Here is a 67430-nt window from a genome sequence, read left to right as displayed (position 1 = left end):
CCAAGGACCCCAGCCTTTGGGATAAGAATTCAAAGTTTGACAAAAATTGCTGGGAAAATTGGAAATAAATATGGCAGAAACTAGGCATTGACCCACATTTAACATCATACACCAAGGTCAGGTCAAAATGGGTTCATGATCTAGGAATAAAGAATGAGATTATAAATAAATTAGAGGAACATAGGATAGTTTGCCTCTCAGACCTGTGGAAGAGGAATGAATTTATGTCCAAAGAAGAACTAGAGATCATTATTGATCACAAAGTAGAAAACTTGATTATATGAAATTGAAATGTTTTTGTACAAACAAAACTAATGCAAACAAGATTAGAAAGGAAACAATAAACTGGGAAAACATTTTTACAGTCAAAGATTCTGATAAAGGCCTTATTTCCAAAATATATAGAGAATTTACTCTAATTTATAAAAAATCAAGCCAATCTCCAATTGATAAATGGTCAAAGAATGAATAGACAATTCTCAGATGAAGAAGTTGAAACTATTTCTAGTCATATGAAAAGACCCTCCAAGTCATTATTAATAGAGAAATGAAAATTAAGACAACTCTGAGATACCATTACATACCTGTCAGATTGGCTAAGGTGATAGGAAAAAAATAATGATGAATGTTGGAGGGGCTGTGGGAAAACTGGGACACTGATGCATTGTTGGTGGAATTGTGAACTGATCCAACCATTCTGGAGAGCAATTTTGTATGCTCAAAAAGTTATCAAACTGTGCATACCCTTTGACCCAGCAGTGTTACTACTGGGCTTATATCCCAAAGAGATCTTAAAGAAGGGAAAGGGACCTGTATGTGCAAGAATGTTTGTGGCAGCTCTCTTTGTGGTGGCCAGAAACTGGAAACTACGTGGATGCCTATCAATTGGAAAATGGCTGAATAAATTGTGGTATATGGATATTATGGAATATTATTGTTCTGTAAGAAATGACCAACAGGATGATTTCAGAAAGGCCTGGAGAGACTTACATGAACTGATGCTGAGTGAAATGAGCAGGACCAGGAGATCATTATATACTTCAAAAACAATACTATATGATGATCAATGATGATGGATGTGGCCATTTTCAACAATGAGATGAACCCAAATCAGTTCCAATAGAGCAGTAATAAACTGAACCAGCTATACCCAGCAAAAGAATTCTAGGAGATGACTATGAACTACTTCATAGAATTTCCAATCCCTCTAATTTTGTCCACCTGCATTTTGGATTTCCTTCATAGGCTAATTGTACATTATTTCAAAGTCCAATTCTTCTTGTGAAGTAAAACAACTGTTTGGACATGTATACATATATTGTATTTAATTTATACTTTAACATATTTAACATGTATTGGTCAACCTGCCATCTTGGGGGGGGGGGAATTAGAACAAAAGGTCTGGCAATTGTCAATGTTGTAAAATTACCCATGTATATATCTAGTAAATAAAAACTATTAAAATAAATAATAAAAAATAATATAATAAAAATAGACATCAATGATCCTTTAAAAAAAAAAAAGTAAAATAAGATAAAGAGAATTCCAGTTCCAATTGATGGACAGAATCAGCTACACCCAGAGAAGGATCTTAGAGGCCATCTGTTTTAACCACCTTATGGTACTTTCAACCTGGTTTCAAGGGTGAAATTTTTACATAAGAATCTCCTATTTGATAGGAAAAAAATGATGAGCCAACACTAAGGGGAGAATTGACATAAGAATTTTGGAAAAGAGACAGATTCTTCACCCCTACGTTAATAGAGAGACATACAAGCAGCTGCAGGCTTTTTTTTTTTTTTTACAAAAAGAAACCAATCCCATTACAATACTCTTATCAAACATTTTTCTCATTTTTTATTTTAAAGCTTAAATCAAAAATGTAAAAAATGAAAGAAAAAAGAAAAAGACAGAAAAAAAAAGAAATGTGCACAGGAGAATATTCAAGAGGATTCAAAATATGTAACAATAAACTTCCATTTCAACAAATATAATATATAATAATAAAACACATTGTATTCAGAACTATCTTTTCTTTGCTTCCTTGATGGTTTTCTTTTGTTCTCTGCTGCATACTTTTTATTTTATTCTTTTCCATTTCTTCCCCTGCCCTTCATTTCCCCCAAGCAAGCTACAGCCAAACACAGATATATGTATGCTTACATATACATGCATACTCAGACATATGTGTATGTATCCACACATACATGACCACACATATGAACATATATTGACACATATTATATGTATATATATGCATGCATAAACACACATAGAGCATAACATCTATATGTTCCTTGCTAACTCTTTTACTTCTACCCATTAACTTGCCTTGCTATTACTTAACCTCCCCATATACCCCAAGAATTCCTCCCATATCATTTCACCCTACTTTTTCCCTACCTTTTTATCCTTTTCCCATTAATCAATACACCTTTCTATACTCCACCTTATCCAATTCATTCCTCCTCTTATTTCTTTATAGATTTTGGAGGGTGCTAAACCCTTCTTGGTATGTATATGTGTGTGTATTATTCCTTATTTATCCCATTCCCAATGTAAGATTTCAGAAATACCAGCCCTCCTCTCTATCTAATTCTTCTATGTCATTTCTTGCTCACATACCTAATTCTTATAGCATAAGTTGCATAATTATTCTTTTTACCTTTTCCTATATTGTTTTGCTTTTTATAATTACATCATACTCAGCTATATTCCAATTTTTCCTTTGGACCCCCAATACTAATGACAATCTTAGAGATATGATTTATATATGAAAGAGAAGAGAATGTGATATATGTTAAGAACATATGTATAAAACATAAAGATTTTGCCCTTATTGAGTCCCTTGAAATCAACTTTGATGTTGCCTCTTACATGTTAAATTTTCTATTGACTTCAGGTTTATTTTTAACCATATCCTGAAACTCTGAAAGTGTGCTACATGTCCATTTTTTTCACTCAATATTATACTTAATTTTGCTGGATATGATATTTTCAGTCACAACCTCAATTTTTTTATTGTCAGTATATAATATTCTAGGGCTTGTGGTCTTTTATTGTAGTGAATGACAAGTCTTGTGTAAGCCTCATTGTAGCTCCACGGAATTTGAATTGTTTTTGTAGCTGCTTATAAAATTTTCTCTTTGATCTGGGGGTTTCACAACTTAGCAATTGTTGTCATTTGGGAGCCACCTAACAGTGGCTGCTGAAGATCTAACCCAGACCTACAGAGTGGACCTCTTCATGTGAGAGAATGATATGAGGAGACTAAAAGGTAGTTGCTGTTCTCTTCTCTCTGATTTAAAGAGATCTAATCTCTCTCCTCTTCCCTCTGCCTCCAATTTATCTCATTCCCAGTCCACAACACTTGTGTCAACAAAGGCTGCCTTGCAACTCCTTCAGATGTTATGATTCACAGCTGTGGAAGCTCTCAGAGAATTGACCTGCCCCTCAACAAGCAATGATGTTCCTCTATGTTTCCCTTGTAGTATCTCTTCCAGGTAATAGTTGTTAGATTTCTTTTTTTTATTTCAACTTTCCCCTTATCACTTAAGGACAATTTCCTTTCATTATTTCTTTTTGGGGAACACAGCTTTCAGATAGTCCAATTATTTTTATATTTTCTCCTCTTGATGTGTTTTCCATATCTATTGTTTTTCTTAACATGTGTCACATTCTCTTCTCTTTCATTCTTTACATTTTGTTTTATTACTTCTTGGTCTTTTATAACTTCATTGACTTCTCCTTGACCAACTTTAATTTTTTTTTCCTGAGGCAATTGGGGTTAAGTGACTTTCCCAGGATCACACAGTTAGTAAGTGTTAAGTATCTGAGACCAGATTTGAACTCAAGTCTTCCTGACTTCAGGGCTGGTACTAAATCCACAGCACCACCTATCTCCCCCCCACCCCAACTCTAATGTTCAAAGTCATTTTCTTTAAGATTCTAAATCTCTTTTGCTGGTTGATTGATTTTCTTTTCATAATCTTTTTGTTTTTCTTGGGGGTTTTTTTTAGGTTTTTTTTTTTTTAGGTTTTTTTCACAATCTCCTTCATTTGATTTTTAAAGTTTTTTTGAGTTTTATAAAATCTTTGGGGGCAGCTAATATTTTAATGTTACTCTTTGAAGTAGATGAGGCTTTTTTGCTTCAGTATCCTCCTCTGAAGATAAGCTCCTCTTCCCTAGTCCCCATAATAACTTTCTATGCTTGGGTTCCTTCTCCTTTGTCTATTCTTTTTTAAAAATAAGACTTGTTAATCCTGGGGGGGGGGGGAGAGGGTGGAAAGAGTGCCTCCATCTTGAGGTCTTCTTTCAGTTCTCCCCTCAAGCCTGGAACGTCAAAACAGGAACTCCATCCACCTGTCCTGTAGCTGTAAGTGTTTCTACCCAAGTGCTTCTGCACTCACCAAGTATATGCTGATTCCTTCTCATCTAGAGCTGCATCTAGGCAACCAGCTGGACCTGGTAGTTTTTAATCAGCAGAGGTTCCTTCATTCTTCCAAGCCTAAATCCCAGGTTGGAGCTGAAGCTATTTCCAACACAGCTGGCCCCAGGGCTATCTGTTTGCTATTTCAAAGGAGTTATCATGTTGGTGCTTACATTTCTCACTGGCCAAACCTCAGTCCTGAAGTTTCTTCAGGACTTCCTTGATTATCCCAGGAGAATCTATTGTAGTTGAGAAGAGTGGACCCCAAAGGAGTGTTGCAAGATGTCTTAAAAGAATTTGTAGGCTTGAAGCCATCTCTTAGTCAAGGGGCAAAGTTTATTGAAAGTAACAGTAAGGCCATTACAAAGCAGACTGAATTATAAGGGAATTCAGTAAAGAAACAGAAGCTAAGGAGATACTTTTATCCAGCTTCTACCATAGACATGCTAATCCCATGGTTCAAGAGTAAGACTAGGGAATAGTCTCCAGGTTGAAAGGTGGTCTCCAAAATTTGATTATCACTAACCAGATCATCAGTCAGCAATGAACTGAGAAATAGTCTATTCAGAATCAGACAGAATGGGCATGGAACTTCCCTGAGGCAAACTCCAAAACCAAAGACCCAGGATTTCCTGACTTGTTGAAGAACAGAAGCCCACCTCCCTAAAATCAGGGGACCACAATATTATGGGCCAGAACTCTGAAACAAGGATTCTTACAAAGTGTTAAGTCAGTAGAACTGATGAGACAATGATTACCTAGTTTAGCATGGTGATTAATAGTTCTCTAAGTTCTTACAACAAATAATGGTTTCCTAATGATGTAATGATTGGTTTATACTCAGTAGAGAAGCATATAAGCCAGATGGGATTCATGGAGAGCCAAAGAAGATAAAGGACTGTAGGCAGGAGTTCAAGCTTTCGCAGCCAAGAAAAGAGAAATTCATTTCCATCTTCATCAGCCTTGTGGAGGCTGGCCTGTCCTCCTGCATTTACTCCACTGAAACCAAGTCCCCTCTGAAGGCCACAAGAAAGCTAACTGAGCACCAGGCGAAGGAAAAAATAAAAACTTGGACTTTAACACCTGGCTTATTCTTGTGGTGATTATTGAACTGAAAGGAAGGCTGTTCGAGAGACTCCAAGAAAATCCACCAAAGAACATTACACCACAAAATCATATTACATCAGACCCCTGTACTTTCTCAAGTCTTATTTGTTTTTCACTAGTATACATTTGTCCAGAGGTACAATTTCATATTGTTTGTGGGAGAAATCTGGAGAGCTTAAAATTTTCTGATCTACTCAGTCATCTTCCTAGAATTATCTCCTGCTTCAAATTCTTAAGATTGATTCCAAGGAGCCAAAGGAGATAAATACTTCTGCTGGGAGAAAAAGGAAAAACTGAGTCTACAAAAGGTCCCTGATTTCCAAATTGTCTCCCTAGAGACTTCAGGGAATTTCCCCTTAATTGAGATTGTGTCTTTCTTTTGATTGATGGAGATTTCAGCTCATTCCCATTTAAAGGACTTATTTAATTATTGATTTCTAGGTATGTGCTACTATGTAAAATTTAAATTTCTGTTTTCTAGGCACTTAGATAAATATTCACAATTTGTGATGGTCTCTTGTGTAACTAATATTTTGTAATAAGGAGTTAAGCCTGCAGGTATAAGCTTTAGATACCCTCCACTTTTAAGAGATAGTGACCAGGGGAGCTAGCAGCTTTGTCATTTTAAAAACTATACATACATAGATATAAATGTGTGTACACATACATATATACATATACATATATATATATACACATTGTATGTGTTTATATGTGTACACACACACACACACATATATATATATATATATATATATATGTGTGTGTGTGTGTGTGTGTGTGTGTGTGTGTGTGTGTGTGTGTGTGTGTGTGTGTGTTTTGTGTGTGTGTGTGTGTGTATGTATATGCTTCTATACCAGCAATGTCTGAGGAGGTTGGAGGAAATAGATATAATCTTGGTCTAGTAGCCCCCATTAGAGTAGAACTGAGTAGCCTGCCTTCTTATCCCTTCTCCTGCTCTCTTCCAGGCAGGAAACAAAATTTCTTTTCGAGCAAAGTAGGTAGGATCCCAAAGACATCTATCCCCATAAGCAATATTTAGACCACCAATTTGGATATAAACATTTTACCTAGGGCCATATATACTCCTCACATACTGTTGAGGAAATAAGGCCCAGACAGAGGAAGTGATTTCTCTTAGTCACATAAATAGTAAGTGTCAAATTTGAAGTCATATTCCCTATGCAAAATCTATGAGGATCCTACTATGTTGGCTGGGCTAGTTTTTTCTAAGGCTTTACCACATACAGATCAGGCAAGTTATTTCCTAAAAGGCATTAAAATTATCCTGAAGACTTAAAATCTTCTAAAAACTAAGCTCAAACCATTGCTATGATTTTCAAGATACAAAAACTTGACCACAAGGTATCAGAAAATCTTTTTTAGGCTTTCTGTCATACCAACATGATCTGATTGGTTCTAACTGAAGCAGTGCTACATCCCTGCAGAACATAGTTCCCATCCTATGTGAAGTAAACCTTTTTCTAATTGACCCATGTTCTATGAATGGGTCCTTTCTGTTCTTTAATCAGAACCACCAAACTAACCTGAGGTACACCATCTTCTTCTAGAAGCCTTTCCCACCCTACCTCACCCCATTCCACTCCCAGCTACAAGTGCCTTCCCTCTGAGATTATATCGTATTTTTTAGAGGCAGAGAAATAGAGACAAGACACAAAGAAAAAGACAGAAAGAGAGAGGGAGAGAGACAGAAACAAAGATAGACAAACATACAAACATTGTCTTTCCTAGTAAGCTCCTTGAGGGCAGGGACTGTTTGGGCTTTATTTGTATCCCTCTTTTTACTATTCCATGTTAACATATTAATAGAAGCAGGGATCCAACAAAGATAATAGTAATAATAATAATAACTAGCAATTATATTAGGTCTAGCAAAGAATTTTACAAATTTTTTTTTAGTTAATCCTCAAAACAACCCTTGAAGGCAGGTGTTATCCTTAGTGACTTTTCCAGGGTCACACAGCTAATAAATGTAATTAATACAGAATTTGAACTCAGATCTTCCTGATTCCAACTCCATGCTTCCTAATGGCCTCAGTCATTCTTGACCTTTAGTTTTCCTTCATATCCCATAACTAGTCAATAATCAATTTTATTAATTCTACCTCTATAACATCTCTTCTCTGTCTCTCTGCAAACACCCCAGTTTAGACCTTATTAATTGAGTTATTGCTGTAGCTTCTTAATTTGTCTGTTTGCTTCTGATCTCCCCATTTGAATCTATCTACTACCCCGCTGCCAAACTAATTTTCCTAAAGCACAGGTCTAACTAATTCACTCCCCTCCCTAAGTACCTTCAGTGACTTGCAATAATTGGCTTTAGTTTTGTTTTTTTGAGACTGGAAGTACAATGGCCAGTCACAGGCCTGAGTCCATAACTAATTAATAGGGAAGCTTTGACCAATTCTATTTCTGACCTGATCAGGACACTCTTTCTTAGGTAACCTAGTGCCTCTCCCCCTCAGGAGCTAACCATATTGATGCTAGACTTACTGTGATGACATCTTATTAGTTTATTAATTAATTAATTCCAGAATGGAGCTCAATCAATCCACAAATCTTGGCCTCCCCAGGAATATAGGAAATTTTGATATGTACCACTATACTCACTCTTCCTCAGTGCCTTTGAAATAAAATACAAACTTCATATGGAATGTTCTTCATGCTCACTCTACCTCATAGAAGCCTTTGTTTCCTTTAAAGATCAATTCATATCATATGGAAGACTTTCCTGATTCCCTTAGTGATTAATGTTCTCTCCTTCCTTTGGTTTTTTTATACTAACTTTTATGCATAGAAGTTATACCCTCCAGCAATATAGAAGCTTCTTGGGGACAGAATCTCTTTTTTTCATTTTCGTTTTTGTGACTATACCTAGTATCTTAAACATTGGATGTGTTCAATAAATGCTTGCTTACTGAAATGAAGTAAGATACAAGTCCACCAAAAAGTGATTTACAGTTAAGTTGAGAAGGGTGATGAAGACTACATTTCTCAAATATGTAGAGAATTGATTCAATTTTATAAAAAGGCAATAAGAACCATCCTCCAACCAATGGCCAAAGAATATAAACAGTCAGTTTTCAGATGAAGCAATCAAAATTATAGCAATAGAAAAAATATTATAAATCATTTATTAGATAAGCACACATTAAAACAATTCTGCGATATTAGCCCATATTTATCAGGTTGGATAATACTACAGGAGAGGAAAATGATAAATGCTGGAGGGGGTATGGGAAAATTGAGACACTAGTGTATTGTTGATGGAATAGTGAACTAGTTCAATCATTCTGAAGAGCAATTTGGAACTATGCCCAAAGGGCTATAAAATCCATGCATACACTTTGACCTAGCAATAGGTCTGTATCCTAAAGATACAGACTATATATACAAGCTCTGTATCCTAAAGAAATTAAAAAAGAAAAAAGAACCTAAATGAACAAAAATATTTATGTCTGCTCTTTTTGTGATGGCAGAGAATCAGAAATTGAGAGATTTGGGAATAGCTGAATAAGCTGTGATATATGATTTTGCTGGAATACTATTGTGCTATAAGAAAAGATGAAAAGGGGTTAATTAGATGGTGCAGTGGACAGAGCAAAAGCCCTAAAGTCAGGAGGACCTGAGTTCAAATCTGGTCTCAGAAACTTAACATTTCCTAGCTATGTGACCCTGGGCAAGTCACTTAACCTCAATTGACTCAAAAAAAAAAAAAAAAAAGAAAGAAAGAAAGAAAGAAAAAAGAAAAGAAAAGAAAAGAAAAGAAAAAATGAAAAGGATGCTCTTAAAAAAAAGAATTACATGAACTGATGCAAAGTGAAATGAGCATAACCAGGAGAACATTATATATAGAACACAACACAGTAACATATTCTACAATAATTAACTCTGAATGATTTAACTATTCTCAGCAATACAATGATACAAGGCAATCCTAAAGGGCTTATGGTGAAAAATACTATCTATCTCCAGAGAAACAATCAATAGAGTCTGAATGCAGATTGAAGTAAATATTTTTAACTTTATTTTTATTGGAGGATTTTTGGGGTGTGTTTCTTTTTTCATAATATTACTAATAGAAATATGCTTTTCATACCTGTACATATATAACCTATATCAAATTACTTGTCTTCTCAATGCCTCATGGAGGCATGGAGGTAAGGAAATATTTTTCAAAACAAATAACATTTAGTTTTACATATAATTGGTGGGAAATAAAATATTAAACTATTCGATTTTTAAAAATTAATTTAAACAGGGACAGAACACGGCCAATGATGTAGATTCAGAAATGGATCTTTTCATAGGAGATGGTAACTATTCTCAGCCTTGGAAGAAACCAAAGAAGTTATGATCCCATCATTTCACTACTCAGAACCTCTTAATAACATTACATTGCCTATAAGATAAAGCCCAAATTGCATTCAAAATCTTCTAGAATATGACTTTATCCTAACTCTAAATTCAGTGTTTTTTTTTCAATTCTAAAAATTAGGAAAAGATCAAACCTGAGTCAAACTTGGTTGCTGCACTCTAGGATCTCATTTGATGTAATTAAACAGAGATTAAACAAAACTAAAAGATGAGGCAGATAAAGAGAGAGGTTTTATTGATGGATGAGAGGTGAATATTGAGGAGGTGTATCAGATGAGGGAAAGTTCATGCTACATGTTGAATGGATTAGCATAGGAGAAATCTGAGGCAGGGAGACCAGATGGGAGGACATTGCAACAATTCAAGTGAATCATGGAAACCTGAAATGATTTGAAGATTTGGGAAATGGAAAGAATATAGAAATGGGGTGCTAAATAATATCCCTCTGTAGAAGGTCCTTATTATTCACATTTTCATCCATGCTGTTGCTGATCTCTGGTCATCATGTGGTCATCATGGGAGGACAATTCCCAGTCCCAGAGTTCCATGGTCAGCCTATAAAAGATAATTCCTTCTTCATAATGAAATGGGCACAAAAAAAGTAGCATAGAATATGCAGATGAGAGCATCATTGGAAAAACAATTGAATTGAATTGAATTTGGAGATTGAAACAGTTAAAATAGGCTGAAGTGATCATTTATTGCCAGAGTAAATGAGACTTAAGCTGAGCCTTGAAAGTGCAATGATAGATGAAGCAAGGAAAAAGAAGGAAGGAAGGCATTGCAGGTAGAATAAAAGCCATAAAAAACATCCAGAAATGAATTTGGAGATGAGAATCTGGAGAGGAGAACAGTGAGCAAGGAGGCAAAAGAGGCAAAATCAAGGACTTTTCAAAGATGACCTATGGTTCTTATCCTATAGGAGCTGCAGTAGATTTGTGAGCAGGGAGTAAAGTAAATAACCTAGGTCTTCGATACAGTTGGTATAGTGACTGGCCTCTGGGGTTTTTTGCCCATTCAATTTCCATTCAAATCCCTTTTCTATCCTTCAAGGTTCAGAGATAATGTCTCTTCCCTTTCAGTTTCATCACTCCAAGGAACTTCTTTGAAATCCTTGATCCGTGAGAGGTAGTACAGCAGCAAAGGTAGTAGAGCTGGTCTGTAATATCAAGAAGGCAGCAGCTACTAATAACCCTGACAAGGGCATTAACCTGCCTTAGATACCATTGTTTCCTGAAGCTAACAGGAAGACTAGGAAGAGCAGGATTAGTTTTCACTGTTAATATTTAATGGTTGGACCTAATCATGTGGCACCTGCAGAATGTGACAATTCTTAGTAAGGAATGAATGATGGATAGAATAGCCTTGTGGGACCTAGGTGCCCAGGAAATACAGCTAGAGGGATTGTATCCAAGGGCATCTTTCCTTGAGCTCCCCCTTGCTATGTGTATTTCCCTTCATCTGAACCTTACACAGCCTGCTGGACTGCAGAGCAGTGTGTGTGGTCTGGAGAACTGAGAGTCCCAAAAGGATTTGATAGTATCAATGTTATAACACAAGTTTAAAGAAGAATTTGTCCTTGACAGAATATTTGGAGCCTTTCCCTCTCTCAGATCCAAATCATGAAAGAACTCAAAAAGGACTATTCTGAGATCTTACAAGCCAGCAAACAATCAATACATTGTAATGGAAGGAGTGGATTTAAGTCTCTATTGCTTAAGTTTGGTAACTCCAAGCACATTTCTCCCCTCATGTGAACCAGTTTTCTCACTTGTACCTCCTGCTGGGGTAAAGGCTTTCTGAGGTTCCTTTGAGCTAAAACTTTGAGCTACCTAAGGTAGAGATGTTTAGCTCTTCTGCTTCCCTGAGCTGGGAGGTCTTCCAGAAAGGAGCATGGGCTTGCTTCTCCTGTTTGGTCCCACAGCTGACCCAATTCCAGGACCAGGTTCATGGTACCAATAACATGCTCTCACAGCAGAATTTCAGCCTGAATTCTACCTGTTCTTAGTCACTGATTATCTTCCCAAGAATCAGGCCTAGAGTCCTAGCCCCAGGATGGGCACAAGAGGAAGGGTGGTAGAGGCCCTCAATTGAGACTGAAACAATGATTGGAATCTCAAGATTGCTAAGAAAAGTCCTGCCACTTTAGCATGCATACATAATTTATTTCTTTCTTTCCCTGTATACAGGTACATATGTAAACACACACTCTGTGTGTACACAGAGCCTTTCTTTTCCCTTCTCTGAACACTCAAAAATACATGCATGGAGAGCCTATTTCTTCCCTTCCCCACAGACATACTCACAGAGCACCACACAGTACAGCATCTGGGGCTCTAATCCTAGGTTTGTGTTAAGGTCTCTGCCTGGGCTCTAGTAGAGTGAGTGTGGCACAGTAGTATGTGCCTGAGTCCTCCTTTTGAAGCCGGCTCAAGGTCAAAGAGACAGTTTTAGCCACATTGTCCCTCTCGATGTAAGCCCTGCCTTGAATTCTGGGATTGTACTCTTTGTCACTGCCAGTTTTGGGGCTGATACTGGCCACAAGCTCCTTGTTTCTCTTAGTTGAGCTCCAGAACCAAGCCATGGCATAATCCCTGATGTTAAAGCCAAAGGCCTGGCAGGTCAGGGTCACAGACTGGCCTTCATGTGTCACTTTTCCTCCTTTCTCCACTAGCCGCACCTGGGCTTCAGAACCTGCAGAGAGCATACCAAGGACAGTAAGCCCTACTACACAAAGCCTCCAGGGGAAGGGGAGCTTAGGGAGCACAGCAGAGAGAACTAGCTTCTAATTAGAAATCGCAGTCCCAACCCAGGTTACCTAGGAGATGAAGCCAAGCAACTGGAAGAAGAAGAAGCTAAACTTTATGGCACTTACCACCAAGGAAGAGAGGACAGGGAGGAAATAGGGATAGAGGTATCTAGACGCTAATTAGAGCCACAAGTCTCTAGAGAGGGTGAGGAAGAAGAAAGAAGCAGTGAGAGCAGGACAGATACCTGGGAGAATGGAGAGGAGAACACCCAGGAGGGTGGCAAGAGTGGGGAGGGTCCTGGCAGACATGCTGCTAAGTCTGGCAGGATTCTCTAGGAAGGATGGGATCTGCAACTGTGGTCCAGAGCTGATAACATCTGTGTAGAAAGGAATTCTGCCCAGAAGGAAGTGTTTTTAAGTAGGCAGCTGAAAGCAGTGTGGTCTGCCCATCCCCCCACCCTGATCTAGGAGGGGGTGGAGCATGAAGCAAACATGTAAACTTAGGCAAGAGAAGAGAGTTAACCCTGAATAACTCTGCCTGCAGGGCTAATTTCTAGCCCTACTAGTGTTCAAAAATTACCGTTGGTTTTGTTACAGGATCTGCAACAAGTTTCCTGATGTATGGGAATGCTTGGAGCATAGATCAGTATCACTATAGCTAAACAGTCCAACTTATCATAAATTAGAAGGTAAGTCTGGCTTTTGTATTCTTAGTTATTCTGGCTATACCCCAATCCAGTCATCTCTCTCCGTCTGCATGACCCTGAGAAAACTGGATTCTTGGGCACTAGTTCTTCAGATCAGCACCACGGCCTCAGGAATAAAACTGTTAATCTTACAGGTCCAATAGCTATTCTGGATTCTCAGGTAACCATGGGCCAGATGAAATGTCCACACTATGTTTGTGTGAAGAGGGAGGAGAAATCATTGTCAACTGGGGCAGTCACAGTGGTCTGGAATAAGTGATCTGGTTCATAGAATGCTAGGCTCAGAAATTCGGAGCAACCAACTGGTGCAGTAGGTGAGACATTGGACCAATAGTCAGAAAGACTTATATTCAAGTTCAGCCTCAGCCACTTAGTAGCTTTGTGACTCTACAAAAGTCACTCAATTTCTATCTACTTCAGTTTTCTCATCTGTAAAGTAAGGAAAATAATGGCATGTATCTCCCAAAAAAAGTGATATGATAATGACGAGGAAGCCCCAAAACTCTGAAAAATCCTTAAAGGAGAAAACCTCCTTGGACTCTGTCTCAGTGAGGGAACTCTACCTTAAGCACAAACAACCTTTGTTATCTGGCTCAGTCCTGAAACCCAATGAATTCAATTCAAATTCTAACCCTGGCTGAAACCCAGCCAGGAGCCAACCTGGGACTTTACCCACAGCCCCCTTTAGCTAAATCTCTCATTATAAAAAAGGCAAGCTGGAGCCCTCTGTTTGTAGAGGTTCCAAACATGGCAGCCTTACACTTGGCATGCCAAAGGATCTCTACCCACTGGAACACTGGTTCCAGTGTCCTCTTCTCTTTAACACCTTTACTAACTAGACTTTAACCTTACTTCCAAACCCCAAAATAAACATCTTTTATCAATCTAGGTTTTCAGGTCTGTAAATTCCTTTACAGGGAACTCTTGCACCACTATTAGACCTCATTTAACTCCCTATCCTTGTGCCAAATGCAAAGGGGTTGCAGGGGAGCTCTATTTGATTCCCTGTACCCTGAACTTGCTACTAGGCCTCAATTAAACCCTAATTTTATTTGGGTTTAAACCTCATCAATAATATTCATAAAAAACTTTCAAATGCTCAAAATGCTATGCACATGCTTGCTATTATTATTATTAGAGCTAAAAGGGAACCCAAAGGTCATTCATGCTAAACCTCTTCATTTTTTTATTAAAGCTTTTTATTTACAAAACATGCATGGGTAATTTTTCAACATTGACCCTTGTAAAGCCTTCTGCTACAAATTATCCCCCCCTTGATGACAGGTAGCCCAATACATGTTAAATATATTAAAATATATGTTATAACCAATATATGTGAATATATTTATATAGTTGTCTTGCTGCACAAGAAAAATTGGATCAAGAAGTATAAAAAAACTGAGAAAGAAAACAAAATGCAAGCAAACAACAACAGAAAGAGTGAGAATTCTCTGTTGTGGTCCACACTCAATTCCCACAGTCCTCTCTCTGGGTGTAGATGGCTGTCTTCATCATTGAACAATTGGAATTGGTTTGAAATATCTCATTGTTGAAGAGTCACTTCCATCAAAATTGATCATTGATCTTCTTGTTGCCATGTATCTCTGGGTTCTGCTCATTTCACTTAGCATCACTTCATGTAAGTTTGTCCAGGCCTCTCTGAAATTATCCTGCTGGTCATTTCTTATAGAACAATAATATTCCATAATATTCATATACCACAATTTATTCAACCATTCTCCAACTGATGGGCACCTATTCAGTTTCCAGTTTCTTGCCACTACAAAAAGGGCTGCCACAAACATTTTTGCACATATGGGTCCCTTTCCCTCCTTTAAAATATCTTTGGGATATAAGCCCAATGGAAACACTGTTGGTTCAAAGGGTATGCACAGTTTGATAACTTTTTGAGCATAGTCCCAAATTGCTCTCCAGATTGGTTGGATCTGTTCATAGTTCCACCAACAATGTCAATATCCCAGTTTTTCCACATCCCCTCCAACATTTGTCATTACTTTTTCCTGCCATTTTAGCTAATCTGAGAGGTGTGTAGGGTAAACCTATTAATTTTACAGATGGGAAAACTGAGGCACAGTGAACTGAGGTGATAAGTGATAGAGATGAAATTTTAACCCAGAGCTTTTGACTCCAAAGTACACTTTATACTATGTCATTATGGTTAAATAAAGTAGACATATTTGAGAGGAAGAGGTAATGTGAATGAAGAAGAGTAGGCATGGAAGAATAGAAAAAACTGAGTAGAAATGATAGCCTGTAGGATTAACATGTGGCAGTACATGTGGTAAAGTCGATTAGTTGCAGAAAAAGAGAGGAGTAGAAAAAATCATATTAATAAAATGAGCCACTTTCTTTTCAGTAAACATTTATGGTGTGCCTACCATTGGGCAGGGCACTTAAGAAGATACAAAAAGTACATGAGGCATGGAAGCAAGCCCTCATGGAATTTACAACCTACTACTACCCAGTTCACTTGGGGAAACTTCCATTGTTCCCAATCTGCTTTTCCTTGTTTTTTTAGGAACTCTCTTTCCTGATTTTTCTCCTCCTCCGAACTGCTGAATATCGCTGAAGAAAGTCACAAAAAAGTTGACCTGGTTTCACTGACTCCAAATATATAATACAAAACCTCAACTGAGAGGCAACATAGCATACAAATTGCACAGAAACCTGGTGATTTGTCAGATCTCTCCTTATACCCTGTATTTTATTACCTTGATCTTTGATAATATTGTTTCTCCCAATAAATATGAGTACTGAGAGAGCCAAACTATTGCATTTCTATCTGCCCAGCACAGTCCTATGTAAATGGCAGAGATTTGGCAATATTTGTTTAATTGAATTAGCCCCAGAGAGCAGGGCAAGGATCCACAGGTGGGCACTGCAGGGACAAATTTGAACTCTACTTAAAGAAACAGTTCTTAACAATTAGAGCTAAGGTTAGAAGAGAAAGGCAATGTTGCCCACTTAGTGGACAGCAAGCAGACCTCCTGACAACATGATTTCAGCAAGTTTAATTGTCAGGGTCTTGGAGAACTCTGTAAGCTACAGAAGTTTGGGAGAACTTTTCCTCATTGGTAGAGGGATATGTCTTCACAAGAGTTCCCTACACACTATGGAAATTTTAAGTCTTGAACTGCCCCCCAAAAAATGAACAAGTCCTACACCTGGCAGTCTATAACCTTCTCTAACCAACATTTGATCTCACAACTGTACCAAGACTTTTTATAACTTCTAGCCTACCCCTCATCAAAGGGAAATTTTTTTCACTTTCTACTTTATGAAGAAATTTGAGGCCACTTCCCCCAACATAAACTTGCTTTGTTTTTAAGATATATTTAGGTGAATTGAAAATTCTGCTCCTCACCCCACTCTCATTGAATTCTAAAGTGCAGAGACTGTTGCATTTTTATCTTTGCATGTCCAGTGTCTCGCATAATGCCTAGCATGCAGTAAGTGTGCTTAAATGGTGTCTTAATAAATGCTTAAGAAGTGGTTAATAAATGCTTTTCTTCATTGGTCTGAACAGATTAGGCCTAGTGCTGTAGGTGCAGTTGAAGATATGTGAACAGTGATTAGAATCTAAAAAGTTCTGATTCTTCAATGATCAGTAAGCTTTACATTGAAGAGGTCACTAATAGCTTCCAAAACTTTCAATACTATTTAGGAATAAGTCACTATTTAAGAATTAATTAAATGACTTCCTGGCGTACCATTAATTTTTCTACTCATTTTTTAGAATCATCATCTACTTCCTCTTTCTTCCTTTAAATGACAAAGAAAGTAATGGTTCTACTTTTCTAATAAGTCTAATAAGCCCTTTTCAAATGCCTCTGTCTCCACTCTTTTCAGCCTCCCCTAGGTTCTTGCTTTAGAAACCAACCCCTTTCTCTTTTTCATGGATCTTCAGTCTCTTCTGTTTTGCTGGACTCTTGTCATCTGTTCATAAACATACTCAGGTCTCTCCAATCCCCAAAAAGCTTCCCTTGATTTTCCTATTCCATTCTCCTCTTGTCTCATCTCTCTTCCTCTCCAAATTTCTTGGAAAAGCTTTTACACTTAATTTTTCCATGCTCTTACTACCAATTCTCTCTTCTCAAGTCCTTAATTATTGAATTTTCTCGCTTTCCAAGACCACCAAAATTTCCCAATTGCCAAATTGAATGATGTTTTGTTCAAGACTCATTGTCCCACTCACTGATGCCCCCTTGAGTACTCCTCCCTTTTGAATATTCTTTCTTTCCTAGGTTTCATGGACATCACAAGGTTGTCTACCAATCTTTCTAACAACTCTTCCTCCATTTTTTGTACACTCTTTCTTGACCATAAAAGTGGACTGATGCTAGAGGCTGTCTTTTGCTGTCTCCTTTTCTCCCTTTAGGAATAAGATTACATCACATTTCTACAGTGCCTTGGTTCACATTATCAATACCTGCCCATCCTTTTGACTTTGCTATTGCAATAATATCCCCAACGGTCTGGGCATCACCATTTAGCTAGTCTCCCATGCTTGATGCTTTAATGTTACCTTTTTGTCTCCTGCACTACTAATATCCCGTTGTTTGCCAAATCCTGTGAACCTTTACAACATCTCTCATGCATGTCCCATTTTCTATTTCTACTAGCTCAGTAAAATGGAAGCTCCATTTTGTCAGTTCAGCTATATGGATTATCCCAAAATTGCTACCAGGGTCTCCCCAAAGAGCTTCTGGTTGAGTAGCTTACTCCCAAAATTTTGGAGGATGGGAGGAATTTCATCATAATCCTTATTTTTTTAATATTTTTTGTCTGCTATCACAGTGCACGAAATTGCAAGCTTAGTATGTAAAAATGTGCTTAATACCTATTTGTTGAAATGTATGAATTGAAATGTATGAAATGAATTAAAATGAATTATCATTGCTACCTTCATAAACTATTGACATAATCTCCTAACACATCTTCCTACCTCTACCCTCTTCTTGGTCCCCTCCATGCTATATACAGCTGCCTGATATCTTCCTTATATTCAAAATTGAATTCATTATCTTTTTGATGAACCTGTTCCTTATGGTAGCACCATTCACTGAGTCTCCCAAGTTTGTAATCTTGAAAATGTCATTGTCTTTTCTAACTCCTTCACTCCTTATATCTCAGTAGTTACCAAATCTTGCCAAATCCATTTGACACGGTATCTCTCATTTCCTTTTCTCCTGCTCTACTCACACTGTCATTATCCTAATTTAGGTCCTCATTACCAATGATTAAAACTATTGTAAATAGTCTTTCCATCTTTCCTCCAATCTACCCTTCCTATGGGTATAGATATGGTCATATGATCTTTCCATTCAAAAATATTCAGTGACTGTTGATTACCATTAAACTCCTCTGCCTAGTATTTTACCTCTACAATCTGATACTATTTCCTCCCCTTCTCCTTGTCCTACCTTGTCTTATATTACTCCCCTATTCATATACTATGTTCTAGCCAAATTGAACATCTCTCTGCCCAGAACAGGCATGGTAAGCTCACATTCCCAAGGCTTTTGGTCTATTTGCTATGATTGTAGACCATATTGTACAACAGCTACCCACTGTGAAGATCTGACTTGTTTCCCTTATGTGGTCTGATTTGTTAAGCCCCAAAGGGACACAGAAGTGTGAGTCTGAATAGCTAGAAGGAAAGCTAACATAAAGTACTTTTCTTTTAGGATCCAGTGAAGTCTCAAGTTCCTTTGAGAATCTACTTGAATGAGGTATCTCTCTCTTTGAGGCCTTTATTTTCTCACACTTCCAGTCATCTAAACAATCAGTGCTCACATTGGTGGCTGGAAGGAAGTCAACTAGGCCATATCATCATCATCAAACAGTGACTTCACCTAATAGGGACCAAGAGTTTGAGGAGATCATAGAATTAAAAGATAGAAGTGGGTGAGTGTAGTGATCTAAGAAACCACCTATCCTGTGCTCTTTTAGTTTAATTATATCTGCTGGTAGAGAATGAGCAAAAAGCAAAGCAGAGAAGTGAGGCATGGAATTCATTCGGGGCTTCCCTTTAGAATTTCTCTTTCTTAAACTGTAGAGTATCACTTCCTACTTGTTACAGTAAATATATTTAACCAAGATGGAGCTTAAATATTCCTACTGGGTTCATACCAAGAACTGAAATATAGACCAAGGACCAAATAAGATATAGTACAAATGAGTTATGAATTAAGAAAATTATGGAAATTCAGGATATTCACAGATTAGATACAAATCTGAGAAAGCAATAGAAGGAAAAGGTTGGGAGAAACATAGGGACTATTAGGGCTGACTGGTCCATGTTAGTGAAAAAGAGCTGATGTTTTTCAATATTAGAGTGCTATCTACTGACTTTCAAAGATACAGCAATTCATGTAGCTGTAGGTGTCCTACTTACTAGGACACCTGGGGTTTTATACCTATCACCTTACACAGTCAATCTCCTGGTTATGTAAAATGTCTAGCCTCTAGGAAGTACAGGGGAGAGAATGTAAGAATTGGAACTAGTAAGATGAGTTCTAATCCTGTCTTAGACACTTACTTTGTATGTGACTACCAAGTCACTTTTCTCAGCCTGTTTCCTCATCAGTAAAATGAGGATGTTACTATTAGCACTTACCTCACATAATTGCCACAGGGTCATATTAAATAATATATATGTGGAATAATTAAATAATTTAACACTAAAAAATGTTTTGCAAGCTTTCAAACACTAGATGATGATGATGATGATGATGATGATGATGATGATGATGATGATGATGATGCAATAATCAATTAAGGTTGGTAGTCTGCCACAACCAGGATTCAGATAATGGCCAGTGTCTAACAATTATGTGAATGCTGGCTATGGCTCCCAGGGTATTCATTTCTCCAAACCATGTTAATTTTAAGGGACTCTTATCCCACCACTACCCATTTCTCTCATGCCTTGGATTAGAGTTCCCTAAATAATTGTAATGTATAGTCCTGTATCCAATAATCCAGAGAACATTTGTTTTCTATGTCCCCATCCTATTTTGTCACTATCTTAACATAAGACATAACAGGAATGGTGGAGCCAAAAAGTGGTCAAATTGAGGAAGTTGGCCCCTGCCCTAAGGATCATACTCTTTCCTCAAGTTCGTTGTCTGTATAAAAAGATATGGGGAAGGAAGAGTAGGAACATATACCCCTTATGCTTTTGCCTTGAGCCACACCAAGGTACTGAATGTTTTCCCACCTATTTCTTCTTTTTAGGAAAGAAGGCAACATCCATTTATTAAGGGACTCCTACTGTCAGTGTTAAGTATTTTGCCAATATAATATTCTTTGATTCTATTGATAACTGTGAAATCAGTTCTGCTTCTGGGTCCAGAGTTCTAGCCATTGCTCTACCTAACTGCTTCTAAAGAGCCTCAGATTTTAATAGCCACATCTCTAGTTCCCATAGGAAAGGACCACTTTCACTCATGTTTGGACAAAGAGTCGCTCTGCTTAGATCACATCATCTTAAGGGCCTGATGCCCTAAATCTGCTTGAGCTCAATTCTTTAGGTTCATGAGCACCAGGTTAATTTAAAGTTTGAGATTTCCTCCATTGAGACTCAGAATTCCAAAACTAGAAGTAAAAAAAGAAGAAATGGGAGCCACCTAAGGATGAAGAGCATCTGATAAGGCCAAGGAGAATAGGAATGAGATACCCTGAGCTCTGGACTGGCACATTCCCTGAATTTTGGATCTTCACTCTGAAGGTCTGAGCCAGTGGTCCTCAATCTTTTTAATAGTGGCCCAGTTCACTCTTCCTCCCCCACTGTGGGAGGGCCGGACTATAGTAAAAACAAAAACTCACACTCTGTCTCCGCCCCTCAGCCTATTTGCCATAACATGATGGGCCGCATAAATGTCCTCAGCAGGCTGCATCTGGCCCGTGGGCCATAGTTTGAGAACCCCTGCTAGGCCATCACTCCTCCAATTCCTCAAACATTACTCACACTGAGCCCTGAACTATCATATACAAAGGGCTGTTTATATCATGCTCTGCATTGATCATAGCACATGGAACCCTGGAGATATCATATTGTCAGGGTAGAAAACATAGAAACTGGCAGATTCGTCAAAATATCTCCCTTCTGATCATGCTGTTTAAGCTCAATCTCATTATCTCTGCCTTTCCCCCCTTCACCTTTAACTCACCTGTGGTCATGGAAAGCTAGTTCTAGCTGAGGGATAACCCCAGAGTTTGAAAGCAGAAAGATAATCAGCTATAGCTTTGGGAATCAGAAATCCCTTCATCAGCCAGGCTTTCCCCTTATCTATTCTAGAAATTTCATTTATTATTTATGAATTCCTTCCCCAACTTTCAGTCAGGAAATATGGTCTGGAATAGCTCTTTTTACCCAAGGATACCCTAGTCCAGGCCCCTGTTCCCTAACCAGAGACCTCCTCTGTACTCTATAAATAATTTTCTTCCAATTCCTGCTCCTAACCCCATTTCTACCCCTCAGTGATCTAAAAAAGTAGTTCTAAAACACAAGATATCCCTTCTTGGTACCATCCACCACTCCCAGGTAGGTGGTGTGCATACCTGACTGGTAGGACACAAGGGTTTTTTCCCAAGGTATAGAACTAAGCAGTTTAGTGAATAATTCTCACTAATCCTGCCAACCTAAATGGAACTATAGGTTCTATGGGCTATAAGAGTCACAGTGAGGGTCTGGGCTGAGACTAAGACCCCCAAGGAAGGACAGGGACACATTGAGTGACTTGGGGTAGAAATCACTGACCAGGCAAGCCATGGTATCCAGACTCCTCACCAGGAGAATGCTGGGTGACAGAGGAGTCCAAGGTCCTGTAATCAAACCATGATTTTCTGTTACTCAGCTGGCCCATACTGAGCATCCTGCCAGTCTGCAATACAGATCTATGTATGGCAAGGCACATATGTGACCAAATAACAGTAAAAAAGCAAACCTCACCCACTTCCTGGCCCCCTCTTAGCCCTAGCCTGGCCCCTTGTGTGGAGGAGCAAACACATGAAACCAAGTTAACTGTGAAAAATAAACCTCAACATTGATTCCCAGCCTTCTCTTACCTGAACCCCATGTGTGGGAAGTGAATTCATGTGACCAAATAACTGTGAAAAGTAGACCTCAGCCCCAGCTCCTGGCGTCTCATCAGATCTAATTTCCTATAACAGAGATAGGAGATACCAGTCCACAGTCACATTTGTCCCAGAACCAAAGATCAACTTATCTGTATTACCTCCATTACCTACCCAATGATAGTAGCCAGAATTTGCAAGGCTAAGGTCCTTAATCTGGAGAAAAACCTAACTGCTGCTATCCCCCTTACTAGAGGTGATATGGCCCTCTCTGGTTTCTGAAAGTGTGCTGTCAAGGCTGGTCAGGCACAAAAGGGCACGTCCAGAAGTCCAAAGGTATCAGCCAAGTCTGCTTGTATTAAACTGAAAGCCAGATGTTTGGCACTTGAGATTCAGCATCATTCTAATCAGGTGTAGGCCTCCCCCTGACTCTTTTAGGAGTGTCTCATCTCCTATACAGCAAAAGAGTGGTGAAGGTAGAGTAAAGAGGGACCCAATTCTCCTCCTAGAGTGAAGATATTGAGTTCTTAAGTACCTTCAATGCCACTCTGCCCTATATCCTTCTCCCCTCCCCCAGAACTTTAGGTACCACAATTAAGGCCCATTTCTCTTTATATCATAGGGAAAGAAATGGAGGACATGAGTCCCATATCTGAAGAAAAAGACAAACATGGTCATTGACAAGGTTCGGGGACTATTCCTAGGGTTAAGCAGAAAGAGGCTCACAGGATCCAACAAGTTTGGGAATTTCTTGGGTTTGGAAGGTAAAGGCCCTAAGACCAGAAGAGGGAAAATTATTTTTTCTTTTCTTTTCTTTTTTTTGTTTATTTAATTTTTATTTTATTTTATAATTATAACTTTTTTGACGGTACATATGCATGGGTAATTTTTTACAACATTATCCCTTGCACTTACTTCTATTCAGATTTTTTCCTTTCCTCCCCCAACCCCCTCCCCCAGATGGCAGGCAGTCTTATACATGTTAAATATATTACAGTATATTCTAGATACAATATATGTGTGTAGAACCGAATTTCTTGCTGCACAGGAAGAATTGGATTCAGAAGGTAAAAATAACAGTTTACACTCATTTCCCAGTGTTCCTTTTCTGGATGTAGCTGATTCTGTCCATCATTAATCAATTGGAATTGGATTAGCTCTTCTCTATGTTGAAGATATCCACTTCCATCAGCATACATCCTCGTACAGTATCATTGTTGAAGTGTATAATGATCTTCTGGTTCTGCTCATTTCACTTGGCATCAGTTGATGTAAGTCTCTCCAAGCCTCTCTGTATGCCTCCTGTTGGTCATTTCTTACAGAACAATAATAGTCCATAACATTCATATACCATAATTTACCCAACCATTCTCCAAGTGATGGACATCCATTCATCTTCCAGCTTCTAGCCACTATGAAAAGGGCTGCCACAAACATTTTGGCACATACAGATCCCTTTCCCTTCTTTAGTATTTCCTTGGGATATAAGCCCAGTAGTAGTATGGCTGGGTCAAAGGGTATGCACATTTTGATAACTTTTGGGGCATTATTCCAGATTGCTCTCCAGAATGGTTGGATTCTTTCACAACTCCACCAACAATGCATCAGTGTCCCAGTTTTCCCACAGCCCCTCCAACATTCATCATTGTTTGTTCCTGTCATCTTAGCCAATCTGACAGGTGTGTAATGATATCTCAGAGTTGTCTTAATTTGCATTTCTCTGATCAATAGTGATTTGGAACACGCTTTCATATGAGTGGAAATAGTTTTAATTTCATCATCTGAAAATTGTCTGTTCATATCCTTTGACCATTTTTCAATTGGAGAATGGCTTGATTTCTTATAAATTAAAGTCAATTCTCTGTATATTTTGGAGATGAGGCCTTTATCAGAACCTTTAACTGTAAAAATGTTTTCCCAATTTGTTACTTCCCTTCTAATCTTGTTTGCATTAGTTTTGTTTGTGCAGAAACTTTTTAATTTGGTGTAATCAAAATGTTCTATTTTGTGATCGATAATGCTCTCTAGTTCTCCCTTGGACACAAACTCCTTCCTCCTCCACAAGTCTGAGAGGTAAACCATCCCATGTTCCTCCAATTTATTTATGATTTTGTTCTTTATGCCTAAATCTTGGACCCATTTTGATCTAATCTTAGTATGTGGTGTTAAATGTGGGTCCATGCCTAGTTTCTGCCATACTAATTTCCAGTTTTCCCAGCAGTTTTTGTCAAATAATGAATTCTTATCCCAAAATTTGGGATCTTTGGGTTTGTCAAACACTAGATTGCTACTTTTATTCACTATCTTGCCCTATGAACCTAACCTATGCCACTGATCAACTAGTCTATTTCTTAGCCAATACCAAATGGTTTTGGTGACTGTTGCTTTATAATATAGTTCTAGATGAGGTACAGCTAGACCACCTTCATTTAATTTTTTTTCATTACTTCCCTTGAAATTCTTGACCTTTTGTTGTTCCATATGAATTCTGTTGTTATTTTTTCTAGGTTATTTAAATAGTTTCTTGGAAGTCTGATTGGTATAGCACTAAATAAATAGATTAGTTTAGGGAGTATTGTCATCTTAATTATATTCGCTAGGCCTATCCAAGAGCACTGAATGTCTTTCCAATTATTTAAATCTGACTTTATTTTTGTGGCAAGTGTTTTGTAATTTTGCTCATATAATTCCTGACTCTCCTTTGGTAGATATATTCCCAAATATTTTATACTATCGACCATTATTTTGAATGGAATTTCTCTTTGTATCTCTTGCTGTTGGATTGTGTTGGTAATGTATAAAAATGCTGAGGATTTATGTGGATTTATTTTGTATCCTGCAACTTTGCTAAAATTCTGAATTATTTCTAATAGCTTTTTAGCAGAGTCTTTGGGGTTCTCTAAGTATACCATCATGTCACCTGAACGCGCCCGATCTCGTCTGATCTCGGAAGCTAAGCAGGGTCGGGCCTGGTTAGTACTTGGATGGGAGAAGAGGGAAAATTCAATGACATTGGGTTCTTAAATTTGGAATTCAATGGTTTGGGGAGTGGTTAGTGTTGAGTGGTTAGTGTTTCTTGGAGTGATGACTTTGGGAGCCAAGAATGACTGTGGGATCCTCATAACCAACTCAGGCTTGGGTAAAGGCTTATCATCCCAGTCCAAAATTCCTGCCACAAACTTTTAGCTTTTGAGGGTTCAATGGAAGAGAATCCCCTGCCCACTTTTCCCTAATCCCTGCTGGGAATATAGAAATTTATGTGAAAGTACAGTGACTTTTGTTCCAAGATTACAATTTTTCCATTGAACTCACTATGTCACAAGAGAGAACCTAAACCTCTATCCTTGGGAAAGGCATAGGAAACATGAGATGGCAGGAAATGGGTTGGAGGATAACAGCAGGATCCAGGAAGTGAGGGGCAATGACATGGAATGCCATGGAACAGCATGAACAATAAGTTCATGAAACTACAGTAAAGAGATAACATGGTATAATGGCATAGCCTTGGAATCCACAGACTTTGGCTGAAGTCTGACTCCAGTATGAACTGAATATATGACCATGGGCAAGTCATTTAACTCTTCAGTGTCCCAGGACACTTTCTAAAACTAAGTTTCCAAGGAGTTTTTGATCTGCATTAGTCAAAAGAATTGTCTCACTGAGAGTTCCTTATGTCAAAAAATCATAGGACTGGTTAAAAAAAATTGGTGGACTCTAAATTGAATTCTGACCAAAGGAAGCCCTAAGCAGTTTCACAGATTCCTTCAGGATCCATTTCTTGACAAGATCCTAAGAAAACTATACTCTCAGAGAGGACTGGTCTTTGCTAAACATCAGAATAACCACTAAGACAATTCCTGGGGTCACTCCACACATTGGGGCCTTTAAGTAGATGTATCTTTGTCTTTGTGGAAAATATTCATTGCCACTGCTCATAGAATGGCAACTGGGTCAGGGTTTTTTCCTGCTCATATTCTCCTAACCCTAACAAGACAGACCAAGTTTCCCGAGCAGCTCATAAGGAATCCAACCTATCCTTAACATTCTTAACCCATATAATTACTGTTTCTCCTGTTAATTGGATAATTCTGAGCACTGTTTTCCTTGTAATTTCAGCTGCCATGTCTTTTTTTTCTTTTATTTTTTCTTTTTTTATTCATTTTTCCAAATTATCCCCTCCCTCCCTCCACTCCCTCCCCCCGATGGCAGGTAATCCCATACATTTTACATGTGTTACAATATAACCTAGATACAATATATGTGTGTAAATACCTTTTTCTTGTTGCACATTAATTATTAGCTTCCGAAGGTGTAAGTAACCTGGGTAGATAGACAGTAGTGCTAACAATTTACATTCGCTTCCCAGTGTTCCTTCTCTGGGTATAGTTATTTCTGTCCATCATTGATCAACTGGAAGTGAGTTGGATCTTCTTTATGTTGAAGATTTCCACTTCCATCAGAATACATCCTCATACAGTATTGTTGTTGAAGTATATAGTGATCTTCTGGTTCTGCTCATTTCACTCAGCAACAGTTGATTTAAGTCTCTCCAAGCCTCTCTGTATTCCTCCTGCTGGTCATTTCTTACAGAGCAATAATATTCCATTACCTTCATATACCACAATTTACCCAACCATTCTCCAATTGATGGACATCCATTCAACTTCCTCAGCTGCCATGTCTTAATATGGTTCTAGTGACCTTTTGGTCTTTGAGATATGTAGCTATTCATAAATGTCATCGTTTTGATGTATAACTCCTATGGGTTATATAGGAGCTAAAATAACATAGCCATGTAACCTTTTTTGTAGAAATACTCTCTGAGTGCTTGCTTTTGCTGTTATTTGTATTATCTACTTTATGCTGTCAAGGGCTTCAGGAGTCCATAACCTGCTGAAATCCAACCAAGGATCATCCTCAAGTATTTTACACAAAGGAAACATCAGAGGATTGAGTATATGTAGAAAGCCAGAACTCTGAAAAGGTGTATTTGAATCAAAGACAGCAGGGTGCTTATAGTTAAGCACTTACTCAGTGTGAGATAATGGTTCTCTAAACATATACTTGGTGTAATATGGTGATGTAATGGCAACAGTTGGCTCATGTTCGGTGTGCTGTAGTGTGTAATCATACTGAGGTATTTAAAGGAGTCTCAGACACAGAACTCTCTCAGCCACAGACACAGAGAAGATTAGGCTCCAGACTCCAAATTCCAGACTCCGTTTGACCAGCCTTGTAGTGCCCCTCCTGCCTTCATCACTTCTCCAACTAAAGACCAAGGTCCAACCAGAGATCCTCCAGAAAGCTAGCTTGGGCAGTACATTTTGGCAGCCAAAGTTGGAACACTGAAAGACATTTTGAGGCTCTGGAATAAGGATCTACACTTGGGGCATGGTGGCAGCCAATGCCATCAGAGAGTCTATAGAAGTTCAGTACATGATCAATCACCCAAGAAGCAACTAGATGGAGGAAAAGATTGCAATTGGGGAGAATAGAGTTATATGCAGATGGGAGTACTGAGATATCCCCTGGAGAGGAGAAAACTGTCCCTGTCCAGCCTATAAATCCTTTGCCTCCAAGAACAATAGATTTGGCCATTTCACCTCTTTAGAGTGCTTACAAAACAGCGGCTATCCATACACTGATTTGGGAAACTGGGAAATGTATAGCTAATATCCAAGTCACTAATGCAGATAGACAATTTATGACTTATCAGCCAGGAGAAGTAGTAGCATCAGGTTTACTGATACACACTCCTAATAGACAATTTGGTGATATTTGCCTAGATTTTAACTCCCAACAACAGAATCCAGGAATATTCTGCACTGCAGCTGTTACTATAGCTGACCATCCTATGCTTACTATATATGTAAATGGCATATCATTGAAAGGCTTGGTAGATGGGTAAGACCCTTCAGCCTAGAGGAAACCCATTAACAATATCTGGTTTGACTCCCCATTTCCCTTTGTTGTTTTTATCTCCCTTCCTGAGAAGTCAGATAGGGCATAATCATCTCCTTTTTGGTGTTTGCACCTCCATTCCTGAGAAATCAGGGAGGGTATGACCACATGTGTTCTAAAACAAAAGAAAATAGGAGATACAGAGGGCTGGAACTCTGAAAAGATGTACTTGAATCAAAGACAGCAGGGTGCTTATATTTATGCACCTACTCTGTGTGAGATAATGATTCTCTAAACATATATTTAGTGTAATATGGTGATGTAATGGCAACAGTTGGCACATGCTCAGTGTGCTGTAGTGATGTAATCATACTGAGGTATTTAAGGAAGTCTCGGACACAGAAGAACTCTCTCAGCCATAGACACAGAGAAGACTTCAGGCTCCAGACTCCAGATTCCAGACTCCATCATTGACCAGCCTTGTAGTGGCCCTCTTGCCTTCATCACTTCTCCACCTACAGTCCAAGGCCCATCCAGAGATCCACCACAAATTTGGGGCCTAAGCCATTGAATGTCCCCAGTCAATTTTTGGACCTGATTTAATGTGTGTACCTGGTCAATCTGGAATTCAGGTGGTTTTTGATATACACCTTACACCTTCTGGCTGAATAGTAAAGCTCAAACAGTTAAAATGGAGGTGTCTTTGAATTTTTTCTGATAATATTATTAAACATAACTCTAATTGTTCTTATACTAATTGATGTAGAGTGGTTGTTGTTTTTTTCTTTGGTCAGGGCCATTGTTTTGTCCATACTAGTGTGTTGGGAGTCCAAGTCATATTTAAAGAGGTGGAATCCACCTTCTAAAAATCTCTGGTGAATTTCATCCCTAATTGGTGTAAATTACCCCTACCTCACAAGGTCATGTGTAAGCTATCTATTATTAAAGGAAAAATGGTTTCTGTCTTTCCCCCTTTTTGTCAATTCAGTTGTTCAGCAGACATCAAAACCTCCTCCTACTCCTGTCACTAAGTTGCTCAAAATAAAAATTCATGTTTGCTCCTAGAGCAACATGAGCAGCAGTCAACTGAGTCTGTTCTAAAAATTCTGTCATCCAGATTTCATTCTTAGTCTTTACATTAGAAGAGCCCTTGAAAGGCTGTAAATCTGGAGAGATGCAAGAGTAGGGTGAGGCCAAAGGTGATGGAGGGAGGAGGACATTCATTATTGTCCTCCTAAGACTCAGGAAAGGGACATCTCCTGTTAAGAGATAGACCTGTCTGTGTAATTGTAAATTTCCTGATCTCCTTTTCTGATTTTGATTTTAGACTTTTTTAAATGAGATCATAGGTGGTCAAATGATTTTTTTGTATTTCTTCTGGGCATTGCTTATCATAAGAAGTGAGCTGTTCACTGAAAATAATCCATCTCTCACAATTATAACAGCCTTTCTTAGGTAACCATGGAGAAACTTTGTAAGTAATACCCAGGAATTCCCTAATAACTCCTAATTGAACTGTGCATCTCTGCTCTTTTATATATTTTTATAATCTTGACATATGTTTCCCTGTCTGAAGGAAGAGGGTGCCTACTTTCTGTCCCTTTAAGTTACTTACCATCTCTGTCACCCACTGTCTGGTCCAGAAACAGCACAGCTTGTCAGGCATTCCCTCTGGAGTCCTCTTGGAGATTGTGTTGACCATGTAGAATTGCTTGACCACGCAGTGACCACAGCACTTTATGTTTTAAGTCCCTCTTCTTGGGCACCAGTTGTTGCAACCATCTTGATTGAGAGCTCAAAGCATATGAGCCCTTGATCTCAAAGGCAAGATGAATGAGGTGGGAGACTCATAGAGTGTGAAAAGAGCTCCAATTTATTATGCCATACAATCATGTTGTTATACATTTTTGCAAGTGTGATCAGTGTGTACAGTAGGCAATCTCCAATTACCATTCTGAGAAGCAGCTCATGGGCTTTGCATATGGATGGTATCTTCCAATGGGAGGAGAGCCAATCCAGCCATTCCAGCAACCAATCACAGGCAATGGGCCCTATCAAAGCATCTTGACTATTTGCTATTAACCACAAAGACATGCTTATAAGCAACTGCACTGTGACCTTCAGGCCAATCCCTTTGCCATGTCATGCATCACTGCTCTTTGCTCAACAAGGGCATTTCTGGTGGCAGAACACTTATTGTGCATCAAAGGTCAAGGTGTCCTCTTTACTTCCTCTTAGCAGGATCCCATATCCTAGCAAAAAATAATATTAAAGCTTTTAAAGGAAGAATTAGGAGAATAGCATAGTAGCTATTCTCTAATTCTCTAAGCTATTCAGTAGCTTAGAAGATATAATGATAAAACTTATTCAAGTAATATACTTCCTTAAAACTAGTGTAATGGATGACTAGCCCATTAATTCAGTCCTTATAAACGTGTGCACAGTATTCAGTAAATACAATCTCCATGTGGACTTGGGAACATAAACATATATTCTATACCCAGATTGATTGACCTAAACTTTTATAAAGAGGACTTGTTTGATTACATGTATAGCTAGATAAGGTACATTTAAATATTCTGTTTCACCATAACCTGTCCCTTCCCTTGGTTTGACTTCTTTCTGTCTGCTAGCCTTCCAAGGGTAGAGGGAAATGATAGTATAAAAATAGAAATATGAGGTCCTTATTATCTAAGACCAGCATATGCCCCATGAGTATAGGCCTCAGTTTTTGTTTTGACATTTATTCACTCATTTTAAATGAAAGAGATTAGAGATGGAGCTCGAAGAGTAGAATCCAAGCCCAGTTCTGTAATCAATTCAACATCAGAGCTCTAAGGAGTGAGAAGCAGCCTTTGGAATTCAGTACCTAAGGGGCAGAGGTAAGATCTTGTCCAACAATGATGCTGCAATTGGATGTGAACTTAAGACTACCAATATTTTGAGACCAAAAGAGCAGCAGAGAAGAGAGTGGAGTGGGGGAAGGGAAGTGGAAAATGGATGGAGAGGAGAATCAAGATGCTTTCTCAATTCCCTCAGCCTCCTTTCTATTCAGATATTCCTTAAAGGTAGAGCACTGAATTCTTCCCAAAGTCCTTCTTTAGACAGAGCTGGACCTGAACTTCTTGCTCAATTTTCACTTTACACATATATCTCTGCTTGGTTTGAACCCAAGGAACATCATGCACCAAGTACTCCCTGGTCACCCCCACTATAGTTTTTCAGTTTCCTCTTGTGTGTTTTCCCCTTATTAGTTTGTAAGCTACTTGAAAGTAGGGGCTCTCTTTCTTTTTCTCATCTATTTTCCAGATTTAGTGCTCTGACCCAGAAGTCACATGTAACAAAAAGAATATAAAACTTGGAATAAAAAAAACCAAAAAAACAACTTGGATTTGAATCCTACTTCTGACCAATCACCCTAAAGTCATATGAGTCCATAGTCCTGCTTTCCAGGGTTGACATGGTTTTGTATTGTTGTTGTTTGTCCTTCCTTCTTGAAGAAGACCATGACACTAGGGAAGTAATGCCATGACATACAAGTGAATTGAATTGTACTTGAGGGAGGGCTGAACTATGTTATCTGCCTCATCTTCCTCTCCAGAGCCATCTGGGTCCAGGTGGCCAGATATAGATCAAAACAACTGGATATGGACCTGGATGAAATAGGAGACTTTGGCTTTTTAAAAATTCAAGCACTCTTAGTTTGACTGAGGTCAAACCCATTCAGTGATCAAGGCTAGGTAGCAACTGAGGCAAAGAATCTCCTCTTTCACTTAATCCAAAAATTCTAAATGAATGAATGAATTTGGGAAGGGAAAACCATTAGGGTTTCTGGCCAAAGTAGAAATGATTGCTACTTATATTCAGTCTGAGTCAATCAAAACACAAACAGTGACCAAATGAGGGTTGGCCTAGGACTACTCAAAGAAGTAAAAATAGGATCATAGATTTAGAACTGTAGGGGACAATCAGGATCTTCTGATTCAACCCTTTCATTTTAAAAAAGGTTAACTGAGTTGCCCATAGTTCCATATGGGGGTGGGCTGGAATCAGCTGGAATAAAAGTAAATTGTTGAATTTTCAGTATAAGCATTTATACATTGGAAATTGGCAAATTCTATAAATGAGGACTTGATTTATGTAGACTTAGGAAAATTATGGAGAAAATATTAATAATACAGATTAAATCAAAAAGTTTATCTTGTGTTTTCAGAGAGCTGGTTATTAAATATTTATCAGCTAAAATCAGTATTGATCAGAGAAATACAAATTAAGACAACTCTAAGATACCTCTCAGATTGGCTAAGATGACAGGAAACGATAATGATGAATGTTGGAGGGGATGTGGGAAAACTGGGACACTGATACATTGTTGGTGGAACTGTGAACATATCTAATCATTCTGGAAAGCAATTTGGAACTGAGCTCAAAAAGTTATCAAACTGTGCATACCCTTTGACAGTGTTTCTACTGGGATTATATCCCAAAGAGATCTTAAAGGAGAGAAAGCATGCACATGTGCAAAAAAGTTTGTGGCAGTACTTTTTGTAGTGACAAGAAACTGGAAACTTAGTGGATGCCCATCAATTGGAGAATGGCTGAATAAGTGATGGTATATGAATGCTATGGAATATTATTGTTTTGTAAGGACCCACAGGAGGAGGAAGGAATTTGTGTCCAAAGGAGAACTAGAGATCATTATTGATCACAAAATAGAAAATTTAGATTACATCAAATTAAAAAGTTTCTGCACAAACAAAACTAATGCAAACAAGATTAGAAGGGAAAACATTTTTACAGTTAAAGGCCTCATCTCCAAAATATACAGAGAATTGACTTTAATTTATAAGAAATCAAGCCATTCTCCAATTGAAAAATGGTCAAAGGATATGAACAGACAATTTTCAGATGATGAAATTAAAACTATTTCCACTCATATGAAAGAGTGTTCCAAATCACTATTGATCAGAGAAATGCAAATTAAGACAACTCTGAGATACCACTACACACCTGTCAGATTGGCTAAGATGACAGGAACAAACAATGATGAATGTTGGAGGGGCTGTGGGAAAACTGGGACACTGATGCATTGTTGGTGGAGTTGTGAAAGAATCCAGCCATTCTGGAGAGCAATCTGGAACTATGCCCAACAAGTTATCAAACTGTGCATACCCTTTGATCCAGCAGTGCTACTACTGGGCTTATATCTCAAAGAAATACTAAAGAAGGGAAAGGGACCTGTATGTGCCAAAATGTTTGTGGCAGCCCTTTTTGTAGTGGCTAGAAACTGGAAAATGAATGGATGTCCATCAATTGGAGAATGGTTGGGTAAATTATGGTATATGAATGTTATGGAATATTATTGCTCTGTAAGAAATGACCAGCAGGAGGAATACAGAGAGGCTTGGAGAGACTTACATCAATTGATGCTGAGTGAAACGAGCAGAACTACGAGATCATTATACACTTCAACAATGATACTGTATGAGGATGTATTCTGATGGAAGTGTATATCTTCAACATAGAGAAAATATAATCCAATTCCAATTGATCAATGATGGACAGAATCAGCTACACCCAGAAAAGGAACACTGGGAAATGAGTGTAAACTGTGAGCATTTTGTTTTGTTTTGTTTTTGTTTTTCTGCCCAGATTATTTTTACCTTCCGAATACAATTCTTCCTTTACAACAACAACAACAACAAAATTCAGTTCTGCACATACATATTGTACCAAGCATATACTCTAAGATATTTAATATGTAAGGGAATGCCTGCCATCTAGGGGAGGGGGTGGATGGAAGGAGGGGAAAAATTCGGAATAGAAGGGAGTACAAGGGATAATGTTATTTTAAAAAAATTATCTATGCATATGTACTGTCAAAAAAATGTTAAAATTATAAAATTAATTAAAAAAAAGAAAGAAATGACCCACAGGATGATTTCAGAGAGGTATAGAGAGACTTACATACACTGATGCTAAGTGAAATGAGCAGAACTGGGAGATCATTATACCTGGCAACAACAAGACTATACAATGATCAATTCTGATGGACATGGCTCTCTTCAGCAATGAGATGATTCAAACCAATTCCAATTGTTCAGTGATGAAGAGAGCCATCTACACCCAGAAAGAGGACAGTAAGAATTGAGTGTGGATAGCATTCTTTCTGTTGTTCTTTGCTTGTATTTTGTTTTCTTTCCCAGTTTTTTTTTTTCCTTCTTGAACTGACTTTTCTTGTGCAGCAAGATAACTATATAAATATATATACATATATTGGATATAATATATATTTTAACATATTTAACATGTCTCCCATAGTCTGTAGAGGAAGCCTGGTAACACCATCCAGCCCCATTCCCCCCCCACCCCAGAAACAGAGGAATTGTTTCTCTTGTCAATTTGTTTTCTTCGATTCCCGCTCTGACAAAATGAACAAAAAATTCAAAAGGGCTCTAACCATTGACAGCTTCTGTATGGAGAGAGAGCAGATTTTAAACCCTGAGGAGACTAAAAGCAGATTGTCTCCAGAGGAATCCCCTAAGACAGAAATTATCTGCTCCTCAATACATAAGACTCTCATGGAGGAAATCAAGAGAGCTAGAAGAGAAATGGGGAAAGGAAAGGGAATCTTGGCAAGAGAGTCTGGAGAAGTCATCCAGAGTGGATAAAGAAATCAAATCATTGAGAAATAAAATTAGTGAGCTGGAAAAAGAAAACAGCACTCTAAAAAAATGGATGAAATGGAAAAAAATTCCATAGAAGAAAAAAACTCACTTAAAAACTCAATTGGACAGTTACAAAAATATATTTAAAAAGTGAATGAAGAAAATACATCATTGAAAATTAGACTCGAACAAAAAGAAATGAATGACTCAAGGAGAAACCAAGAAGTAGTCAAGCAAAATCAGAAAAATGAAAGAATTGAAAAGAATGTCAAGTACTTGATTGGAAAGACAACAGACCCTGGAAAACAGATCCAGGAGAGACAATTTGAGAATAATTAGACTCCCTGAAAAATGTGAGGAAAAAAGAGCCTGGATACTATTTTCCAGGAAATTATCAAAGAGAACTGCCCAGATGTTTTAGAAACAGAGGGTAAAATAGACATTGAAAAAATTCATTGATCACCTACTGAAAGGGACCCTAAAATCAAAACGCCAAGAAATATAGTGGCCAAGTTCAAGAACCATCAGATGAAGGAAAAAATGTTGGAAGCTGCTAGAAAAAAGCAATTCAGATATGGAGGAGCCACAATAAGGATAACCCAGGATCTAGCAGCATCCACATTAAAGGAACAAAGGGCCTGAAATATGATATTCCGAAAGGCTAAGGAACTTGGTATGCAGCCAAGAATAACTTACCCAGCAAAAATAAACATCGTTTTCCAGGGAAGAAGATGGACATTTAACAAAATAAATGAATTCCATCTATTCTCGATGAAAAAACCAGATCTACACAAAATGTTTGATCTTCAAATACAGAACTCAAGAAATTTCTAAAAAGGTAAAAAGAAATCTTGAGAACTATATTTCTGCCATAAAGATATGTAAAGAACACATGTATAATTTGTTCTAGAAATTAGAGGTAGAAAGGAAATTGTACCAGAAAAAGGGTAAAGTGGTGGTACTACATTTCATGAAGAGGCAAAGGTAACCTATTATATCTGAGAGAAACAATGGAGGGGGATGAACATAGTGTGTATCAATTGACATATTCGATTTATGTTGAAACTTCTTCCATTTCATTGAAAAGTGGGTGTGAAGGAGTAACTAATGGGAAAGGAATACAGAAATTGTGAGGAAAAGGGGTAAAATAGGGGGAGGAATTTTAAGGTGGGGGAAGGGTACTAAAAAGAGAGGGCTGTGAAAAGCAAGTGATGCTCACAAGTGTAATACTGGGGAGCGGGGTAAGAGGGAAGAAAAGGAGAAAAGCATAAGCAGGGGTTAACAGGATGGCAAGCAATATAGAATTAGTCATTTTAACCATAAATGTGAATGGGGTAAACTCCCTCATAAAGAGGAAGCAGTTAGCAGACTGGATTAAAAGCCAGAATCCTACTATATGTTGTTTATAGGAAACATACCTGAAACAGGGTGATACATTCAGAATAAAAGTAAAAGGGTGTAACAGAATCTACTATTCTTCAGGTGAAGCCAAAAAAGCAGGAGTAGCCATCCTCATCTCAGATCAAGCAAAACCAAAAATTGATCTAATTAAAAGAAGAGATAAGGAAGGGCATTATATCTTGTTAAAGGGTAGCATAGATATTGAAGCAGTATCAATATTAAACATATATGCACCAAGTGGTGCAGCATCTAAATTCTTAAAAGAGAAATTAAGAGAGCTGCAAGAAGAAATAGACAGCAAAACTGTAATAGTAGGAGATCTCAACCTTGCATTCTCAGAATTGATAAGTCAAACCACAAAATAAATAAGAAAGAAATCAAAGAGGTAAATAGAATACTAGAAAAGTTTGATATGATAGATCTTTGGCAAAAGCTAAATGGAGACTGAAAGGAGTACACTTTCTTCTCAGCAGTTCATGGAACCTATACAAAAATTGATCATATACTAGGACATAAAAATCTCAAAATCAAATGCAGTAAGGCAGAAATAGTAAATGTATCCTTTTAAGATCATAATACAATGAAAATTACATTCAATAAAAAGCCAGGGGAAATAGACCAAAAAAATAATTGGAAGCTAAATAATCTCATACTAAAAAATTATTGGATAAAACAGCAAATCATAGACATAATTAATAACTTCACCTAAGAAAATGACAATAATGAGACATCATACCAAAATGTGTGGGATACAGCCAAAGCAGTAATAAGGGGAAGTCTTATATCTCTAGAGGCCTACTTGCATAAAATAGAGAAAGAGAAGATCAACAAATTGGGCTTACAACTAAAAATGCTAGAAAAGGAACAAATTAAAAAACCCCAGACAAACACGAAACTTGAAATTCTAAAAAATAAAAGATGAGATTAATAAAATTGAAAGTAAAAAAAAACTATTGAATTAATTAATAAAACTAAGAGTTGGTTCTATGATAAAACCAACAAAATAGATAAACCCTTAGTAAATCTGATTTAAAAAAGGAAAGAGGAAAAGCAAATTTATAGTCTTAAAAATGAAAAGGGAAAACTCACCACTAATGAAGAGGAAATTAGAACAATAGTTAGGAGCTACTTTGCCCAACTTTATGCCAATAAATTCAATAACTTAAATGAAATGGAAGTATACCTTCAAAATATAGCTTGCCCAGATTAACAGAGGAAGAAGTAAATAGTCTAAATAGTCCCATTTCAGAAAAAGAAATAGAACAAGCTATTAACCAACTCCCTAAGAAAAAATCCCCAGGACCAGATGGATTTACATGTGAATTCTACCAAACATTTATAGAACAACTCACTCCAATGCTATATAAACTATTTGAAAAAATAGAGATTGAAGGAGTCCTACCAAATTCCTTTTATGACACAGACATGGTACTGATACCTAAACCAGGTAGGCTGAAAACAGAGAAAAAAAATTATAGACCAATCTCCCTAATGAATATTGATGCTAAAATCTTAAAAGATGCTCCAAGTCATTATTAATCAGAGAAATACAAATTAAGACAACTCTGAGATACCACTACATACCTGTCAGATTGGCTAAAATGACAGGGAAAGATAATGTGCAATGTTGGAGGGGATGTGGGAAAACAGGGACACTGATACATTGTTGGTGGAGTTGTGAAAGAATCCAGCCATTCTGGAGAGCAATTTGGAACTATGCTCAAAAAGTTACCAAACTGTGCATACTCTTTGATCCATCAGTGCTACTACTGGGTTTATATCCTAAAGAGATTTTAAAGAAGGGAAAGGGACTTGTATGTGCAAGAATATTTGTGGCAGCCCTCTTTGTAGTGACCAGAAACTGGAAACTGAATGGATGCCCCTCAATTGGAGAATGGCTGAATAAATTGTGGTATATCAATGTTATGGAATATTATTATCCTGTAAGAAATGACGAACAGGATGATTTCAGGAAGGCCTAGAGAGACTTAACATGAACTGAGTGAAATGAGCAGGAGATCATTATATACTTCAACAATAATACTATATGATGATCAATTCCAATGGACATGGCCCTCTTCAACAATGAGATGAACCAAACCAGTTCCAATAGAATAGTAATGAATTGAACCAGCTACACCCAGCAAAAGAACTCTGGGAGACAACTATGAATCACTACATAGAATTCCCAATCCCTCTATTTTTGTCCACCTGCATTTTTTATTTCCTTCACAGGCTAATTGAACACTATTTCAAAGTCTGATTCTTTTTGTACATATATTTTATTTAATTTATACTTTAACATATTTAACATGTATTGGTCAACCTGCCATCTGAGGGAGGGAGTGGGTGGAAGGAGGGGAAAAATTGGAACAAAAGGTTTGGCAATTGTCAATGCTGTAAAATTACCCATGCATATATCTGAGCCATATATTAAAATAAGAAAATAAACTGCTTTAGATTATAATCTAAAAAAAATTCTTCTAACATTACAATATAAACAATTTAATACTTATTTAGCACTCTATCATTATTCATTCATGTTTACCTTGTTATGTGTTCTTTTGATATTCTGTGTTTGAAATTCAAGGTTACAGAACTCTGATATTTTCATCAGGAATACTTGGAAACTATCTATTTCATTATTAGTCTTTTTTCCCCCTGCAACATTTTACTAAATTTTGGTAAGTTCTTTTTATTTATAAGCCACTATATTATTTGCTTTGTGTAATATTATATTCCAAGTTCTCTACTCCTTTATAGTAGCTGTTATTAAATCACATATGAATCTGATTATTTGGCTCTTTGGAACTTGAATTCTTTCTAGACATGCAGTAGTCTTTGGAAACTGAATTATAGCAATTATATTCTCAGAAATTTCTATGGGGGGTTAGAGATTCTGTTGATAAATGAATAGTGATTCTATTTATCCTCTGCCCTCAGATTTTAAGAAATTTGAGCTATTTTCTTTTAAGATTTCTTGGGTCTAAGTTCATTTTGGGTCATGGAATTCAGATAGTCCAATGACTCATTTCTTTGCAATCTGTTTTTATCAGTCATTTTGACATTTTTTACATTTATGAGATATCTTATATTTTCTTGTCTTATTGCTTTTTCAATTTTTAAAAATATTTCTTACTGTTTCATGAAGTCATTTGGCTCCTATTTGTCTTATTGTAATATTCAGTGATTTTGTTGCTTGTTCCTTTTATCTCTTGTGCCAAACTGTTATTTCCCTTTCCAATCCTTTCTTCCATAGCTCTCATTTCTTTTCCAATTTTTCATCTAGAATTCTCAGATCATTTAAAATTTTTAAAGTGCTATGTAAATACTTCATTATTAGCTCTAAGTTGGCTAGTGACTAATAATTCCTCAAGGGGAAGAATAGAAAGGTATTCAAGGTACAGCATGAAAACACTTTGGAACAGGGATTTCCTTTGAAGACTTAAAAGAAATGTTTGATACAAAAAGCTCACACAAGCACATGCTGAAAAGACTTAAATAATCAATGACTTATATTTGCATTTATGCTTTCCTGGGAAGTTAAAAGCTTAAACATCAGAACATGATGCATTTCACAAGACTACTAAATAGGCATATAACCTCAAGGAATTTCCTTCAAGATAGATGATCTATCTGGCAAGCCAAGCTTAGACTTATTCTCTTCTCCTCAGTAGTCTTCTCTGATTCAAAAACTTCTTCTGCCAGACTCTGAGCAATCGACTCAGAATCTCCAATATCTCAAATTTGTGGACTTGGCTTCAAGATTTTGACACAATCTATCTCAGGATCACTGTTCAGCATCACCTGTGATCAGGCAAAAAAAAAAAACAGCCAACAACAGCCATAAAGCAGAAGAGGTAGTCAGAGGTGCATCCCCCTGTTCTCACTGTCAGCCTTCTCCTTCAATCAATCCAGGGATAGATTTGAGTAGTACTGATAGAATCTTCAGACTGTAGACAGGAAGAGGGAATTGAAGATGGGTGACTTCTTTCTAAAGATCTATTGAGTTAACAGTACTTCTGCTAAATGACTAATAAAGGATTGCTTTGTCACATCTAAAACATTCAAGACTCTTCAGTTCTGAATCACACATGAGAGGGTTTAGTATCTTCAAAGTGTCCATGTGAGCATATGTAACAGATTAGAAACAGACAGGGCAGCTGTAGCCAACCCTGCTATAACTATATGTGTTAAGGACATCACTATCCTTCTAGTTATCTAAGTTTACAACCTTAGAGGCACCTTCAATTTTTTATTCTACTTCACTCCACTCATTATGAGTGGATCAAACAATCAGCTACTAAGTCTTGGCAGTTCTAACACTGTTACATCTTTAGCGTCCATCCATTCCCTCTAATCATGTGGCCTTGACCCTAGTTCAGGCCATTATCACCTCTTACCTAGGCTATTGCAATGACCTCCTAAGTGGTCTCCCTGCCTCAAGTCTCTAGCCTCTTCAGTGCATTCTCCATATAGCTGCCAAAGTGATTTCTTGTAATGGAGATCTCATCATGTCACTCTTCTTGTCAATAAACTTCTGTAGCTCCTTATTGTGTATAGATAAAACTACTCTGTTTAGTGTTTAAAGTCTTCATAATCTGACTCCAATCTGCCTTTCTAGCCCATAATGTGCACACCCCCTTCATCACACACTCTGTAGTTCAGCCAAACAAACCTTTGAATTATTCTTTAGACAAAACATTTTGTCTGATCTTCACTCATTTGTACACAATGTCTTTCATGTCTTCCATATAATGTATTCTCCATTAGACTATGATCTTCTTGAAAGCACATATTGGTTTGGGGTTTTCTTTTTCTCACCAGTGTTTAGGACACTGCTTGGCACTAGAGCAGGAAGTTAACAACTTGTAAGTAGATATAGCAAGCTTTGAGTGCCACATGGTGGCTTTCACAGATATAACAGCTCATATAACCATTCAAGACACCAAAAACATCAGCTACATTCCTCCAGGAGAGGGCCTATTCTATTTTGAGCCCTTTAACATTTTTGTGTACATATTGTGCCTCACTCTCCCACAATCTTGTGGGATAGGCCCATTATCATTCCCATTTTTTTACAGATGATAAAATAGATTATGCGAATTTCCCAAGTTCATACTACTAGTATGCTCTATTCTCTATACTACAAAACTGTCTTAATAGCTAGTATTAGTAATTAGTAATAGTAAGTGCCACTGCATCTGACAAAATATTTGATAAAAAAAATTCAAACTATTTATTAAAAAATAAATAGAGGCATATTAGATAATATAAAATTCAATAAGATCTTGATAAATTAGATAGCTGTACTAAGTCTAAGGTGATGAAATTCAATAGTGGCATATATAAACTTTGTAGTTTCAAAAAGTGCACAGTGAGTAAAGCATGGTTAAATGGAAGTTTGTCTGAAAAAAAATTGGAGTTTTAGTGGAATGTAACCAAAATATGGCTTTGGTTGCCATGACTTAAGATTGGATCTGCAGGTGTATGTCTCAGACATTAGCCTCTCCAGGAAGCTGTTGCATTTTCTGTTGATGATTTTATCAGTTTCAGAAAGTAACTTTGAAGATGTGGTGCTAAAGACACCAAAAGAGGTTCAGGATAGCCCAGTGATGATTTCTGAGGTCCTGCCTGCTGCACATAATGTCTGATCCTAAGAACTGATTTGGTCCATCGGCATCTCTCTGACAGCTTCACAGATTTCATCCCTCAAAGTATGATATCAATGTCCCTTTCTCACACCAGACCAACTAACAAAACCATCAGAGATCAGAATCTATGCCCCCTTATCCCCACCTGAGCAAATACTTTCCAACTCTCAAATTCTGTCATTCTCTGATAGTGTCAGTCATTCAGCCTCAGCTTGAACTCCTTGAGGGACAGGGACAGTGTTCATTCTTTAATTGTTCAAGAGTCATTGGTTAACAAGGGCCAATATTTTTCAATTTGATTAGACAGAAATCAATGCAGTATTTAATGCATGGGCATCATCTGACTAGCCCAAAGATTTAAAATAGAGTTCCATGAAGATATTTCTATGGGACTGATAATCATTCCATCTGGGGATATGGTTTCTTGGGTGTTCAACATTGATATCATGACAACTAGGTGACAAGTACAAAGGTCTGGCCTCAGGAACACCTGAGTTTAAATCCTGCCTCAGACTCTTACTAGCTGTGTGACCCTGCACAAATCAGCTAACCTCTGTTTGCCTCAATGGGGATAACAATATCTACTACTCACATTGGTTGTAATAATCAGAAAAGATAAAAATTGCAAAGTGCTTAGCATTGTTCTCAACAATATATAAATATTAACTATTATTGCATCAATGGGTTCTTTATATTATAGCATCCTTCTGGCTGGCTCTCACTCATATAGACCTCCAGAGGGTTCTAAGTTGCCCAACCTCCTATAGAGTTCACTGGTAGCTGCGGTCCAAAATTACCTAGGAGGTTTTCTATGGGAACCAAGTGACAGGTCTAAGTTAGAAACAAGATGCAGGGTACGAGACCCATCAAGGGACCCCACCTTGGAAACCTAGATCATGAATAGACATAAGCTCTATAAGCAGGGATGGACCAAATTTCTTGCCTACCATTCACTCATATAATAGCCCACTCCACTCCCCTCAACCCATATCCTTCAGGAATCCATGCTCTCTTACTGAGCTCAATATATCTAAAATTTATTGCTTCTCCCCTGGGTGCTATAATTCTCTATCCCTACTCAAAAAAAAATTCTGCCACCAAGTGGAGATAGGTAGTTTCAGCATAATTTCTAGGAATCAAGGATCTGTGAGTGATTCCTGGTATTGGCCATAAGTATGGTTAATGGAGGTCATAAATTCTCTATATATTTCTGTTTTAGTAAAAATATTACTTTTCCCAAAAATCTTTATATTTAATGTCACTAGCAATAAAATTAGATTTCCCTATCTCAAGTACAAAATTCTTGAAAATTCAAATTATTTATTTTTATTTTTCTATCCTTAACACTAGCAGCAACGTGCACAAAATAAGCACTTAAATTGGGTCTTGGTATAAAGTCAAGGGAAATTAATTCTTAAAGAATCTTGAGGACTTGAGGACTCCACTATCCTCTGAAGTCTTTCAGTGTCTTAAGCTTTAGTGATCTTTAATAATTCTTTCATGTGATCTTTAAAGTGACCTTTAATAATCCCCAAGCCATATACATGTGCACATACATACACACACACACACACACACACACACACACACACTCCTTCCTGTATTTTTTGTAGATCCTTTGTCAAACATAAATGGAATAACATGCAAAGAATCATAAGCGACATGGAAGAATTTCAATTCACTATCACAGAAGAGATCACAAGTTGTTGTCATAATCTTTTTGAACATTTATATAACACTTTAAGAGTTACAAAGCATGTTGCATACGTCGTCTTATTTGATCTCTACAGCTCTATGAAATAGGTGCTATTATGATTCCCATTTTACAGATGAGGAAAATGAGGAAACTGAGGCTAAGGAAAATTAAGTGAATTTCCTGAGGTCACATAGCTAATGTGTCTGAAGTAGAATTTGAACTCAGGACTTCCTGACTTCAAGTCTACCATTCTGATATGCTATCCAATTGCCTCTTATCATTAAGTATCCATTTTTTAAGAAGCGAAAGAGCAAATGATATGGGAGTTGTGTGGAGATGTCTCTAAATTCAAAATTGAGGGAAGGAAACAGGAGAGGATGAAGCTGTTTGTGTCTAAGCTGTTTTTCTCAAAAGATGCTAGCACTCCAGCACCTACGCATGAATGCATGCTGGCTCCCTGACTAATCTAGGTAAATGGCTAAATTTAGGTGAACCAGAGTTCTTAGTCACTGGATGAATGGCATGATACTGACAATGACCAGATACCCAGGTGACTGTTGTCACTTCTTCTTTCAATGGCATTTCTGATCAAGTCATTGAGATTTTGAAATGTATAGAATAGCCACTAAAGACCAGGAATTAAGGGATATTATGATCACCTGGAGACACCTTTATTGCCTCATGTCCCAAATGTGCTAATCCAAATAATGGTGGGCTTCTTAACCCACAGTATATCCAAGTTAGAAGGAGTATCAGAAACCACTTCATTTAATCCATGCCCTAACAGGAGTACTGTTTGAAACAACTGCAACATGGAAATTACGAAGCTTTTGCTGGAAGAACTTCATTGCAAGGAAAACTATCACTTCATGAAGCAGCCCACTCCACTTTGGGGCAGCATGGAGAGCTAAGAGTTTTTCTAGTTTTTATCCATCTTTTTTGCTTCTGCTCATTTACTTGTCCGAGCTTGTCTCGTCAGGAAAAGACACAGACATCTAATTTATTTTCTATGTGGTCATCCTTCAAATACGTGAAGGTTTTTCCTTTTCTAGTGGCTAAAATCAGAAATGGGTTTTTCCAAAGAACTTTGATCAGAGACAAGGGAGAAAGAAAACCAGGACCTCATACTAGGCTAGCCTCAGGACTCAAATTTATTGTCTCTCATACAGCCTCCCCTGTTGTCTTAATTTCTCTATAAGGATGATCCTAAGTTCAAGAATATCCCTCTTATGGACTTATGGAGGCAAAAGGGACAAAAGTACGTTTGTGAATGAATAGTGCCACTTTTCCACAAGCACCCCACTCCAACTTGCTGAGGGTTTTTGCTCCACATATTCTGGAGGTTATATTGTTGTGCCTTCCAATCTTGACTCACAGTGACACATGGCTCAACATAAACCCTGGGAATAGTTCTGACTGACAAAACTGCACAGAGACTAAAAGAAGACACACATAAATATTTTTAGAATTCAGTGATGAGTTTACATCATAGAATTGAAAGAAGTAGAGACCTTAAAGACCATTTGGTCTAAACCTCTTATGGTACCCACAACTGGGGTTTCAAGAGTGGAGCATTTTACATAAAAATCTCCTACTTGATAGAAAGAATGTAAGTCAACACTAAGGGATTGGCAGGAGAATTTTGGGAAAGAGACAGATTCTTCAACCCTAGTTTAATAGAGACACACATAAGCAGCTGCAGACTCTTTTTACAAAAATCAACCAATCATATTGCAATATTCTTATCAAATATTTTTTCCACTTTTTATTTTAAAACTTAAATAGAAAAATATAGAAAAGTGAAAGGAAAAAGGAAAAATAGAAAAAGAAAAAAATGCCATGTGCATAGCAGAACATACAAGAGAAATCAAAATATGTAACAATAAATTAATGTTTCAAGAAAGCATAAATAATAATAAAACACATAGAATTCAAAACTGCTTGTCTTTTCATTGTTCCCTAGTAGGTTTTCTTGTGTTCTCTGCTGTGCATTTTTTATTCTTTTTTCCCTTTCTTCCTCCTCCCCATCTCCCCTAAGTAGTTAAAAAGTTAAGCATAGATATGTTTACAATAATCATTTTATATTTCATATTAATAATATGTTATTTTATATTATAATAATAATGTTGTATTATTTGTGTCTACTTTCATCTATTGTTAATATTAAATAATTAACTCCCCTATTGTTCTATCACTTCAGGACAATTTTCTTCAATTATTTCTTGTATTGTTGTTTCTACCTTTTCTTTCTATTTTTTTTTTTGGATCATAGCTTTCAGGTGGCCCAATTATTTTTGTTTCCTATTCTTAATCTGTTTTCCAGATATGCTTTATTTTTCTTATGAAATGTCTTATATTCTCTTCTATTTTTCATTCCTTATATTTTGTTGTATTATTTATTGGTCTTTTATAACTTCAATAGCCTTTCTTTGCCCAAATCTAATTTTCAAAGAGTCATTTTCTTCTTTAAGATTCCCAATCTCTTTTCAAATTGGTTGACTTTCTCTTCATAGTCATTTTGTTTTTTCTTGGATTGTTTCTTTTTTTAAAGTTTTTCATAATCTGTCTCATTTGATTTTTAAAGTGGTTTTTGAGTTCTATAAATTCTTTGGAAGCAGGGAACAATTTGACATTACTCTCTGGGGTAGGAGAGGATTTTTTTTTAACTTCTTCAGTACCTTCTCTAAAGATGAGCCCCAGTTTTCTCTAGTCCCTATAGTATCTCCATATGTTTGGGTTCATTTTTTCAGTTGTTTTAATAGTTTTTTTTTTTTTTTATTTTACCAAATACATGCAAAAATAATTTTCAACATTCACCTTTACAAAACCTTATGTCTGAAAATTTTCTTCTTCTATGCCTCCCACCTCCTTCCATTGTTATGCCACAGTCTCTATTATCTCACTGGGGCCTCCAAAATGTAATGCCGGAGAAACTGAGGCAAGATAGAGATTAGAGAGTTTTTAATATTTTATTAATTGGAGAATTTAATTGACTGGACAGGACTCTCATCTCAAAGTATCCAGTCACAAATGGGATAATGCCAAACCTTTTTATATCTTTCAAATAAAGAAAAGAATAGCAGGAAAAAGTTTTTACAGAACCTTTTGGTTCTGTCAGGATGGGGAGAGGCAATAAAGTCTTACTGAAAGCCAGAGTTAGAATGTTTGAATAAACAGAAGTAAGGATATCAATTGAAGTTTGGGGATGGTCTTATCTCTTCGAATATTTTAGAGGGACAATGTCATAAATTCTTTGAAGGCAGGAGCTAGGAGCCAGGATATCTGATATGCTCCTCATCTCCCATTGACAATTTATAACCTTAGAGCAAATGGTCCTCAGTTTTAATGAACCAGAGAGGGGTTTACAACTTAAGGGGATTGAGTCAGAACAGTTAAGGAAACTGAGATAGAACAATTCAGGGAAAATCAGTCCGGACAATATGGGGAAACTAGTGCAGGGAAACTGAGGAAGAACAGCTCAAGGAGACTGTGGCATAACAACTAGTCCTCTTTTTAATGTTACATATTATAACATATTGGTAGAAGATGCAGAGATCCAACAGAAATAATAGTAATAATACTATTATTACATATAATAATAATATTAGTAGTAATAATTATAATAATAGTAATAGGCAGAATTGATATTAGGTCTAGCAAAGCATTTTACAAATATTGTCTTAGTTGATGCACAAAAACAATTCTTGCAGGCAAATGCTAGTATGATTTCCATTAAGTGCCTTGTCCAGTTCACATAACTGATAATAAATACAGAATTTGAACCCAGATCTTTCTCACTCCAAGTGCAGTATTCTATCCCCTATGCTTCCTAATTGTCTCAGTCATCCTTGACCTTTGCTTTTCTCCCATTCCCCATAATTAAAGACCACATCTTATTAATTCCACCTCTATAATATCTCTCCTGTCTCTTTCTCTGCATACAAAGAGGCCATTACCATTCCAATTTATATCTTATTATATGAACAATTGACACAGCTTCATAATTTGTCTACCTGTTTTTGTTTTCCCCTCTCAAATCTATCCTCCACATAGCTGTCAAAGGAATCTTCCTAAAGCACAAGGCTAACCAATTCACTACCCTGCTCAAGAAGCTTCAGTGACTCTCAATAGTTTCATTTTTATTTTTAAGACTAGTTTTTTTTTTGTTTTGTTTTTATCTTACATAGACTAGAAGTACAATAACCAGTCATAGGCCAAAGTCCACAATTAATAGATAGGGGATTTTTGATCAGTTCCTATAGAGGGCTGGAACTCTGAAAAGGTGTATTTGAATCTAAGACAGCAGAGCACTTAAGGCTAATTACCTACTCAAGGTGTGATAATGGTTCTATAAACATATGGTGATGTGATGGCTCTTCTCATGATTGGTGCTTGCTGAATGTGTTGTGATGAGGTAATCAGAGGCAAAGATTGGAGGGCTAAGGGAGAAGGTCAGAGCCTCTTTGCTGCAGCACATTGAGGAGAGAAGACTTCAGGCTAGGATTATGTGTATATATGAATGGGAAAGATCCTCTAAATCCAGAGGAAGCAGCTTATGCAAACCTTTGGCTAACTGAGACTCATCTCTTCCTTTCACAAATAAAGAAGGGGAAAATGAAAAATCTGTCAGCTTAGAAAGATGAAGATTTAACTCACCCTCCTCCCCCTGGGTCTGACTGCTTCTTATTTTTTAAGGTTGCTTTAAGTCAAGGTCATTTTGATGCTATCAAAGACTTCATTGCTTAAACTTTTAAGAGTTTGTTAGAGGGGCAGCTAAGTGGATAGAGAGCTAGCCCTGAAGTCAGGAGGACCTGAGTTCAAATATGGTCTCAGACACTTAACATTTCCTAACTGTGCGACCCTGGCCAAGTCACTTAACCCCAATTGCCTCAGAAAAAAAAAAGTCTATTAGAACTACAAAGTCTCTGAAAATTATTATTTCTACCAAGGTGTCCATCTATCTTCATCAAACTATTTAATATTTATTTACAAGGATTACCAAATTAGAATCCTAAATCATTTTTTAGAATGAAGAAATTATTAATGTTAATTTTAATGAAGTTCTTTTATGTGAAATTAGGATATTTTATATTCAGTATGAATTTTAATTGATTTATATTGACTCATCTTAAAGGTGTACTCATTATTTGAAGTGATGCTGAGTGAGGATAATAGTTTTCCCTTTGTCCTTTTGAACATGTTTCTACTATAGATCATCTGCAATTAAGAATTTTTTATGTATTGAGCATTTTAAAAAGCAAAATGATTTGTAAAACCATCTACTTAGATATGAAAGATAAGCTGTGAACTTCCTAGGATGAATCTCCTACCCTTATCAATATAAGGTCATAGTCAATACCTATTTAGGATATGTGATCCTTGAAAGCTAGATTCACCTGAAGCTTTGATAAATTAGATTTGCTAGTGGAGATAAAATCTCTTGGGACTGTAGTTGATATTATTTAAAGTTTTGAATGAATGATTGCCTGATAGATCATCAAGCTGGTAATCTGCCATCTGAAGATAATATGTCACAAACTATTCAAAAGAATGTGAGACTGAGTAAAAGTTAGTATCTGGGCAAATCTAAAAACAACCCTGGCCTCTGTGGAAATGGGATCCTTCGCCAGTGGTGTTCTTTTGAATAAAAAACCACCTGATTATTTCTGAGTCTGGAATTGTTACTAAATTGGAAAAATTACCTGAAATGATGCTGCTTTATCCTGTATCCTGTATCCTGTATGTGTTCTCAGATTGAGGGCCTGAAGAATCAGTTTTGACTGATTACATTATATTATAGCTATTTCCCTGCTTTTTTCCTCCTATAGAAGATTTCTAATCAGAACAAATAGCCAATAGAAATCACTAATACAATTCAATTATGTAATACCTTGCTGTTTCCAATCTGACATAAAAGTCATTATATCCTAAATAATTAGGGGAATGAGTATTTAGCCTAGTCATCTATCAGTTACCAGATATATGTCTATAGGTAATAAGGCCCTTAAAGGTTTCTAAAATAACATAAGAACAATTAATACAATTGTCTGTGAGATCTAACCATTATATTATTGTTTATTGAGACTACAGCTGACACATTTTTAACATTTGTCTCTCCTATAACACAAATATGTTTCCTTACATGCAAAGCATGTAGCTGTCCTTGTGGACCAGTATTTCTATCTCAGAGTATTTATTCTAACCTCTATTTGTAGGATTTGTTTTTATTCTAGATTTTGATCAAGTTCAACTGTATTGACCATTTTCAAGGACCTGGATCAACCCATTGGGATGCTTCACTCAGTTCCAGCATACAACCCCCAAAATGGGATCCTGTAGGATGATTCAGCTCTGCACCTATTCTCAGCAGGAAGTAGTTTCAGAAGATGAGACCATCACCCCTGCCCCTAATGGACTTTGGGCCCCATTGATTTGGAAGGAACTGGAACTAGTTAATAAATGGACACCAAATTTTGAGTGAGTTCCTTATTACAATGCATTTAGGACTTAGGATGAAAAATTTGGGTAAATGTTGCTGAAAGAGGATGCACCACTAACAATTCAGTTTGGTGCTTGTCAAATTATAGAATGTATCTGCATTATTTAATTGAACACAATATTCCCTTCAAAACATGTAATTATTTGAGGGATCTTTAAATAAGTACCATAGCATAAAACCCGTACTGTACTAGTGTGTTATTTTTAGGAACCTTAATTCACTTTCAGGCCTTATATGTGAGATGGCTACTTGACCCTTGTAGCTCTGTCTGCTTCTCTTCTGATTATTCTTTAGTCAAAACAAAAGTGGGGATAAGGGACCAGGAAAGTTGGTGGCTTTTCCCAGATGAGAGGATCCTCATCCCAGAAGCACTTGAAAGAGTGGGCAAAACACTTTCACCAGACTGTTAGGATTCCTACAAGGTGCTAAGTCACTGGAATGAATAGAGACAATAATTATCTAATTCAGTATGATTGATCTGATCCTACAAGAAGATGTTATGGGCCAGAACTTGAAACAAGGTACTTATGTACTTATGTACTTAGTTCACACCTTTAAAGGAGTTCTCTCTGTGGTTCACACATTAGACTTCACACCTTTGACTTCATACCTTTAGAGGGCATATAAAAGGACAAGCCCATGATGAAGAGATTCGATTCAGTGGGGAGATTCACAAGTCTAAAGGAAAAGCCTGCTCATGGACTTCCAGGAGATTCAGAACTAGGATTGACTTTCGAGAGATTCACAACACAGAAACCCACAATCCCACACTCTTGGAGGTGGAGTCTGATTCATTCCATTTTTCCACCTTTAAGTTGGCTGGAGGCTGAAGGAAAAACCTTTGGATTCAAAGACATTTGGAGGGAGCTTTTGGAACCAAGGAGAGAGATAGGCCTCTAAGAAAGCTAACCAGGCTATTTCGAAAGGAGATAATAAAGGATCTGGACTTTAACTCCTGACTGCATTTGGTGATTATTGGAACTGAACTGAACTAAGGCTGCCTCCAGAAGCTCCCCAAGAAACCTGCTCCCAGAGAATGATTATATTTTAGAGAAAAAGAACATTACAACCAGACAACTCACCTAGGGATTAGATTGAAGAGACAGCAGCTAGAGGAGAGGTGGAAGATGGACTTACTAGCACTCCCTGCCCCTCTCCAGACTCCCTGTTCCCACTCATTTGTCCAAGATATCCAAACCTTTACCACCTTCTTTCCCTCTATTATTTAGGAATAGCCCTGCCTTTGATTCCTGACTCTTGTTCCTGGGATCAGCTCAGCTTGACCATGGGAAATATCCAGGATTCTGGTAACTGCCTAGTGTCATCCTCTTTACCTGGTTCCTCTCCCTATGTCTCAGTCTACAATTCTGTGAAGACTGTGGCTACCCCTTCATCTGGGTCCCTGTGCTTCTTTGTCTCTTTGTTGGGAGCTTGGTTAGCCTGTCTCAATGGTCTCACTAAATATGTGTCGGCTCAGGCCTTTCTGTTACACCAACACCCTTTGTGCATTCTAGTCTCTGTCTTTCTTAGAAACTTACTACTCCCTCGAAAAGAAGGGTGAGAGTTCTCCCATACAGGGCCACTGACTCATTGGCTCAAGAAGGACCAGTTTTCATCATCCCCATTTTGGTGGGGTTGGGCCTGCTGGGCTCTGCTGCCATTGGCACTATGGCCTTCATCCACTTGTGAGCTAAATGCATGGGTGGATCTTGACCAGGGCTATCTAGAACACTCTATTTCCTTGAGCTTAAGAAGCAGGTAAAACTCCTGGACCTACTGTTCCTTAAAGCTTCTATACTGCCTTGGGAAGAGGCCTGTTATTTTTATGCTAACAACTCTGGGATTATCAGAGAGTCTGGCTTTTGTCTGTAAGAATCTTGAATCCATGTCAATGGAACAGGGTCAGGGAATGATCTGGTACCAGACCCTTTTTATTTCCTCCACATGTCTAATCACTTTGATCTCATCTCTTGTGGGACCACTGTTTCTCCTTCTCCTTGCTTCAACATAGGTCCCTGCATCTTTTCTAGTCTTGTTTAAGTTATCCGGTCTCAGGCTGAATCAATGAAAATTATGGTACTGCCACCTCTAAATTATTTGGAGGATGATGTTGATTCAATGATTTGAATTCCCCTAAAAAGAACTAGGAAATGATAAAACCTGTATTATAAACCACAGCCCCAACTCCTCCAGGAATATTGAGTTTGAGAACTTAAAATGACCCAGCAATCCTAAACCCTTTTTACACACCTAAAATGACCCTTGTCTCCTTTTCTGTCAAAACTTTCCTTGGCATAAGAATGGCAATGGAAATCTCATGTAAGACCACTGTCTCCCTGACCTTGTCTTTGATGTATTTCTTTAACAATAGTTGCAAAGATGTCAGATAAGGAAGCAGACTAACCTGTTTTCTGGTCTCTGTCAACCCTATCAAAAGCCCCATGTTCTTTTTGTTCACCAACACATGATCTGGATGCTAATCCCGTGTGGTAAGTCGACTTAAATAAAATATCTGATTAAAAATTAATATTTCTCAGCTCATCTCTATATTTTGGTATAATACAACTTCCTTAAGTTAGAATCAGTTCATGTAAATCTCAAAAGGAGGACTTTTCAAAGCTGAACCATGGGATTTGATCTTTATCCTATAGGAACTGCTGCAGATTTGTGAGCAGGAAGTAAAGTATAACCTAGGTCTTAGGGATGTTGGCTTGATGTCTGATCTCTCTGGGAGCTTTTTCTCATTCAATTCTTATTTAAATCCCTTTTTTGTCCTTTTCTATTTTTCAAGGGTTAGAAGAAATGTCGTTTCCCTTTCCCTCCCATCACCAAAGGGAATTTTTTTAAATCCCTGGTCCATAAGTACTACCATAAGAGGTAGTATGGTAGGAAGACAACAGAGCTGGGCTTTGGGATCAAGAAAACAGCAGCTGCTATCAACGACTGAAGAAGGCACCAACCTGTCTTCCATACCACTGTTTCCTGAAGCTAACAGAAAAACTGGGAGGAGCAAGAGCAATTTTCATTGATGATATTTAGTGATTGCCTGTAATCATGTGGCACATGCAGAATGTGACAGTCCTTAGCAGAAGGATAAGTGATGGATAGAATAGCCTCATGGAACCTAGATGCCATGGAAAGACACATCCAGAGGGGTCCAGTGTTCATGGGCTTCTCTCCTTGGGCTCTTCCTTGCTATGTGTATTCCCCTTCATCTGAACTTTACACAGCATGCTGAATTGCAGAGCTGTCCAAGTTCTGAAGCAGAAAGCTCCAAAGGGATTTGATGGCAACAACATTATAATACAAATAGAAAGAAGGCTGGATTTTGGAGCCTTTCCCTTTCCCAAATCCAAATCAGAGGTTGAAAAAACTCAAAAAGGAGAATTCCTGAGATCTTACATGCCAACAAATGATCAGTGCACTGTCTGGAGCTGGTCTAAGGGACCCAAGGCATAGTGGAAGGAGCATAAGACAGGAGATTCAGGAGCAAACTTGAGTCTCCACTGCTTAAGCTTGGTAACTCCAGGCAGATCTCTTCCTTCATATGAACCAAGTTTTCTCATCAGCAAAATGAACAAATAATTTCTATTTGCACCTCTTAACTCACAAGGTAATCGTGTGGGAAAGGCTTCCTGAGGACAAGAACCAAACAATTCTTTCTGAGTTTCTTTGAGCTTCTCAGAGCCCAGAGTCTTTCCAGGCTGAGAGCTTCCCCAAAATGTAAGGACTTGCTCCTCCTACTTGGCCCCATAGTTGAGCCAATCCCAGAAGCAGGTGCATGGTTCCAAGGATGGGCTCTCACAGGATTTCAGCCTGACTTCTATCTGCTCCTAGTCACTGATTGTGTTCTCAGAAATCAGCCCAAGCAGGGTTTGTGTGACCCTAGAAGGGGATGTGACCATGCTGGTACCATGAGGAAGGGTAAAAAAGTCCAAAGATTGAAGCAGTGCCTGAAGTTACAAACATAGAGAGGAACAGTGAAAACTGGGGGGCAAACCCTGACTCTAAATCTATTTCTTCCTTTCCTTATATATACATGTACATATGCACAGAAAAAGAGAGAGAGAAAGACAGAGAGAGAGAGAGAGCCTTTCTCTTCCCTTCTCTGAATGCTTACAAATACACATGTGGAGAACTTATTTCTCCCTTTCCCCATGAACATACCACACAGCCCAGAAGCATCATCTGGGGCTCTAATCCCAGGTTTGTGTTAAGGTCTCTGCCTGGACCTTAGCAGAGTGAGTCGGGTACAGTAGTATTTTCCTGAGTCTTCCCTTTGAAGCCGGCTCAAGTTCAGAGAGACAGTTTTGTCCACATTGTTCCTAGTGATAGAAGCCCTGCATTGAATCCTGGGGCTGTACACTTTGCTACTGCCAGTATGGTGGCTGATGCTGGCCACAAGCTCCATATCACTCTCAGTTGAGCTCCAGTGCCAAGACATGGCATAATCCTTGAAGTTAAAGCCAGAGGCCCTGCAGGTCAGGGTCACAGACTGGCCTTCATGTATCACCTTACCTCCTGTCTCCACTAGCCGCACCTGGGCTTGGGAATCTGCAGAGGACATACCAAAGACAGTAAGCCCTACACAAAAGCTCCTTGGAAAGGGGAGCTTAGAGAGCGAGGCAGAGAGAACTGGATGCAAATTAGAAATTCTAATTCCAACTGAGGCTACCTGGGAGAAGCCAAACAATTAGAAGAAGAAGAAGCTAAACTTCATGGCTCTTACCACCAGAGAAAAGAGGACAGGGATGAGTTAGGGATAGAGGTATCTAGAAGCTAATTAGAGCAGCAGTCCTGTAGAGAGGGTGAGGAAAAGGAAAGAAGCAGTGAGAACAGGACAGATACCTGGAAGAATGGAGAGGAGCACCCTCAGGAGGTAGATCCTAGCAAGAGTGGGAAGGGTTCTGGCAGACATGCTGCTGAGTCTGGCAGGATTCTCTAGGAAGGATGGAGTCTGCAACTGTGGTCCAGGGCTGATAACGTCTGTGTAAAAAGGAATTCTGCCCAGAGGGAAGTGTTTCTAAATAGGCAGCTGAAAGCAGTGTGGTCTGCCCATCCCCCACCCTGGCCTAGGAAGGGGTGGAGCATGAAGCAAACAGATGTAAACTTGGACGAGAGAAAGAAGCTAACTCAAAATAACTCTGCCCGCAGGACTAACTTCTAGCCCTACTGGTGTTCAAAAAATCACCTTTGGTTTTAATACAGTCTGCAACAAGAATCCTGATGTATGGGAATGCTTGTGTTGAGGTTGAGAAGGGCCCCCAAAAGGGGCCTGTGTCACAAGGTATCTCAAAAGAATTTGAAGGCTTGAACCCATATCCAAGTCAAAGGGCAAAGTTTATTGTAATTGTAACCCCAATTGAAATAGCAAAAGTTCAGAAGATTCAGCAAGGAACCTGGAGCAAGGAGACAAATTTATCCAGTTCATATTATTGATATGCTAATTTTATGATCCAGAGGTAGAATTGAGTGAGGCGTGGTCTCTGGAATTTGATTATCACTGGCCAGCAGATCTAGAATTCTCCTAAGGCCAAAAGACGTTAGATACATTGACAGACAAGATTGTTAGAACAATAGCATCCTACTGTTAGAAAGTCTAGGGATCATTAATATATCTTCCCTAAAGTTTAAGGGAAAAAAATATTATATTCCTAGGTCAGAAGATTTTTACTATCATTGACAGAACAATAGCATTCTTGGATCAGAGGGCCTCAGGATCACATATTCCAAAGACAGAAGATTTAGAATCACTGACAGATTATTAGAACAGAAGCTCCCTAAGGTCAGGGGACCTTAAAATTATTGTTGTCTCCCCTAGAATCTATATTACATCACATGAAGCATAGATCAGCTTCTTGAGAAGAACACCATAGTTATACAGTCTAACCCAACACAGATTAGAAGGGGAGGTCTGGTCTTTCTATTCTTAGCTATCCTTGCTTTACCTCAATCTAGTCATCTCTCTTTCTCTACATCCTAAAACCCTAAGGAAACTAGATTCTTGGGCACTGGTTCTTCAGGGGCAGCAGCATCAGGGATCACAGGTGCAATAGCTATTCTGGATTCTCAGGTAACCATGGGCCAGATGAAATGTCTACACTATGTTTGTATGGAGAGGAAGGAGAGATCATTATCAACTGGGGTTGTCACAGTAGAGTAAAATGGTTCATAAAATGTTCAGCTACAAAATTTAGAGCAGCCATCTGGTACAATAGATTGGACATTGAACCAATAGGCAGAGAGACATATTCATGTCTTCCTTAAATACTTATTAGTTTTGTTGACTCTATCTGGAACTATGCCCAAAAAGTTATCAAAATGTGCATACCCTTTGACCCAGCCATACTACTACTGGGCTTATACCCCAAGGAACTACTAAAGAAGGGAAAGGGACCTGTATGTGCCAAAATGTTTGTGGCAGCCCTTTTCATAGTGGCTAGAAGCTGGAAGATGAATGGATGTCCATCAATTGGAGAATGGTTGGGTAAACTATGGTATATGAATGTTATGGAATATTATTGTTCTATAAGAAATGACCAACAGGAGAAATACAGAGAGGCTTGGAGAGACTTACATCAACTGATGCTGAGTGAAACGAGCAGAACCAGAAGATCATTATACACTTCAACAATGATACTGTACGAGGATGTATGCTGATGGAAGGGGATTTCTTCAACATAGAGAAGAGCTAATCCAATTCCAATTGATTAATGATGGACAGAACCAGCTACATCCAGAAAAGGAACACTGGGAAATGAATGTAAACTATTATTTTTACCTTCTGAATCCAATTCTTCCTGTGCAACAAAAAATTAAGTTCTACACACATATATTGTATCTAGAATATACTGTAATATATTTAACATATATAAGACTGCTTGCCATCTGGGGGAGGGGGTTGGGAGAGGAAGGGAAAAAATCTGAATAGAAGTAAGTGCAAGGAATAATGTTGTAAAAAATTACCCATGCATATGTACTGTCAAAAAAATGTTATAAAATAAAATAAAAATTAAAAAAAAAAAAGTTTTGTTGACTCCAGGCAACTCATTTAACTTGTGTCTGCTTTAGTTTTCTCATCTGTAAAGTGAGAATAAAATGGCATGTATCTCCCCCAGAAAAGGTGATGTGAAAATCAAATGAGATAATACTTTGAAATCCTCAAAATGCTCTATAAATACTTGCTATTGTTGCTATTTTTAGAACTAAAAGAGATGGCAGATATAATTTAGTCCAACCCCATTCATTTTACAGATGGGAAAACTGAGGCACAATGAACTTAAGTGATGGCCAAGTGATAGAGGTGGGATTTCAGCCCAAAGCTTTTGACTCCAAAATATACTTTATACTATGCCATGACAGTTAAGTAGAATAGACATGCTTGAGAGGAAGAAGTGGTCTGAATGAAGCAGAGTAGGCAGTGAAGAATAGATAAGAATGAGTGACCATGATAGCATGCAGGGCTAACACATATATGTGGTAGAGTAGATAACCTGTAATGGATGAGATGGAGCAGGAAAAAATGAAGTGGAATAACTCAACAGAGAAGTTGCTATTGAGAAGACTGAATGTAGTCAATGAAATAGACTACTAAAGTTAAATGATTGCAGTAGAACGTAGGATGGAGCAATCAGGGTATTATCAATGCATTGAGGGGATTCTTCATGTAGAGTCCATGGAAGGTCAACAAGCTGGAGTAAATGAAATGAAAAACTTAAAGGAGAATGAATTTTTTTCAATAAACATTTATTGTGTGTCTATCTTTGGGCAAAGCACTGAAGGAAATACTGAAGGAAGATGAGGCATGGAAGCAAACCCTCATGAAATTTAGAACCCAATCCTATCCAGTTTGCTTGAGGAAACTCCCATTGTTCCCAATCTGCTTCTTCTTATCCTTTAGAAACTCTCTTCCCTGATTTCTCTTCTGCTCCAGAGATGCTGAATATGTCTGGAGAAAATACACCAAAAAAAAAAAAAATGATGTGGATTTCTTTGATTCCAAATACATAATAAAAAGCCTCAATTGAGAGGCAACATACATACTGCACAGAAACCTGGTTATTTTGTCAGATTTTTCCTTGTATCCTATATTTTACTACCTTAATCTTTGATGACATTGTCTTCCCCAATAGATTTTGAACAGCTGTTGCATTTTCTGCCTGCCCAGCACAGTCCTATGCAAATAACAGAATTTTGTCAATATTTATTTAACCCCAAAGAACAGGGCAAGAATCCACAAGTAGGTATTGCAGGGGAAATTTTGAACTCTGCTTAAAGAAACAATTCTTAACAATTAGAACTAACGTTGGAAGAGAAAGGCAATGTTGTCCAGTGAGTGGACAGCAAGCAGACCTCCTAATAACATGACTTCCAGCAAGTTTAATTGTCAACCTTGTAGAACTCTATAAGCTGAAAAACTTTTGGAGATTCTCATTAGTGGAGGAGTAAGTCTTCACAAAAGTTCCTACAAACTAAAGAAATTTTAGGTCTTGACCCCCCCCAAAAAAATGAAGAAATCCCACATTGGCAGTCTGTAATCTTTTCAAACCAACATCGGATCTCATCCTTCACAACTGTACAAAGATATTTTACTTCTCCTCATGCCCCAACTTCAATTTAAATTCCCCCAAATCATTTAAAGGAAATTATTTCATTTCCTACTTCATGAAGAAAATTGAGACCATTCCCAAAAATAAATTTATTTTGTTTTTAATATATATTTCTGTGCACATTGTAAATTCTGTTTCCCACCCCACTCCCATAGAATTTTAAAGTGCAGGGACTGTATGTAGTATTTTTGTCTTTGTGTGCCCAGTGTCTAATATAATGCCTGACCCACAGTAGGTGTGCTTAAGTTGCTTGATAAATACTTAAGTGGGTGCTTAATAAATGCTGTTCATCATTGGTCTGAAGAGATTAGACCTTGTCCAATAGATGTTGTAGCAAATAGGTGAATAGTGATTATGATCTGAAAAGTTCTGATTCTTAAATGATCAGTAAGCTTCACATTGAAGAGGTAGCAGCTTCAAAATTCTCAATGTTATTTGGGAATAACTTGCTATTATATATATACATGTATATATTATTATTATTATTAATTATTTAAATGATTGACTGGAGTATCATTAATTCTTCTACACATTTGTCTATTCTCTCTCCCTTTCTTCAAAATTCTATTTCTCAGAAAAGACAAATAATCCTTCTACCTATGTCTCTGTTTCCATTCTTTCCAGCCTTCTCTGGCTATTATATTGCCTGCTTTAGGAACTATCTTTTTCATGCATCTTCAGTCTCTTTCTTTCAGGCTCCTTGTCATCTGTTCATAAACATGCTTACATCTCTTCAATCCCCTTAAAAAGTTCCCTTGACTCTTCTACTCCCTTCTGCTCCTCTCCAAATTTCTTGGAAAATCCTTTATACTTAATTTTCCCATGCCCTTGCCACTAATTCTCTTTGTTCAACTCTTTAAAATTTGACTCTTCTTCCCATCACTCTACTGACCACTTCTCTCTTGCCACAGCCTCCAAAACTTCCTAATTGCCAAATTAAATGGTCTTTTGTTCAAAAATCACTGTCCCTGAGTTTTAGTCACTAACTGCTGACCACTTGAATACCCCTTCTGGATATTCTCTTCCCTTGGTTTTATGGACATCTCAAGGTTGTCAACCCATTTTTCTAAGCACTCTTCCTCCTTTTTTGCACATTTCTTCTGATCCTATAAGTGGGCTGATGCTAGTGGCTCTGATTTTTGCTGTTCCTTTTTCTCCCTTTAGGAGTAAGACTACATCATATTTCTATAGTTCCTTGGTTCACCTTATCAATACCTGCCTATCCTTTTGATTTTGCTATTACAATAATAACCCTAACTGGTCTATGACATCACCATTTATCTAGTCTCCCATATGTGATACTTTAGTGTTACCTATGACTGTCTTGTCTCCTACACTATTAATATCCCATTGTTCACCAAATCCTATGAGTCTCTACAGCATCTCTTATGTATGCCCTATTTTCTATTTCCACTAGTTCAGTAGAATGGAAGTTCCTTAAGGGTAGAATTTTTTTTAATCTTTTTGTATGCTACCACAGTGCATTGCCATAGTAAATACTTAAGAAATTGTAGGTTCAGTGCTCAAAAATGTCTTTAATACCTATTTGTTGAAATAAATTAAATTGAATCATCATTGCTACCTTCATAAACTATTGACATAATCTCCTAACACATCTTTCTTCCTCCACTCTCTACTCTGTCCCCTTCATGCTATATACAATTGTCTGATATCTTCTTTATGTCCAAAATTGAATTCATTATCTTTCTTCCTGAACCTGTTCTTTATGGCAGCACTATTCATTGGGTCTCCCAAGTTTGTATCCTTAAAGGTAATCTCTTCTTTCTCCTTTACTTCTCATATTTCAGCAGTTACCAAATCCTATCAAATCCACAGAATCTCTCATATCCCTTCCTTCTGCTCTGTTCACACTATCATCCTAATTTAAGCCCTCAATACCAATGACTAAAATTGCTGCAATAGTTTTTCCACTATTCCTTCGATCGATCCTTCCTATAGGCATAGATCTGGTCATATCACCCTTCCATTCATAAATATTCAGTGACTTCCAATTGCCTGCTGAGTACCATTCAAACTCCTCTGCCTGGTATACAAGACCTTCCTTAATCTGAAAAAACTTCCCCCCTTCTCCTTTCCAGTCTTATCTTATATTACATCATTATCAAGCAGTGACTTCCCCTATAACTGGCAGTTTGAGGAGATTACAGGATTAAGAGACAGAGAAGGGTCGGTAAGTGCAGAGAGCTAAGAAACCACCTTTTCTATAATCTTTTAATTTGATTATTTCTGCTGACGGAGAGAGAAAGAAAAAGAGACAGAGAAAAAAAGTTGGCATGGAATTTTTAGAGTCTCTTTTTCTCAAACTATGTAGTGTCACAGCCTATTTGTTTTAATAAACATACTTAACCTAGATTTAGCTTAAATAGTCTTATACATACTAAGAACTGAAAAATAGACCAAGGACCAACTAAGATGTAGTACAAATGAGTTATGAATTGTGAAAATTATGGAAATTCAGGCATGCCCATAGGTTAGATACAAATCTGGGGAAGCAATAGAAGGAAAAGACTGGTAAAGATATAGGAACTACAAGGGCTGACTAGTCCACTTCAATGAAAAAAGAGCTGATGTTTTTGAATATTAGAGTGCTACCTGGTGACTTTTAAAGGCACAGCAACTCTGTAGCTATTTCAGATCTATTTCTCCCCTTAGTGCAGGCATGTGCCTGGAAGAGAAAGAACACATTAGTTAGATCAATGACCTCATATCATTCTCTAAAAAATTAGGATACACATTCAAAAGCTAGAGGTTGCTCCAGAAATTCAGACATTGTGGGTACCATAGGGAGACACTACAAACTATCTGCTTTCCCCAGCAGGCAGTTAAAAGAATTAGTATCCCAGCTTGTTTCACCTCATCAATTAATGAAGAGATTTCCTTTTCTCTTCTCAAGATGTAGTATCATTTAGTATTTGTGACTTGGGTAGGAATCAGTAGATCCAGTATCTCTTGCCTAGGTTCTACTAGGATCTCTTGGGGTTTAATAGCTATCATTTTATAAAAGACAGTCTCTTGAGTATTTTAATTGTCTAGCATCTAGAAGGCATAGGGGATAAAAATGCTAATTGGACTAGTAAGATGAGTTCTAATACTGTCTTAGATATTTACTAGGTAAATGATCATGGCCAAATCCTTTAACCTTTCAGCCTATCTCCTCATCTGTAAAATGGGGATGCTACTATTAGCACTTACCTCACAAGGTGGGGTATCAAATAAAGTAATTTAACACTAAAAAATGCTTCACAAGCCTTCAGACACTAGGTGGATGATGATGATGATGATGATGATGATGATGATGATGATGATGATGATGATGTAATAATCAATTAAGATTGGTAAGCTATCATCACCAGGATTCAGATAAATGGCCAGTGTCTAACCATCATGTAAATGCTAGTTATGGCTTCTAATGGTTATGATTCCCCCCAAACCATGCTAATTGTCTGGGAGTCCTATCCCATGTCTCCATCCACTTCGTACATGCCTTGGATTAGATCTCCTTGAGAAATTATAATTTGTGGTCCTTGTATCCAATAGTCTGGGTAACATCTATTTCCTATGTCCCCATCCTATTTCATCACCACCCTAGGATAAGACTTAACAGGAATGGTAGGGCCAAGGACCAGAAAAATTGGGGAACATTGGCCCCTGCACTATGAACCATGCTCTTTCCTCAAGCTCTTTAAATCTGAATAAAAGAATTTGGAGAAGGAGGAATAGGAACATTTGGCTCCTTCTCTTTCTGCCCTGAGCCATTAGAACCTCTGCAACAAGGTGATAAATGTCTTTCCATCCATTTCTTTCTTAGGATAAAAGGCAACATTCATTTATTAAAAATCTTCTACACATCAGGAACCAAACTTAATACTTATCTCCTTGGATCCTCTTGATAACCCCAAATAGAATTTGAGATCAGGCCTTTCTGCCTCTCAGCCCATTGCTCTGTCCATTGCTCCATCTAACTGCTTCTAAGGAGCCTCAGGTTTTAAAAGCCACATCTCTAGCTCCCAAATGACAGGATCTCTTTTATTCATAGCTTGACAAAGAGTCCTTTTGTCCCAGATCACATCATCTTAAGGGCTTGATGCCCTAAATCTGCCTGAGCTCAATTCCTTAGGTTCATGAGCACCAGATATTAAATCTCCCCAAGCATGTAGGGGCAGAGGGAACTTCCAAATCATTTCACCCATGCTAGGTTGGCTACATGGAGTTATTGGGATTCTTTCAGAAATTCTTTTAGGAGAACAGCCCATATCAGGAGATCAGTTTACTAACCTGGTTTATATTCCTTGGGAAATCTCCCTTTGGGGACCATTGTACCTACAATGACCTATCTACCCACTGTAACAGGAGGGCATCTCTTCCTTCCAAATTCAGTTCTATAAGATCAGCTTCCAGAGGGGTTGAGAATGGGTCTTCCAGCCTATAGGCAATCCAGAGCACCCTCCTGTCTGTCACCCTTTCCTCTTTTGAATACTAGGAAAGTCAAACTATTTTCTCTCTTTTTTTTTATTACAGTAACAGAAACTAGAGGACAGTCTCCATTCCACTGCTTAGTCCCTTGCAGCTCCAATCCTTATTGATCCATCTATCTATGCCCCTCAGACTTAGTGGGGTATCACCCAATCCCAAGCTGGGATTTATCTCACACATCCAATGGTTCTTTTGTGGCCAGATAACAGAGACCATATTAAGTCATATTTAGCTTCTGAAGGAGAGGATGATACATGTTCTCCTAACTCCAGCTCTTTCTGAACCTCCTTCTTAGCCATTGCATATGATCCTGCTAACTCTGAATACTGCTTCAAGCACAGCTAAACCTTGGAATCTGGGTATGAAAGCAACAATTTCGGTAATGAGATATTGAGGCTATCATTCTCAGACAGCACTATCAGGATGTATTCTACTTGACTCCAAGTAGAAACAGAGAGTACAAGACTTGGTTTAATTGGATGGTATAAAGTGCAAGGCCTGGAGTCCAGAATTTGTGAGTTCAAATTTGACCTTAGACCTGGTCAAGTCATTCAACAGCTATCTGCCTCAGTTTCCTCATATGTAAAATGGGGGTGACAATAGGACCTACCTCCCAGGTTGCAATATTTGTAAAGTGCTTAGCAGAGTGCCTGCTTAGCACAGAAGTGTCATATAAATGTTAATTGTTATTATTCCTTCAGAGATGAGAAATTGAACAAGAGCAGGTAGAGTGATTCTTCTACTCTTCGGGAGGGCCCTCTCTGTCAACTTAACCAAAGGCCTGGGCCAGGTCAGCATTCCTTCTGGACTCTAGCAAGCTATGTCCTGCCTCCTATCTAACTACCTAACAACTCCCTAGGTACTACAAGCTTCAATAATTAGGGGAAGGTTAATTTTTGTATTCCACAAGCAGAGTTGGGCAGGAAAGGAATATAAAGGGCACAGGGTTTGATAAGAGAATGGGATGTGGGCCTCAGCTTATCTGGACCAAGAATTTTGAGAAAAACTTTGAAGGCACTGGCTTATGAATGAATGATAGGAGGAGAAGAGCAGTGGAGAGAAACATGGCTCAGAATACAGGCAGGAAACATGAACAAGGAAGCTGTTGGCATGTCCATGTGCCCAGCCTCTCATTCCCTACCCTCGTTGTCACTTCCAGCAGCTCACACCCTTCTAGGCAGCATGGCACTCTCATCACAGTAAAAATTTGCAGGTCTTTCCCCTGATAAACCTCAAATGATTGGGGGGGGAGGAGGTTGACAAAGCTCAGGGAAGGTAGTGAGTTATTTTTGTGACCCAGACTTCTCCGGCATCATCTCATTCAATGAACCTTGAATACTTCTTTGTTTATATATAGGGTTTTGTTCTTTTCTGTGTTTGGTTTTTTTCCTCACACTTGGGATCAGTGGACACGCCTGTTCTTGGCTTCTGGTCTTCAAAACAATGTCCCAACACTGTCTCATGCTGAAACTTCCTTTAGCACCTAGAGCCTCCTCACCCTAAAGCATCCTAATGTGCCTACAGTCTCTTCAACCAGGAATATGTTTCTGTGGGGCTCACTCTTTTCCATTGGTGAATTCCTCCTAGAGTCTTCATTTTGTGGAGGAACTCAACCTCTTAGCTCTATTCCTGACTTTTGTACTTCAAAATTGTGCCCTTGAATGTCTTCATCTTTTCCCTTTTTACTCTTTTTTGTGTGTTCTCTTCTCCCATTAGTATGGAAACTGTCTTTTTTTTCTTTGGCTATATTTGTATCTCCAGAGGTTGGTATAGTTCCCAGCACATACTAATCACTTAATAAATGTTCATTTCGTTCCTTCCAAGGGAGTGTCAGCATTTGAGGTTGAAGTCAATTCTAGGATACCCAAATTGTTCCCTTGTTCTTTTCTTCCACAGCCTGAGAGATTTTGCAATCCCATTCTTGGCCATCTGTCCCTGTCTCCCATTTCAGTTTCTCCAGCCTGGACCCCTTTGGCTTCCTAGATTCCTTCTAGGAGTATGTATTCCTTGGACCCTTCTTCTGATTCCTCTCTTATCAGGGAAACAATGGTACACAGCATTAACATTGGATCTTTGAAGGTGCATAGAACTCCAATTAGATTAATTTATATCAGAGGAAATCTAGGCTCTGAGTTGTCTCCTAAAGCATCTTTATACTCCTTAACTCAGGAAAAGCCTTGGGGAAGGGAGAGTACATAGGTAGCTTTTTGAGCTCAAGGAAATCTTTCACTAGGAAGTCTCTCTCTACATTTGACCTACATCCATCCTGATGGAAATTAAGACTCGTTCCCCATATTATTCCTTCCTCAACTATAAGAAAGAATAAAAGATAATGATTTCCTGACCTACATGAACTGATGCAAAGTGAAATGAGCAGCACCAGATCATTATACATGGCAACAACAAGACTATATGATGATCAATTCTGATGGACATGGCTCTCTTCAACATTGAGATGATTCAAACCAATTCCACTTGGGCAATGATGAAGAGAACTATCTATACCCAGAGAGCGAACCATGGGAACAGTGTAGAACATAACATAGCATTCTCACTCTCTCTGTTGTTATTTGCATGAACTTTGGGGTTTTTTTCCCTCAGGTTTTTTCTTTCATCTTGATCTGATTTTTCTTGCACAACAAGATCACTGTATAAATATGTATACACATATTGGCTCTAAGCTGTATTTCAAAATATTTAACATGTATTGGACTACCTGCCAGATAGGGGAGGAGGTGGGGGGGAAGGGGAAAATTTGCAACAAAAGGTTATGCAAGGGTCAATGTTGGAAAAATCACCCATGCATATGCTTTATAAATAAAAAGCTTTAATAATTTTTTTAAAAAGGATAGTGATCTCCCCAGTAACACAAAAAGAGAAGATAGGCACTGGAAGGTGAGGGGGCTGGATTTCTTCCCCACAGGTCCTCAACCTTCAAAGCCCATCTTCTGTCACTGAATATGACCCTGCTGGCTCCAAGTGGCCCACATGGCCATAATCCCACAGATATGAAACAGATTGCAACCCTAGTATGTACCCAAAATAAGCATCATATATAGGGGGAAGTGTTGCTGCTGCCCAAACTATGGGAACCTGGGGACTTGAGCTATGAATATGTGCTCCCATTCACACTCCTCCCACTTCCAATTTCATATCCTCACATCCAAAGAAAGGAATACCCTAACTATTTCAGGTGATAAAGGCTGTAGACATACTATTCTGAATCTCAGATAGGAATGAATATGACTGGAGTTAATAGGATCATTCTGGGGCTCAAATAGTTAAATGATATCTCCTAGAACTTTATTCCCCAGACTTCTGGAGAAGCAAAGGTTAGAAGTCAAAAGTCAAGGATTCAGAGAACAAACTCATCTAGAAACAGCTTATCATCTTTTTCACTCCCCTTTTACACCCACAGAAGGGACACCACCGGGATGGAAAGAATAATGGACAAGAGAGGAGATTTGGAAAATAAAGAAGAATCTAAGAGCATAGAGAAAATAAAGGCAGAGAGGAGACTGAGGAAAAAAAGAGACTTAGTAGGGATGGAATTTGTGGAGGACAGATGGATGGAATTATAAGGAAACAAATAACAGGCAAGAATTATGGGATAATGTCATGAGGTGGAAGAAAGATCAAAAGATCAAGACCATATTGGTGAACAGAATGTTAATAGCCAGGGTCTTCATCAATAGTAGTCTCAAATCCAGCAATCTGAGAGCACCTGACTCCCTTGCTCAGGTCCTGGTTTCCCTGATAAAAGAGAGAAATGTCAGGGGTCAAGGGGAAAGGTATCTTTGTGCTTAATTAAGAATCAGTTATGGGTCTTACTGTGTAAGTAAACATTCCTCTAGAGAAACGAATATAACACACTTGATAGGTATTCATAAACACATTTCCCAGCATGGCAAACCATGGTATGCTTTAACTGTTTGTTTTTATTATATGTGTCCTTGCCTTTTAGCTATCAAACACACTGAACCAAGGGAAATCTCAGAATCTGAGCCCAGGAGAAA

General features: G+C 37.9%; 1 pseudogene and 1 gene segment (V, D, J or C); both read right to left on the bottom strand.

The window, feature by feature from the left end:
* Positions 1 to 12209: 12209 nt before the first annotated feature.
* Positions 12210 to 13117, bottom strand: LOC141539233 (Ig heavy chain V region 914-like). The segment is given in 2 exon segments: positions 12210 to 12628; positions 12929 to 13117. Coding segments are annotated over 2 exon segments (405 nt in total).
* A 6113-nt stretch (positions 13118 to 19230) lies between these two features.
* Positions 19231 to 55229, bottom strand: LOC141546922 (uncharacterized; annotated as a pseudogene).
* Between the last annotated feature and the right edge of the window lie 12201 nt (positions 55230 to 67430).

Source organism: Sminthopsis crassicaudata, chromosome 1 (genome assembly GCF_048593235.1).
Source record: "Sminthopsis crassicaudata isolate SCR6 chromosome 1, ASM4859323v1, whole genome shotgun sequence".
NCBI classification, from domain to species: domain Eukaryota; kingdom Metazoa; phylum Chordata; class Mammalia; order Dasyuromorphia; family Dasyuridae; genus Sminthopsis; species Sminthopsis crassicaudata.
The sequence above is the reverse complement of the archived record's forward strand: the minus strand, read 5'-3'. Positions and strand labels throughout refer to the sequence as shown.